Here is a 67,151-nt window from a genome sequence, read left to right as displayed (position 1 = left end):
CTCGGCCAGTCCAATCATGGCATTCCTTCAGCTGTAGATACTGGTTCTGAGGAGGACCCAGTCAACCCACCCAAGGCTGAGGACTGCTGAGATTCTGGAACACCGACCTCTCTCGCCTCCTGCATTATAAAGTGCGTCTGGAACAGTGCAGCCCTTTTGCCACCATGAGGGAGGCCACCCTCCCATCAACACTAGCCCCAGGGAAGGCAGAGAGGAGAAGGGAGACGGGGGGGTAATACTTGGGCCCTTGTTGACACCAATGAGCTGCTGAGTCCAAACCACCCTAGGGGCTGACTTAACCGCTGGACTTCCTTTGCCTTTTGTGGTTTAAGCCACTGTGGGGTGAGCTTTTTTTAAAATTACATTTATGCAAGAGATCCAGAAAATCAGAGGGAAGTGGAGAGTAGCCACCCTGCCACCCCCTGATTCTGCCTGATATCGAAGGGAGCCAGTGGGTAAAGCGGGTCCCCAGATGCATCTAACTCAACCCCCTCACATTAGTGATAAGAAAACAGAGGTCCAGAGAGGCCAGTGACCTGTCACACAGCGGTACCTGGTACCACCATCCTGACTCCCAGCCCAGTGCTCTCTGGAAAGTCTGCTCTCACCTGCAGGGGCTCCTGGGGACCCAGGGACCAGCTGAGAACAGGAGCCACAGGTGAGCTAGTCACACTGCCCACCCAGCACACCTGGGAAACTGGCTCCAGCCAACAAATGCTAGCTGGCGTGGAGTTTACATATCATTGACATTCCTCCCCAAAGTTCAAAATATACAAAATACAAAATTCCCAAGGTCTGATATCTCCCAAGGGCCTCTTCTTTTCAGCTGCAACTGTTTGGGAGGCCCCTGGGAAGACTGGTTCTTCCAGGTGGGCCACCTGCCCCTGCCCTACCCCACCCCCCACCCCCACCCCCACCCCCACCCCCCCGGGTCTCTGGGCCCCACCCTGGGGCTGGACAGGGCCCCAGGTCAGGAAGTTTTTTTCCACAGTCTACTCCAGATTTTCCACCATGGGATAATGGCACCACTGCCCAAGTGGGAGTGCTTTCAGGTGGTGTGTGAATGGATATTTTTTATTTTAATAGTCATGTGTTCATTTTTACATTGCTTTGAATTTATGGCAAGAGACGTCGGTTTCCCATTTATGGCGGTGATATAGTTTCCCTTTAAACTGAATTTAAGTTTTTTTATAAGCGAGTCAATGGAAATAAAAGTAGTGAGTAAATAATAGAGCAGGCAGCATGTCGATACGGCCAAAAGAGAGGCGAAAGGACTGTGATTTTAGATTCACTGCACGAAGTGACACGCCCTCCACCCCAAATTGGCCCAGCTCCACGTGGCCCGTCCTCAGTGGAGGTGAAGGCCAAGGACACGTGGTGCTGTGTGCAGGGAGGGAGCACCTCGCTCTTTGCCCAGGAGTCTTCTGAGAAGCCTTCTCCCTCTAGCTCGGGCATAACCTGGCATTTGGAAAGCACCGCCTAGGAAAGCCGGCCCCTCACGAGGACAATGAACTCATTCCAGCGCGAGGCCCCTTTTGCCTCCTCCACCAGCCGAGAAGCTTCCAGAGGCACCCCAGGACCTGGCACACAGCCGGCACTTACTAGCCTGGTTGGTCGGCAGCCGCGGCCGGCAGGAGGCGCTGCTGCGCCCAGGCTGGACCGCAGCCTGCAGGTGGGGACTGTTCCGTGCCCACCAGGGGCAGGTGGGCCAGACGGTCCTGGGCCTCCCAGCAGTGGAGCGTCTCGGAGCTGAGAGCTGCTCCTGGACCGTGGCCAAAGGTCTCTGCTGGTGCCTGGGGATGGGGCGTGAGGCTGGCAGGGGTGCCAGCCTGGGCTGGGCAGCAGGGGGCCGGGGGCAGCCTGCTCGAGTCCAGTGGCAAGTGGGAGCAGCGGGCGGCCTGGGCCAAGCCAGGCTGTCCTCTCCAGGGCCTCGGTCTCCCCACCTGCAGAACAGCGGGAGGGAGTGGCGCTGTCTTTGCAGTTCAGACCCGAATGCAGTGGCGCCCTGAGAGAGGCCTTGGCCGGGCAGGGGCCAGCAGCGGGGAGCTGGTGGGGAGGGGTGGCGAAGGAGCTGTTGTCGGAGCAGGGAGGAGGGGCTCAGCCTGCGGAAGCCAGGGGACAGCTGAGTCCCCCACTAAGCTGCCGGGGCAGGGGTAGGGGGGCGAGAGGCAGGAGGGCGGGAGAGGGGTGCCGGAGCGAGAAGCTGGTGGACTCTGCTCAGGACATCCCACAGGGCTCTGAGCGCTGGTCCGGGCCCGGCCCCCTGCAGGTGCATGAGGGTAGGGGGGCAGTGGGGGAGCCCCAAGGAGCTCTCGTCTTCTTTCCTTCAGCAAAACGGAGGTGGGAGCACCCACCTCCACGGTCCTGGTGACCCCCGGAAATAAAGAAAGCCTCCAGGCCTGGAGCAGCGGCCCTGGGGCGGCGGCTCAGAGCCCAGCCTTGGAGTGGTGCTGTCCAGGTTCAATTCCCAGCCCTGGAGAGTTTTGAGCTGGAGCCCTGGGAAGTAAATACAGAGGAGGAGAACACAGAGGAGCAGAGACAGAGCACAGACACGGCAGAGACCCCGGGGAGAGAGAGCCTGAGAGTCTACAGCTGACCTTGTGTGTGTGTGGGAGGGGGGGGGCAGAGCACCTGAGCCCAGAGAGAAATGAGCCCCGGGGGAGACGGGCCTGGTCCCTGCCTGCGGCTGAGAATGGAAGAAGCTGGGACCACGGAGCTTGGGAGGAGGAAGTCTGAACCCTGCAGATGTCGCCCGTCATCTCGCACCAACACGTGACGACAGACTGTGGTGAGGGAAGTAACTGACGCTATATGGCCTTGTGACTGTCAGCTTCTACCCCAAATAAATACACTTTATAACCCCTCACCCCCCCCAAAAAAAATCCCAGCCTTGCCTCCTTCCAGCCGTGGGAACTTGGGCAAGCCAGGCCACCTCCCTGTGCCTCGGTTCCCTCGTCTATGAATGTGGGACCTCAGGGGCCCATATGGGGAGTGAAGGGGTACATATATAAAGAGCTTAGCAGCGCCTGGCACATAGTAAGTGACAGGAGAACATGCAGCTGTCGGCCTCATCGTAATTAGTATTAGCATAAGGGCAGTGCCCCCTAGTGGTTAGGAGCGGGGCTCAGCCTGGCAAGCAAACAAGAGGCTTGCGTTTGCTTCCCAGCTGTCACCCAACCACTGGGCGACCCCAGGATAAATTCCTTTATCTCTCTGAGCCTCACCTCACCTGTACAAAACTATGGGGCCTCAAGTCTCCACCTTGCAGGTTACTGTGAGGCTGACATAGATGCTTGGCACACGGTATGTGGTGGCAGGAATGGAGTGAACCACAGCGCTGGGTCAGCAGCAGGGGGCGGGGACAGAGATGGTGCCCACCCCACCGCGCCCCACCCTCTCTGTAGCTCAAACCCTCCCTCCTCTCCCCCAAGCCTCTAATCTTGCCTCTGCTTCTCCCTTCCCCGCTTCGCCCTCTCCCTTCCGCTTCCCTTGTAGCTGAAGGTTAGACGATCTGAGGACATGGGTACAGCACACCTCCACTTTGCCTGCTCCCCTGCCAGCCGCAGCCCCGACACGACGTGACGGCAAGTGCTAGGGTCCATCTCTGGAGCAGAAGCCCGGACGCCGGGGCCTGCCCACGTGGGAGGACATTTTTCTTTTGATCATCCTTCTTGCCTCCTTACCCCTGTGCTGGGAAGGGTCCCCTCCCCCCAGCACCCCACTTTCCTGTGATGCTCAAGGTTCTAATTAAGTGGAAAAGGCTTTTTACTCCTTACAAATTCTCCTGTTATGAATAATGATACTGGCTCAAAAATGAAAATTGCTTTTCTATTTAAATTCTGTATTTTTTTTAAAGGTAAGAAACTGGGGCTCTTGGGTCATTTGCAAGTTATTAATTTCAAGCGGTGCTCTTAGCTCGCTTATTAACGGCGCGGGCATTACAGCAGCGTTAAATGGCTGGGCTATTAATTACCTTGTAGGCTTTTATGTATGGAAAAATGGCTTATTTCCATGTTGTGGGTGGTCTAGGTGGGAAAACATATTCCCCTTCTAGGAAGCAAGGGAGGGAGTGGGTTCTGGTGACATGTTCCTTGGAGAGGTGCAAGGTCCCAAGAACTGGTGCTGGGAACTTTTTCCCAAGACATATCAGAGTCTGGGGCAAGATGGCTAGATGGCTCCAGAGAGGGAAGCAGATGTAGCTCAACTGATAGAGCATCCGCCTACCACACGGGAGGTCCAGGGTTCAAACCCCTGGCCTCCTTGACCCGTGTGGAGCTGGCCCATGCGCAGTGCTGATGCGCGCAAGGACTGCCGTGCCACGCAGGGGTGTCTCCCACATAGGGGAGCCCCACACACAAGGAGTGCACCCCTGCAAGGAGAGCTGCCCTGCACGAAGAAAGCACAGCCTGCCCAGGTTGGCACCACACACACAGAGAACTGACACAGCAAGATGACGCGACAAAAAGAGACAAAGATTCCCAGTGCCTCTGACAAGAATGCAAGCGGACACAGAAGAACACACAGCGAATGGACACAGAGAGCAGACAACGGAGGGCGGGGTGGGGGAGGAAGGGAAGAGAAATAAATAAAAAATAAATCTTAAAAAAAAAAGATGGCCCCAGAGAGGCTGGAGGAGGCAGAGCTGGGATTTGAATGCAGACAGTGCCGCTCCAAGGCTGGGTTCTGAGCCGCTGCCCCAGGGCCGCTGCTCCAGGCCTGGGGCCTTTCTTTATTTCTGATGGTCACCAGGACCTCAGAGGTGGGCGCTCCCACCCCCACTTTGCGAGAGCTCCTCGGGGCTCCCCCCGCCCCCTCCCCACACACCCCCATGCACCTGCAGGGGCCCAGGAGCAGCTCTCAGCTCCGAGACGCTCCACCGCTGAGAGGCCCGGGGCCGTCTGGCCCACCTGCCCCTGGTGGGCACGGGATAGTCCCCACCTGGAGGCTGCGGTCCAGCCTGGGCGCAGCAGCGCCTCCTGCCGGTCGCAGCTGCCGACCAACCAGGCTAGTAAGTGCCGGCTGTGTGCCAGCCAGGTCCTGGGGTGCCTCTGGAAGCTTCTCGGCTGGTGGAGGAGGCAAAAGGGGCCTCGCACTGGAATGAGTTCATTGTCCTCGAGAGGGGCCGGCTTTCCTAGGCGGTGCTTTCCAAATGCCAGGTTATGCCCGAGCTGGAGGGAGAAGGCTTCTCAGAAGACTCCTGGGCCCCACTGTCCAGAAAACGTCACCCAGGAGGAGCGGGGCAGGCTCCAGGACTGACCCCGCCCAGACTCTGGTAGCTCTTTGCATCATAGTCAACGAAGGTCAAACTCGGGGGCATCCACAGGCCCCTCTAGCCTAATGCACCCCCTGCATAGGGGGTAAACTGAGGCCCAGAGCTTGTGGGGCTTGTCCTGGGTCACAGGGTAACTGACTGGCAGTGCTGTGACCCGACCCACTGCCCCAGCCCCCAGACCAGGAGACTTGTCCTTCTGTTAGGCCGTCCTGGGAGAGTCAAGGGAGCCTTCGGTTCAGCCTGGAGCCACGCTTGGCGCCGAGCAGGCCCTCCACGGAAACCGGCGCCTGGGAAAGAAGCCCCGAACTGGGGACGGACGCCGCCTGTGTCTGCCCATCTCTCCGCACTCCCTGGGTCCTCATGGGGCTCTGCCCATCTCTCCCCACTCCCTGGGTCCTCATGGGGCTCTGCCCATCTCTCCCCACTCCCTGGGTCCTCATGGGGCTTAGTCACAGCGGCCCTCACAACACATCCAAAGACTCGCAACACGCAAAGACACACAACACATAGACACACAACATACACAGAGACACACAAAACAGACACACACCACACCACAGAGTTCTTATCCCCAGATCACTGTGATTGGCTCAGGCACGAACCCCTGGCCCAAGAGAACCAATCATAGTCTACCCTAGGAGTTGATATTTGCACCTGAGGTGGGGGGAAGACCTCTCTTCCTTCTGCATAACAGGTTGTAGTGATGAGACACAAGGAGGAAGCCCACATAAGAATGTTTCTATTATGATATGGAAAAACAGCAGTCACATGAGGCAATAAATTCACTTCAGGGCTTCAGCTAGTTTAAGGTGGGGATTCTGGCTCTTGCAACTTAGAGTTCTGACCGAGAGGTCCTGGGAAAGACCGAGCTGGAGGCAGAAGGTGGGGTTGGGTTGTCCTCAGCCTTTGCTTGCTGCGACCTTCTGGGGAGCCCCTCCTGCCCATGCCCTGCCCAGGAGGGCTCCAGCCCAGGAGGAAGACAAATGCCCAGAGGGAAGGTAGTGGACTGAGGGTTGAGACGCCTGGGCTCTTCCCTGCCCAAGCTGGACGTGGACCAGGCAACTAACCCCTTGGGTCTCAGTTTCCCCATTTATAAACTGGGGGTGCAGCCACCACCCTGCCCCACAGTGCCTCTGCAGAGGGCCCCATGGACAAGAGAGTCTGGAAGTGTGCTCAGAGGCCCCGCCATCCACCACAGTGCTCCTCAACAGACCCCTTTGGAGCAGGGAGGGCCGGCATGATCAGCCCTGCTCTCCAGATGGGTAAACTGAGGCACAGCACCCTAAATGACTTGCCCCAAGAACGCACGGTGGCTTATCTAAAGGTCAGGGCCTGGAAATCAAGAAATGGAACGAAGAGGGATCCGGGGCAGCTGAGATTGCCTAAGGAGAGGGTCTGGGGGAGGTGGGGCCGTGGGCAGGACATGCCGCACGCAGCCCGCGCGCCTGCGCACACACGCGCTCACGCCACCACCTTGTGCCAGCCCTGGCAGCGTTAAGAGCGTGCGGGTCAGGGGCTGCTGAGGCGACTCCCTGCCACTCCAGCTCCTCATCTCTCCGTCCTCGTCCTCGGACGCGGTAGAGAACTCTTTTACATTCACAATTAGGCGCCTCCCCCAGCTGGCGCTGTTTCCGAGCCGCGCCGCGGGACCCTGTCGCAGGCAGTGGCGGTGAAGCCTGCCGAGTCCGCCCTGCAGACGGGCGGCTCAGGCTCCGAGTCACCCTCCCCGAATGAAAGAAAACCCCGCGGAGGGGACCCCAGGTGCCGCGAGGGTTCCACTGCTCCCGCCTCCCAGCACCTGTGCTCCCCCCGGCCTACGAGCTCTTCCTCGTCTCCAGCGGCCGTGTGGGCGGGTCCACGGACAGCCAGCGAAGCCCGGAGACCCCAAAACCCAGGCCACGGGGAGTCGACCCCCACCCTCCTGCCAGGAGTGGATTGAGGGGGGTGAGGATCTGGTCTCCCGTACAGAGAGAGATAACAACAGCGAGGGCCACTAAAGCCACTGCCACCGCTAAGCCCAGCACTGCTCGGGTCCTCTCCCTATTAGCCCATTTACTCCTCCCAGCAACCCCGTGAGGAAGGAATCATTATTGCCCCCAGTTTGCAGAAGGTGACGCTTACAAAGGCGCATACCATCTGATGACCCAAGACCAGTATTCTCACGTGGCGACAATCACAGGGCCAGAGAAGTGGCCGTCCCTGTAGGTGAGACACGCACACTGCAGTTTGCCACAGTCCCCATCTCCCCCTACTGTCTTACACCCTCTGCCCTTGCTCAGCCCCTGTGGGAGTCTGAGTTCTGGGGCATACTACCTCCTCTGCCATGCTTCCTCTACCCACATCTGGTTCTATAAGAATCTGATTTGGGGCCTGCAGATCTGCAAAAAGCCCTACCTTCCCCCTTCCTTCAGACCACCTCCTCCAGGAAGGCGTTCCTGCTTAATCATCAACTCTGCGGAAGTCTGAGCTGAAAGCCTCCTTGGAGGTCGTTTTATGCCATTTGGCAGGCACGCCCTGGCAGATCCCTGTGGGTCCAGCTCCACACACACACCCGCAGGCACCTGCCCAGCTCTGGACACCCCTGGGGTCATCAGCACCATTGCACAGCTCGCATGCTGCGCCCCCTGCGCAACCACACGCTGCAATCCTCGTTGTCACTCACGGGGCATCCCCAGGCGTCCTGCTTGGCACAGCTGCCAGATGCAGAAAATGCTGCGTCAGCCACCACTCCCCCTGACCAGGACCCCCGCCTGCCCCTCTCCTGCACCCCCCTACCCGTGCCACTAAACGCCCTCAAGCAACCCGGGAGGGGCCGCCAGGACTGGCAGGAAATGTCCCCTGAGCTGGGAGACGCTTGCTTGGCCATAATTAAACTCTGCCACCATGCAGACTGCAGACAAAAGGGATCCCATAATGGGATTAGAATTGTCATAAATTAAAATCATAAATTCAATCAGCGCCTTATCAGCCTCCCTCTAGGAACCGCCAGCCCACAATGGCTGGCTTTGATAGGCATAATGGAGGGGCCTGGCGGGCAGCGAGCGGGGGAGGCTCTGGCCCAGCTGCCTGCCCAAGCTGCCTGGGGCCAGGTCAGGGGTTCCTTCTGCAGAGGACACTCCCACAAGGGCAGGCCACAGCAGCTGGCAGTGCTCCAGAACCATCAGTGGCTCCCTATCACCCCCATGACCCGGTCCAGCCTAGCTCTTCACCAAACTCCCTGCCTTAGGATTTGCTGCCACCTACCACATGGGCACCCATGAAATGGGTGTGGTGGGAAAAGCATAACTTTGAAGTAGGAAAGTCCTGGGTTCGAATCCTGACTCCAGCACGACAACAGTAGGCCTTTGTTCAGGGATCTGGGTTCAGGAGCTTTCATCTCACACACACCCACCCATCACCCTCCCTTCATCCTCCCGCTCTGCACATACTCACCCCATTCCCATGGGTGCCAGACCCTGTGCCAAGCACAGCAGTGAGCAAGGCAGATGAGGCCTGGAGCTGGGGGAGACAGATGTATTCAGGCAATGCCACAAAAACTGTGCAGAGTTGCAGAGGCACCAAAGGAAGACAAAGAAGTCACAAAGAGACTGACCAAGCTGGGGAGACGAGCGAGTGGCGTGAGAGAAGACTCGCTAGTGTGAATGACTAAAGCGGAACTGACGTCTGAAGCGCAAGCCAGGAGAAGGTGGGGGACGCTCTCGAAGTAGAGGAGAGTATGTGCAAAGGCCCGGAGCGGGGGACAGCAGAGATGCCTGGTTTTGTGGGAACTTGAGTTCGTACGGCTTGGACAGGGAGAGAGGATGGCTTTTAAAAAAGAATGCAAAATTAGGCGTGAATGTAAATGTTGATTGAGAATGAGAAAGTCTTGCAACTCACACATTTTTGGAAAGCCCACAGTCACCACCAACATCACAAAATCCAGGAAAATGATATATTTTTATTACCTGCCTGGCACACCTCTATAGTATTTTCTTCCTACTTAGCTGCATATTCTTTGATTCGCTTTCCATATATCATGATTTTATAATATCATTTTCTAGAGTGAAGATAGAAAAATAATTCCTCCAGCATAGTTGCTTGAAACGCACACACATACGTGTATGTAATGACATAAAAGGCTCTACACGTGTGCACATGCACACCCGCGTATTATAATATACTGTTTCATTCTTCTAGGTGGGATGCAGAAAGTCTGTGGCCTCACACACAGACCCACTCGCCGTCTGTAGAGCTGCTGCAGGCCTGTGCCCTCCTCTCTGGCAGAATGATGGCCTCTGGAAGCTGTGGGCGTATCAGGTTATATGGCAGAGGGGGGTTAAGGGGGCAGAAGGAATTCAACTTGCTTTCAGCTGACCTTAACATCGGGAAAGGGCGGCGGACTTTGGCCCAGTGGTTAGGGTGTCCGTCTACCACATGGGAGGTCCCCGGTTCAAACCCCGGGCCTCCTTGACCCGTGTGCAGCTGGCCCATGCGCAGTGCTGACGTGCACAAGGAGTGCCGCGCCACACAGGGGTGTCCCCCATGAAGGGGAGCCCCACGCGCAAGGAGTGCGCCCCATAAGGAGAGCCGCCCAGCGCGAAAGAAAGTGCAGCCTGCCCAGGAATGGCGTCGCATACACAGAGAGCTGACGCAACAAGATGATGCAACAAAAAGAAACACAGATTCCCATGCCGCTGATGACAACAGAGGCAGACAAAGAACTCGCAGCAAATAGACACAGAGAACAGACAACCGGGGTGGGTGGGAAAGGGGAGAGAAATAAATAAATAAATAAATCTTTAAAAAAAGGTTGTTCCTGAGAGACTTGTCCCCTCCGCTTAAGACGGTTCACACCCAAGCACTGGGAAGGTCTTCCAAGGACTAGTCCCTCGTCCCGTACGCATCAGCCTCCTGTCGGGCACCCCAGGACACGTCCACACCCCACGTCAGCCTCTGTCCCTGGCTTTTCACGTGGCGATCTCGGCTGAGCCAGCGCATGGGGCAGGCTGGAGAAGCACAGCAGAGCTAGATGCAGAGGCTGCCCACGTGGACCGAGTGCCTGGCTCCACGCTGCCTTAGATGGACCCCAAGACTGTCCAGAGTGGGAAGCAAACGGGGCTCAACTGATAGAGCATCCGTCTATCATATGGAGGGTCCAGGGTTCGATCCCCAGGGCCTCCTGACCCGTGTGGTGAGCTGGCTCACGTGCAGTGCGGCCACATGCAAGGAGTGCCATGCCATGCAGGAGTGTCCCCTGCATAGGGGAGCCCCACACACAAGGGGTGCGCCCCGCAAGGAGAGCCACCCTGCGTGAAAAAAACGCAGCCCACCCAGGAGTGATGCCGCACACATGGAGAGCTGGCACAGCAGGATGACGCAACAACAACAAAAAAGAGACGCAGTTTCCCAGTGCCACCAGATAATGCAAGCGGACACAGAAGAACACACAGTGAACGGACACAGAGAGCAGACAACGGGGGGGGGGGGGGGGGGCGGAAGGGAGAGAAATAAATAAAATAAACCTTAAAAAAAAAAAAAGACCGTGCGGAGGCTCCCGGCCCGAGGGCAGTGCGGGAGGGAAGTCTGAGGGGAAAGAGACCTGGGCTTAAGGGGCTGCAGGTAAACCGTCTACGTTTGCAGGTTCTGTGGCCACGAGGACGTGAGGCCAGGCCCTCTTGCAGGGTTTTAGGAGGCACTTGGGGCAGGGGGCGCCCCAGGGTCTTGGGTGCTGAGGGCTTGCGGGAAATCGGCGCCTGCCTCACCGGGTAGGTGCCGGGACCGGCCGGCCTGGGAGGGGGCGTGGAGGGGGAGCCAGGCCGGAGCAGACGGGCCTCGGGCGCGGGGCAGGGGTGGGGCGAGCAGGGACAGGCTCGGGCCACAGTGGGTGAGGGTGGTGAACGGCGGGAGGAGACGCTGCTGGGCCCCGGGAGAGGGTCCCAGGGGGCGCTGGTGGAGGCGCCTGCGCGTGGCGGTGAGCGCGAGGAGGGGGAGGGGGAGGGGGGACAGCCACGTAGGAGGTGGCAGCCACGAGACTGCGTGAACCGAGATGGGGCGCGGGGAAGGGGCAGGGTTGAGGGTGACCCCAGCACTGGCAGGGGTGGGGTGGGTGGGTATGTACTCAGGAGACGGGGCTGTGACAAAGAGGGCGTCTCGGGGAGCCCGCCTCCCCTTCTGCCCACAGGACAGAGAAAGGCAAGTATCGCCCACCCCCTGCAGCCACTAAACCACGCACTGGGACAGTAACGGGCGGCGAGCGTCCCCCACGTCACCAGCGAGGCCCCCTGCCTCAGCCCAGTCGCACAGCGAAAGGCGTGAAGAAAGAAGCGGGGGCCTCTCCTCTGGGACCAGGTCCCTCCTTCGGGACCCCCGCCTGCTCCCGAGCCCTCTTCTCACCCCCACCTCGTCCTCCCTTTGCGGGGGTTCTCCATCTCTCTCACCCCAACTCTCAAACCAAACCCAGAGTCATCACTAGCGCTTAAGCCACTAATTAATTGAATCTTTCCCCCTCATTGCGTGCTGTTAATTAGTTTCTTGTAGTAACAGACTATTATTCTTGGAAGTAATAACTTGGATCAGGCACAAGTTTTAATGTTCCCTGCCCTTGCTGGAGGAGGTGGGGTCTCGGGCTCAGGTGGGAGGGGCTACTCAGAGAAGGAAGGAAACAGTCAATGTGGTTCTCTCTTCCGAGAGACAACTTTTATTTTTGTCACATATTGTTCTGCATCTTCCAAATTTTCTCCAATAGAAAGCATTCATTTTATGCTATCAAAAGTAGATACTGGGGAGCAGGTGTAACTCAGTGGTTGAGTGCCTGCTTCCCATGTACCAGGTCCCAGTTTCGATCCCTGATACCTCCTAAAAACAAAATGCGCAGGGGATGTGGATGTGGCTCGAGCTAGTGGGTGCCCGCCTACCACGTGGGAGGTCCTGGGTTCGCTTCCCAGGGCCTCCTAAAGAAGAGAAGCAAGACAGCGAGTTGACATGACTGGCTGGCACAATGAGCTGATGCAACAAGATGATGTAATGAGATGACCCAACAAGGAAACACAATGAGAGACACAATAAGCAGGGAGCAAAAGGTGGCTTAAGTGATTGGATGCCTCCCTCCCACATGGGAGGTACTGGGTCCAGTTCCCAGTGCCTCCTAAAAAGAAGATAAACAGAACACAGAAGATAAACAGACAGTGAGTGCAAACAACAGGGGGTAAGGAGGGGCAAGTACATAAATAAATAAAATTTTAAATTTTTCTTTAAAAAAAACCTGAAAAACAAACTCTCATTGGGGAGCAGACATAGCTCAGTGGTTGATCACCTGCTTCCCATGTACAAGGTCCTGGGTTCAATCGCTGGTACCTCCTAAAAACAAAACAAACAGGGAGCAGATGTGGCTCGAGGGGTTGAGTGCCTGCTTCCCACATTGGGGGACCAGGGTTTGGTTCAAAAAATAAACAACAAGCAAACAAAGGATAAAACCAACTCAGGGGAGCCAGTGTGGCCCTGTGGTTGAGCACTGGCTTCTCACATATGAGGTCCCAGGTTCAATCCCCAGCCTCTGGTATCTCAGAAAAAAAAAAGAACTAACTCACTGGGGAGCAGATGTAGCTCAGTAGCTGAGCCCTTGCTTCCCATGTATGAGGTCCTGGGTTCAAGCCCAAGTACCTCCTAAAAATATATATATTTTTGAAGGCAGAGACAGCCCTAGAGCATCTAGGAAGTTTGTCCTAGCAGAAAAGAGCTGCAGAATGCTGGGTTGGGAGCCAGGAAAGACAGGGCTCAGTTACTCTCACAGCTTCTTTTCCAGGTGGTCCTTTCTCTTCCCTCTGCAAGGTCCACAGCTAGTGCCTTAGTCTGCCAGGGCTGCTGTAACAAATAGTCCCCAAATGGTGGGCTTAAACGACAGGAATTTATTGTTCCACATTTTGGGGGCTAGAAGCCCAAATGCAAGGTGTGACCAGCTCATGCTTTCTCTAAAGTCTGGGGCATTCCAGGGGTGGCCGGTCCACAGGGCATGGCTCCAACTCTCCCTCATCACAAGGCCATCTGTCTCCTCTGTCTTCTCTGCCAACTGTCTCCGCTGATTGGGACCCTGTCATACTGGACAAAGGCCCGCCCTGATTCAGTTTGGCCTCACATTAGCCAACAGGACGTTCGAAGATCCTATTTACAGATGAGTTCCCATCCACAGAACAGGGGCTAGACTTGAGCATGTCTCTGTGGGGCCACCATTCAATCCATTGCCCCGAGGAAGCACCAAAACCAGCGCACGGGATCAAGCCTCTAACCCCAAGTCGGGGACCCTGCCCCTGCCCCACACACCTCATCCTAGCATTCCGCTGGGTGGCTGAGATGAAAAGAAACGACTTCCCCAGATCAGGGAACAGGAGCCCGTGGTGAGATGACAAGTAAGAAGCATCGGAAAGGCCACTGCAAAGTGCTGAGAGTCTCTGTGCCTCGGTTTCCCAACATCAAGGAGAGTACATTCTAGCAAATTAAACAAAGAAACAAAAAATAAACTAAAACAGAAGGTAATAGACATAAGATCACCTATTTCCCCAATATGCCAACTATAGACTCGTCTATAATTTCCTACTCATGATTCTTCTACTCCTTTTATTCAATCTATAATTTTCAATATACCCGTTACCTGTATCTCTCAGAGATGTAACTTTTTGCATGGCTCATATGCTGGTTGAGCCCCGAATCCCAGCAGAGTTGCAGCCAACACCTACTCTCCAGTTCTTCAGGCTTGCCCTGGACAACTAACAAAACGATGATGATGGACAAGTCCCTTCCCCCAAAACAAGGAGCATCTTCAACTGCAAGCAAAACAATTCCTTCCATCTGCCCCACAGAAATCCCCTCTCAGCCTGAAGCAATCAGTGCAGACATCATCCCAAAGCCCTCGAGATAGAGGAAAAAGCAAACATAAGGGGGAGTGTAAGCGCAGACCAAAGTAGATTTATTGTTATTGTAGTTATTGCTGTGTGGCATCAGAAGAACTTGTAACATTGATATAAAGATAATGGTTGCCGGGGGTTCGGGGCGGGGGGCAGGGATGAGTAGGTGGAACCCGGGGCATTTTTAGGGCAGTGAGATTGCTCTGTATGATACTGTAATGACAGATATGTGACATTACACATTTGTCAAGGCCCATAAAATGGTACAGCACAAAGTGTAAACCATAATGCAAAATACAGACTTTGGTCAGTAGTAATACTTCAACATGGGTACATCCGGTGTAAATGTACCACACTAAAGGAAGGTGCCACTGAGAGGGGAAGCTGTGTGTGGGTGTGGGGAGGGGTTATATGGGAATTCCCCGTGTTAGGTGTAATTTTTCTAAAACTTCCCTAAAAATAAAGCGTAATATTACTAAACAGAAAAAGAAAAAATAAAAGTGTGTTGCTGGAGACACCTACTGAGCCCGGGACAGCCAAGGCCTCTGAGCAGATGACATTTAAGGTGAGGTCAAAAGGATGAGGGAAACCCCAGCCACACAAAAAGCATCTTCCAGGGGACATGCCCGTGCTTCTCTGTGCGGAGGCAGCTCTGGGTGCTCCCCCGGCCCGATCCCTGCCTTGTCTGCAGAACCTAGCAATAAGCTATCATTCACACCCATAAAAGCCCCAGTTAACCTTGAGCGAGACCTCAATTAGCAGCAAGGTCTTCCCTCAGTCATTAACCTGGGCAATGGCAGTGGGGAGAGCTGGTGGCGGCAGGGAGGAACATCCGATTGCTAAAATGACCTGCGATGTTGAAAAGCAGCCAAACAGAGGCTGAAAACTCCTGGCTCTCCGATGGGAATTCATTTTCCTCTTCCTCGGCTTTCCCATAAGGAAGCAGCTGCTTACCAGTGGAAGGCCATCCATTGCTGCTCCAGTTTGACTACCATCCTTTGCCAGAGAATTAGCCAAAGGCACAGTGGTGTGCTGGTAAAGGCTTAGCGACCAGCTCTCCAGGGGAAAAGCCCTGATTTGTAGCATCTGCCCATTTCCTTGGTGTAAATACTGCCACAGTGGCTGAGCTGAGGCCACTAAAGGTGGAGCTGGGAGGAAATGCACCCTGGCAAGTTTCTTCATCTGTAATGCGGGAGTTAAATAAGTAACCATCCAGAAGTGTCTGGTGAGAGTCGGTGCTGATAAAATCAGGACATCCTTCTCCCACTCAAGGAAAGAACAGGAATCCTGGCACAGAATTGGGAAACAGCACCGGGGCATTTTGGGACTGGATATCTCGTTTAACCCTCTGAGCCCTGGTGGTGTGGAGTGGGGGTGGGCATATGGGGCTGGACAGAGTCTTGTCTACTGGGTGGGAGCAGTGGGATAGAAAAGGTAACCTTACTTAGGCTCCCAAAAGTAGGGACCCAGCTTGGCTGGTTCACCCCTGTATGCCCAGCTCCCAGCCCTGCACACAGCAGCAAACAGCAGGTGTTCAATAAATGTTTGCCAAATGAATGAACGGAAGAATCAGAGTCCTTGCCAAATGGAGGGGTGTTAGCTAATCCCTTCTCTCGGCATCCCCTCCCCCCACACACACACACAAATGTGCCCAAGCATGCCCCGATGGCCAGCCTGGGCCAGGCTCTGGAACCGATCACCCCACTACCCCCGGGATGTGAGGACAGTATCTTGGGGCCAGTGGACCGTCCTGTGGTGCCGTGCGAGAGCAGGTTAGAGACAGCCCTGTGAGTCATCGCAGTGAGTACCAGGAAGTAAACATCACCCTGCCCCAGCCCTCCCCACTTCAACCCAGCTCAAGCCTCTGATATCCTTTCCGTGGGAAGAGGCCACATTGTTCAGTGCCTGCGGTGACAGCTGACGAGTAAATCAGTGACCTGGAGACTGCTGTCTGGGGAAACTGGATGTAGCTTCCTGGTGCTGGCTCCTCTGCCGGTCCTGTGTGGGAGCAGGAAGAGCCAGGCTGGGGCAGGGGTCCCCGACTACCTGCTTGCTTCCCAGGTCACCCACCTGATTGGCAAGTACCCTCCCACCCCATCTCCACTTGGCCACTTACTTCACTGGGACAGAACTAGCTCAAAGGTGAAATAGAAGCTTGAGTCAAAGGAGGCACCATGTAGTCTTCTGGACATGAGTACTTTCTGGAACCCACTTCCCTAGCCCCAAATCCTGCACCAGGATCCAGCTCCCAGGCTGGAGCAGGTGGGAACCCAATTTAGCAGTCACAACAGTAAAAGGTCACATCTGTTTTCCCAGTGTTGACACCCCGTTCTTTACTATTTGTCTGGCACAGAATAGTCTCTCAATAAATAGTTGTTGAATGAATAGATGAGTAAATGAAGACATAAAAAAAGAGTTACCAAATACAACAGGCATGGGTGTGCATTTTGCATCTATTTCTCTGCCTTGCTATGTTCCTAATCTTTCCAAGGATGCACTGCCACTTTTCCTCACACAGCAGTATAATTCACTGGGTCTCACTGATTTGTACACTTGCTTCAAAGCAGCTTGGTTTCTCTTCCCTTCCTCCTGCTGATAAACTGACACTTTCCTGAAGCCCTCATCCCCTCTCCAGATGGTGGCATCATGAGCAAAATGATTCCTGTCCCCGCTGGCCTCCTGGACAGCAGAGCATCTTTCTATGTCCCCAGCAGACCCCTGCAGGATAGCTCTCATGGTCAGAATTCCAGATGCTGGGGAGACAAGGAGATACTTTGGGGGCAAGAGGGCTTGTTGGAGTGAAGGCCTAGAGACAAGTGTCTCCAGAGATTTGCAGAGAAGAGAAGCCATTAACTTGCTAAGAGTTGAAGGTCCAATTCCAAGCTTTCTGCAGGGTCAACAGGATACAGCAGCAGCAGCCCCTTTGCCTGACACTCCAACAAATCTTTCTCCTAATTATATCTGAATTATGCAAATCAATACCAATGTCAATACACGATTTCCTCTAACAAGTTGAGAACATGCAAAAGTGAAGACCTGGGGAGACGGAAACTCATCTAATTAGGAGTGAGTTTCTCTGTTTTTCTCTCGGCTGAGCCAAAAATGGCCACATGACACCCAGAGAAGAGGAGGTCAGGGCTGGGACAGAGTAAAGAGCAGATGATTCGTGAAGGTGGGGTGGGGCTGGAGGGGCCCGGAGCTTGGGGCCATGCTGGGAGCAGGATGGGTGCAGCATGGTCCATAGAACAAAAATGGGATCCCGGAGACTCTCTTTTCAGTAAGCAGTTTAAAATGCCCCAAAGCTGGAGTTGGGAGCCCAGGAACACAGAGCAGGCAAGTCTTTCGTCCCTGGGTATGGGCTAAGAAGGAAGTAATGAAGGAGTAAATTAATGAATGTTATAGCTGTTATATATTGATCCTTTGCCGTGTGCCTCTGCTAAGAACTGTACCTCAATGAGCTCCTTTACTCTTCGGTACAATAAGGGTTAGGTATTATTATGACCCCATTTCAAAGATGAAGACAGAGTGGGTCAGAGAGGTGAAATGACCACCCAACAGCCATAGCTGTCTGTAGCTGGAGCATCAATCCTGGTCCTGTAGTGCAAGTAGGGGATCACAGGCAGAGCATGGGGCAAGCACAGAGTTGCTTTGGGAAGGGTAGAAGAAGGGACAAGGACACACACACCCCCAAAGCTATGGGACTTTGGACACAGGAACCCCCTCCCATAGGCCCCTCATCCAATAGGAGACACCAGGACCTGAGCTCCAGGAACGAGATGACCACAGGTTCTAGCTTCACTGCCCTTTGCTTTGTTGTGGCATCATCTTCCCAGGGTAGAGACCAAACACACCCAAAGATCCATTCACCTGTTCACTGAGCAAACACTGTAAGCTGAGGGCCCTGTACTATGCCACACGGCCAGTGTGGCTTTTGACAAGTTACTCTCTGTGCCTCAATTTTTCCATCTCTAAAAATGGGGCTCATGATGGTAACTGATATACAGTGAGACCTCAGTAGACTTGGAGTGCCAGGTCTCCAGATGACCAAGGAGCTCTGTCCTGGAGGAGCTCATAGTAGAACTGTGCAGTAGGTCAGCTGTGGAGGTGAGTGTAGGGGCACTGGAGCCCAAGAAGGAAGCATGTCATCTGCCTGGGTCAGTGTGCTGGGCAAGTATAGGGTACTCAGGGAAGGCTCTCCAGAGGTGGTGGTGCTTGAGCTGAGTCATGAATGAAAAGTGGCACTCCTGGGGGGATGAGAGAAGGGATGGCTTTCCAGGCAAAGTCTCAGCTCGTGCAAAGGCCTGAGGGCTTTTAGGTGTCTGCAGCCAGCAGTAGCAGGTGCTGAAGTTGGAGAGGTGGGCAGGGCCTTGCCTTCCACAGTCCTTAAATGACAGACTAAAAGGTTGGGATTTCATCCTGGAAGGGCCAGGAGACCCTCATGTGTTTTAAGCAGATGAGGGACAAGATGAGTCTTGCACTTTGGAAAAGCCCCCCTGCCTCTGGTGGAGACAGGAGCAGAGGCAGCAGGGAGGGGGCAGAGCAGGTGGCTGAGTCCTGGAGCCCACGCTCGGGTCGCCCGGCTCCGGATCACACTCCTTCGTGGGGGCTGCGGTGGGAGCGTTGCTCAGCGAGACCAGAGAACTTATTAATTGGTCCACGCAGCCGCAGGCCATGGTCCATTTGCTGCTTTTCCTGGCTTGTTTTGAAACGGTGAAATGAGCCCCAGTCTTCAAGGCGGCCGTAATAACCGCCCTGATTCTGACATTTAAATTACAGATGGCATTTTCAATTAAACAGGTGCTCTCAGCAGGTTTAATTTAGCTATCAGTTCTGGTCTGTTCTTTAAGTGCTTAAAAATAAATAAATAAATAAAGCCAGCAGTGAATCCGAGGTCTCTCTCCCAAAGGAGCGAGTCAGGAGGAGGGAGGGTCCCCGAGATGTGACACCACGCTCGTCTTCCAGCTCCCACGGGACTGTCGCCCCCCACTGCACACACCCTCGTGCCCACCCAGGGCACTCACAAAACCACACTCACAAATGCAAACCCAGCCTCCCAGGTCCGAACGCCAGCAGCTTTGAGGCCGTCTCTGCCACAAGTGTGCAAAAGCTGTGCCTCTCCCATCTGGCGGGGGAAGCAGTAAGTTGGGGAGTCTGGAGCTTGACAAATGTGGATTGAAATCCGGGCGACCATTCACTAGCTGTGTGACTTGAGTCAACTTGTTTAACCTGGCTGATCTTCAGTTCCCTCATGTGAAAAATGAGGCCAAGATGGAATCATGTATTAAGTGCTGGTTCATATCAGTGTCCACTGACCCTCGTGCCCCTTCCTCCCGCTCGTGCTTCCCTGAGGGCAGGGTCTGTGCCGCAGGGTCGCTGGGAGCTCTGCCTTTCCGGATTTCCACGCCTCGGGGCTCTGGGTATAGAGGAGGGTGGGCGCTGTCCGTGGTGCTGAAGCAAGCCCAGTGCTTGGTCTCCCTTCCAGATGGATTATTTCTCTGAGTGACAAAGGCCTGAATTTCCCCGAGTCTGCCCCAAATCCCAAAGTGATCAAAACCCAGGATGAGGGGCTGGTGGGGAAAGAATGGACTCCCGGGGTTCCAGGGGCTCCAGCTCGGAAAACCCAAGCTTCAGATAAGCAAAAGGTCAGCGGCTGGGCTCCGGCAGTTTGTGTCTGAGTCTTGTTACACCGGGTTGATGCCTGCTCTCCTTCTGGGCTCTGGACAGGGTGTTCAGAGGCAGTGTCTTCTGGCCACCACGTGTGCTGGGCTCCAGCATTTCAGGAGGAAGATGGCTTTGGAGAAACTGAAAATGTTCAGTTAGTGTGCATTTACATGGACTGCCTGTCCCCTCACTCCCAAGCCATCTTCTGGAATTAGGCTTAAGGAAGGAAAGGGAAGGGGTTATCACTCCCACTTTATAGTCAGACTAGTAGAGACCCAGAGAAAACCAGTAACCCACCCAGGGTGGGTTTGGTGTGTCTGGTCAGGTCTAGAGCTCCAGTCTACTCCAAGGCTGGTAGACCAGGTGACTGTCCTCCCAAAGACATTAGAAATTGGAGGATAGAGAAGGACACAAGGTTGCAGCCCAGAACTTGGTATAAAACAGCTTTTTCAAGGATGGGTATTTGGGGAAGTAGTTAGAGCCCAAAGGAGGTTCTATAGGAGAGAAGGTTCTTCGACTCTGGCAGAAGGCCGGTTTGCAGAAGTTTTAGGGTTTACAAAGTACTTTATCAACCACTCATCTCACTGAGTATTGCAGCTGCGGTTCACATTTTGCAGGGAAGGAAGCTGAAGTCCAGAGAGGTAAAATAACCTTCCCAAGACCACCCTGGGAGAAAGCAGCAGCATGTAGACTTGAACTCTGGACTTGGGATGTCCCATTCTTCTTGTCCTCATGCCCCAGGCCACCCTTTCTCAGGAGGGAAGGGGAACCAACAGCAAAGGTGAGGCCAACACCCCTCTAGATAAAAGCACAGGAGCCCAAAACTGCAGCTGTAAGGATTCAGGTCAGACTCAAGTAGGCAGAAGGATGTGTGCCCCTAGACACCTGAATTTGGAAAGGGCCTTTGTGGTGCTTTCAACACTGGGCACGCCTGGCCTCAGGTAAGATTGAAGCACCATCTTTCCAGGTGTGGCAGTTTGAGATTATTCATGAACCCCAAAAGAGATAAGGATAATGTTTTCAAACTGGTCTTTTCCTCTGGGGATGATCCCCTTTGATTGTGTTAGAAGCAGCTGAGATGTCTTTGATTAAATTATGTTAAATTAGGACTTTCATTCGACCACGTCAGTACAGTGTAACTCAGGTTAAGTCCCTGCGCTCTTGGTGGGCTGATATAAACGGGCATTTACTCGAGAAGAGACAGAAGAAGATACATGGGAAGAGAGGGCTCCAAAGATCCAAAGAACAGAACCTTGTCATGACGCAGAAGAGGAGAGAAGTTTGAACCTGCAGGCCCAGGAAGAGAGACAAGCCCTATGCCAGCCTGTAGCTGAGAGAGAGGAAGGCTGACCCTCACAGAGACTGGCAACCATCTTGCTTCAACATGTTGAAACTGACTGGTGAGAAACCAATCTTGGGTTGGACTCTTTAGGGCCTTGTAACTGTAACTTTTACCCCAGGTGAATACCCTTTATAAAAGCCAGCATGGGAAGCAGACTTGGCCCAGTGGTTAGGGCGTCCGCCTACCACATGGGAGGTCCAAGGTTCAAACCCAGGGCCTCCTGACCCATGTGATAAGCTGGCCCACGCACAGTGCTGATCCACGCAAGGAGTGCCGTGCCACGCAGGAGTGTCCCCCACGTAGGGGAGCCCCACGCGCAAGGAGTACATGCCAGAAGGAAAGCCACCCAGTGCGAAAAAAGTGCAGGCTGCCCAGGAGTGGCGCTGCACACGCGGAGAGTTGACGCAGCAAGATGACACAACAAAAAGAAACACAGATTCCCGGTGCTGCTGACAAGAATGGAAGCAGACACAGAAGAACACAGAGAGAATGGACACAGAGAGCAGAGAACAGGGGACGGGGGTTGGGAAGGGGAGAGGAATAAATAAAAAATAAATCTTTAAAAAAAAAAAGCCAACACATTGCTGGTACTTTGCATCAGCACCCCTTTTGCTGACCAAAACACCAGGTAACTCATCTACTCCCACCCCCTCGCTGTCTTTTCCAGCATTTCTAACCTGTGTCCCTGCCCTGCGTCCTGCTCGTGACCAGCAAGTCCCCACTGATAAGCGCCCCCACCTCTCTTCTGTGTGTTGGGCCAAGTTGGTGATTTGATTCTCCTCCCTGTGCACTTCAAAACCAGACTGATATCAGAGTCTTCAGTGAACACCTGGCACGTGCCCAGTGCTTTACTCAGTAAGTCTAACCCTAAGGGATAGGTATTTTCATATCCATTTAAGGAAAAAAATTAATGGAGACTTAGAGAGGGTGAATCACTTGGCTGAGGCCACCCCGTTTGTCAGTGGTAGAAATCACATTTGAACCCGGTCCTGCCTGCATTTTTTCTAGCCATGTCCACTGCTCTCTTGCCCCACTGCTTCTGGGAAGGCCTGCTGGAGGCAGAGCACTCGTGAATTCCTCCAGCTTCGCCCCCTCCTTAGGTCCACAAGCCCGGCAGAGGGACGAGGTGAAGTCTTCCATCTCCCACCACTGCATCCTCCTCCCTGGGAATGAATGGGCTGGGGCAGGGGGGGCTGCTGCGAGAGGCATGAGGAAGGGGTGGCCTGGTGGGCAGGGCCCAGGACTCAGGTCAAGTCCCTGAGGGCCCCCTGAGAGCCAGGGCTCTGCCAGTTCTGCCCACTTACTACCTTGCCTCCCCCCGACTCCGGAACCTTCCCTATCCCATCCCTGCACCTCTGTCCCCTCCCTCACCACCCCACCCCCACTCAGGTTCTCCTCCCAGCCCTTCCTCTCCACCCAAAGAAACAGGGCCGGGACCCTGATCTCCGCCCCCCCCCCACACACACCCACACACGCCTGATCCCAGAACCGAGGCAGCAGGACCCCAAAGAAGCTTGGCTGTCAAGGGGGGAGCAGAGACCCTCTGTTCCCTAACACGGCCTCCGTTTCTTCCTCTCTAAGTGGAGAAGCACAGGGTTTGCCTTGGGTGAAAACCCCTAAGACAGAACCGGCTGGCGCTCAGTGGTAGGTGTGCAACAAGACACTCCTCTGCTCCATCCTCTTCCTTCTTCCGTGTTCCCTGGAGGCAAATTTTCAATTAATACAGTGCATCAGAATCTCTCAGAATGGGGTTGCGTGTGGGGACAGGGGAGTCATATGAAAAGGCAACTGCAATATAATTATGCGGCTTTACATTTGGGGAAAAATACAACAGATACTCAGTGTCTTCACATACAGGCTAGAGACAATAAAGCGCTGCAAAATCATCTTGGCCACTGGGGATCGTTCCTACGTGAGGTGGGTCAGACTGGGGGGGCGGGCAGGAGGAGGGCATGGGTACCGGGGGTGAGCAATGCCCCAGCGCGCACTGCCCAGCACCCCCCGCCCTGGCCAGCCTCCAATGCCTGCAGAACCGGAGCCTGAACCAGAAGCAGCTCCCTCCCCGGCAACTCCCCGGCCCCCGCTCATTAGCCCTGAAAAACCTGCTCAAATCCAAGGGGAGACTTTTCCGGCTCCAGCTTGGGCTACTTGTTTCCTGGCTTCCCCACATCATTAGCACAAGCGCAGCCTCTGCAGCTCCCACGCGGTGCGGGGTGAGGCACGCCCCGCACTCCCTGGGGACCCCTGGCCAGGCAGGGCGCGGAAGCCCGGACGGGTGCTCTGCGGCCGCTGGGCTGAGGGAGTAGAGGGAGCGGGGCCATGGGGGGCAGAGGGAGTCCAGGGAGAACTCCTCCCACCCTGCCGAAGGGCTGCAGCTCCCCTGACGAAAACGGGGCGCCATCAAGGTCACAGAGCGGTGGGTGGTGGAGGGCGCCAGCACCCACTCGCCCCTGCTCAGGGCGGGTGAGAGGCGGGACTCCCGGGCGGGTTAGGTTTCCTGGCTTCACCCACACAGCATCCGCCCCTTCTCCCAGTGCACCCAGTCCAGGCAGTGCCTTGCCCAGTGTGTGCGATCCCTACAGCCACAGGAACTGGCTCGGAGGTGCCTGTGTGAACCCACGGGACGTCCTGCTAGAAAGACGGGCGCTCGGGGGGCCCAGCCCCCTCTGGAACAAACCTGCCTGGGATGAAGCCACACGCAGCTGAGAGACGGAGAAAAGAGCCGAGTTCTGAACACATCATTGGAGCTGCTGGATCCAGCCATACCTGAATGAACACTTTACTGGCCTTTACCGTGACGTGGACCAGACAATTTGCTTTTTTTTTTTTTCAAGATTTATTTACCTATCTCCCCCACCCCTGCCCCACCCCCCATTGTCTGCTCTCTGTGTCCATTTTCTGTGTGTTCTTCTGCATCTGCTTATATTCTCATCATGTGGCTCTGGGAACCGACCCTGGGAACTTCCGGAGTGGGAGAGAGGCGATCATTCTCTCACGCCACCTCAGCTCCCCGGTCTGCCACATCTCTTACTGTCTCTCCTTTGTGTCTCTTTTTGTTGCATCATCTTGCTGTGCCAACTCTCTGCGAGGGCCAGCACTCCTGTGCGGGGCAGCACTCCGTGCAGGGCAGCACTCCACACAGGCCAGCACTCTGCGTGGGCCAGCTCGCCACACGGGCTAGCTCGCCACATGGGCCAGCTCGCCACACAGGCCAGCTTGCCTTCACCAGGAGGCCCTGGGCATCGAACCCTGGACCTCCTGTACGGTAAGCGGGAGCGCAATTGCTTGAGCCACACCTGCTTCCCCAATTTACTTTTTGATTAAACCACTTTGAATTCCATTCTGTTATTTGTAGCTGACAGAATGGCAATCAGGGGTTAGCCTCATTTTTCAAATGAGGAAACGGAGGCCCAGAGAGGTTAAGCTACTTGCCCCAGGGCACAGGGCTGCAAGCAGGCAGCATCAATGACAAAGAGTGGAAAGTTCCCAGCTGCAGCTGGTTCCACTCGAGGTTCTCGGAGGGGTGGGGCTAGAGGCTGGGGTCATATCCAGCAGGACCCAGGGACAAGAAGGCAGAAGGTCACCATAGTTACCAACTCACTGTGTGACCTCAGACCGGCAACCTCACCTCTCTGAGCCTCAGGTGGGGAACATCTCAGGCCCGCACTGTGCAGGATGGTTGCTTCTTGGGTCCCCCAATCGCTGAGGACCGTGAGCAGGGGGGTCCCCCGTCTGGCCAACAGAAGTCCCAGGGGCTGGCTGTCAGACCCTCCCCCCCTCCCCCAACACACACACTCCACCTGGTTTTAAATGTCTCTCAAAGACCAAATTCAATTTGGTATAACTCCGCCAGCTCTGCAGTGCAGAATTCATCGGATGAGAAGCCTGCTTTTCGGGGAATAATTCATTTTTCCAGTGTTGGAGAGGGGAGTAATTGATCCAGGAGGCTGACGCCTCCCTCCCACCCCTCCTTCCCTCCCCGGATGGTCTGATTCCACATGCAGACCCGAGACTGTTAGGTCAAAGTCACAGCAATGAATAGGAGGGGGCTTCTGCTTTAATATATTGGATTATTCCACTCGGTGGTGACAAAAAACAAGATTTAATTCCCCGAGAAACACCGGCCGAGAAAATCATTTTCCCTGCCTTCTTCCCCTTTCTTTTTTTTCTCCTTTTTCTTTTTTCAGAAACATCTTTCTCTTCACGCAGGCTTTGATGCCCGCTCCACATCTCACACTCCCAACACTTCGCCACACACTGCACGCCCCATTCAGAGTTCTCCTGTCTTGGAGAAGATTCTGGACCCTCTCCTTCCACCTCCCTCGATCATGGGTCCCTGAGGACCAAGATTTCTTTCTGAATTCAGATGCAACTAGAGTGCTCAGCACCTTGATAAATGAGGACAGGAAGTTCGGGAGGAGACCAGTTAGCACCGCAGCTGCGACTGATGGCACAGAAGCCGAGAGCTGGCCAGGGAAGTAATGTACCTTCCACTACACTCAGGTCAAGGGTCCCATCACCTCCTTCTCCGGGAAGGCTTTCTTGACCAAGGTCTAGGTTCTATGTCCCGCCTCTGGGTCCCCAAAACACCTGGGACCTCACCATTGTAGCCCTTTCACAATCAGACTGTGGTTCCCGGCCTTGTTCATTTTATTTACCTAGCAAGCTCGTATGCAACACTTTCTATACGGCAGGTGCTGTTCTAAGTGCTTCACAGACATTAATTCATTTGATAACCCTAGGAAGTAGATCCTATGATCCCTCATTTTACAGATGAGGAAACTGAGGGACCAACTGGTCAAGTGACTTGGTTGAGGTCACACAGCCAAGGATGGTCAGAACTGGGAATCTAGGGCTTTCTTTCCCTTTAGTCTAGAGTTCCCAGGGGAAAGGTCCCTGTTGGTTCACCACTGCATCCTCTGCACACAGAAGGGGCTCGATAAATGCTTGAATGCTGAGTGTTTTCACCTATGAACCACAGGTCTGTCCTTGAGGCTGAGCCTGAATGTATGATTTGTAGGACAGAGAGAACCCCACTGGCTCCAGCTGAACCCCAAAGCCCGTGCCCTCCACCCCCGCATCTCCTCCGCAGGGCCAGAATCCCCCCACGAGAAGCGCCAGAGAAGCACGTCGGTGTGGACAAGTTTCGGGCTCTGAAGTGAGCTAAGCCTCAGCTGCATTCCAGCTTTGCAAAGTCCCAGCTGTGTGACCTTGGGCAGAGCTGCACGTCTCTGAGCCTCCACTCCATCATTCCATCTCTAAAACGGGGATAAGAATACACAGGTGTCCTGGAAGGATGAACAAAACAACACAGAGCCTGTGCTGTGAACACGCCTAGCACAGAGGGAGCACTCCGTAGGCATGAGGTACCACTGAGGATCAAATGTGGACTTCGGCTGGGGATACTCTGCCAGGCAAGAAAATAATAAAACCTGATTGGTCCAAGGAAGCAAGGCAAGCTCTGTGATCTGAATGGAAGGGTGGGTGTTTCTTGATAGCGATGGTAAGATGGGTGAGTTGCCAAGAACTACAAAGAATTTCACAAATCATACACAATCCATTTGCTTCTGGGAGTTACCAAGATGTGGGAGAGTCTGAAGCAGGAACTTACTGGGCCAGAAATAGTATTTGACGAGGGTTTCATTCAGCATTTACTGAATGCCTTTCATGTGCATGAAGAACCACGGCGTTGGGAAAGGGCACAAGCTTTGGGGCCCCTTGGACCCAGGCCCCCCGCCCAGTTAGCTCTGCAGTTCACAGCTTTGTGACCTTGGCCAAAAGACCAACCTCTCTAAGTCTTGGAGTCCTGGTAATGAACTGGGATGACAGAAGCGAAGCCAAGTGGGACGTCAAGGAGAAAACATAGATGGAGCAGGAGATGGACAGAGGTGGGTTCCGTCCCTCCTGCCGACAACAGCGGCCCCGTGCAGTCAGTCCAATGCATCCCCCACCTCCCCCGGCAGGTGCAGAGAAGCCGCTGGGTGCTGGGAGCAGGCCCGGAGCCCGGGGTGAGCTGGCCCCCAGGAGCACTGCGACAGGTTGGCGGTGAGGAAAGCGGGTCGTGTTTGGCAGGCGAGGACGAGGGGCAAGGCCAGGTGAAACCCAAGGCTTTCTGTCTCCAAAGCCACGGTCTTGACCCTGGACAAGCAGCCTCCCTGACTCCTGGGAGAGGAAGGGAGAAGGGACAGCGGGGCAGGGAGGAGAGCAGAGCCCCTACGTACAGATTCGTTTATCACAGGTGACCCCAGAAAGGTGCCCAGCAGGCTGGGATAGGTCAGAGAGAGATCCTCCTGGGAGGAAGGACGGGGAGGGTTCCCGGTGGCTTGGGTTGGAGAGGGCGGGAGGTCCGGGGTCCCAGGGTCCCCAGCAAGTGCACGAAGCCTCCTTCCTTGTCTTACAAATGTCCCCAGGAATAGTGATTCCACACTCTATACCCCCCCTTCTTGGCTCCAGCCTCTCTCACCCAGGCAGTTCTTACTCACAGCTTACTGAAATCTTTCATGCTGTATCACTAGCAGACCCCAGCTGAAGCACTTCGGAGAGCAGCCCCCACCCCTGCTCCACCCTGTCTGCAGAGTTGGTGGCAGCTCCAGGCTCAGGGCTGTAATCCTGCTGACAATTAATTGGCTTTTGTTGGAGGAGAATGAATACCATCTCATCTTAATCTTCTTCATTATTCTCCTTGTTCAGCAGAGTCAACACAAGATTAGGTTTAATTTATGAGAAAAAAAATAGCAAAACCATTACTCTCCAGAAGATTGGGGTTGGATCTGCCTGGGTGTTCTGTACTCACTGCAGGACAGAGACCTGGAAGGCCTGGGGCCCTGCCGAAGCGGGGAGGGGCTATGGGGGGGGGGCTAGCCCCCAGACCCACTTGGGGCCCAGCTCCTGGTGACAGCCCTAGCTAGTCTTTCAGGTCTCAGGCTTCTGGGGATCCAACCTCCTCGTTGTTTCTCATGAACCTCGGGGTGGGGGGGGGTAAGGGCAGCCCCAAAGCGGGGCGAGGAGCCCAGCCCCTGAGAAGCCCAGCCTGGGCCCCAGGCCATGGAAAGGGACCAGGTTTTGGATTCAAATTCCGTCCCTGCTCCCTTTTCTTTCATTGCTGCTTTCATTCCCAGTGCAGAATGAGGCGGAGCAGCTGGGGCCCGGGGCCTCCCTTGACAATGCTGACACCTTGTGGTGCTCGGGAAAACTGGTCCTTCCTTCTCCCCAACCGCAATTAAATATTTCCATACGTCAAAATCCAGAATTACAAGGTAAGTGATCAGTAAGGGGAAGAGGGGGTTAAAATATCAAAACGGTTCAATAGTGGACTCCACCAAGAACTCCAAAAGAGGGTTTTCCCTCCCCCATCCCTTAATCAAAACGCCCCCCCTTCCGCGTGGGGTGATGATGTGCTGGATGCTCTGGAGCCCCACGGTCCTTGCAATTTCCAACTCTCTCCGCCTTCTCATCTCAGAACCCCTAGCTCCTCCCCTGCTCTGTCCCCTAGCACTTGCCCATCTTTGATTTTGCACTTTAGTTAAAGACCATCCGCTAGAAATCCAGCTTCAACCACACACCCATGGACAACCCCGAGCACCTTACCTGGCATCTCTGAGTCGGGGCTCCCTTATCTACATAGCGGGAGGCTCTGTACCTACCAGCGAAGGCTGTGGAGCAGATGCGTGAGCCTGTGCTCTCAGCGCGCGCACCTCCTCGGCAAATGCCTGCGGTCACCGTCTCGTGGTGGAGGTTCTTGGCCACCGTGGCAGCCGTTACTTTGGGGCACTCTGCTTTCATCAACAACACTGCAAGCTGCTGGATGGTGCATAGGTTTTCCCTTAAAGGAAGCTAACATCATATCTGCCTCCCTAGAGTTTATACACTACAGGGTGGAGCACACAGTAGGTCCTCAGGCCATTCTCCAGATTGCCTGCCCACATCTCCACTTCTTATCAAACCACTCTCCAGCTGCTCCCTGGGCTCCACCAGGCTGGTGGTCTTTCCGACTTGTAAGCGAGCCCATGCCCACCTCAGGCCCTTTGCACTTGCCGCTCCCTCTGCCTGCAGGGCTCCTTCCTTGGACACCTACACAGCTGGTTTCTCCTCATTCAAGTCTGCGATGCCTTGGAGCTATGTACCCCAGAAAACACATCTTCATCTCAGTCCATTCCTGTGGGTGGGAGCCCATTTTAAACAGGGTGTTCTGCCGAGGTTAGTTTAGTGAAGCTGTGGCCCAGATGAGTCAGGATGGGTCTTACTCCCATTACTGAAGGCCTTAGCCAGAAGGCCATAAAGAGAGAAGCCTGAGGGATGATCCAGAAGCCGGAAGTCAAAGGAACCCAGCAGAGGGAGGAGAAGGCGCGCCAGGGGCAGTGCCGTGGAACCAGGATCAGGATCCCCAACAGCCAACCCGAGTGCCTCCGTCTTCAGGAAGCAAGCACTGCCTTGCTGGGGCCGTGGTTTCAGACGTCTCCTAGTCTCAAAACCATGAGCCAATAAATTCCCATTGGTTAAGCCAACAACCCACTGTATATTTGCTTTAGCAGCCAGGAAACAAAAACAGGTCTTGGTACCAGGAGTGGGTGCTGCTATTGCAAATATCTAAAACTTTGGAAACAGCTTTGAAATAGGGTGATGGGTAGAGACTGGAAGATACGTGAGGCACTCGATAGCAAAGCCTAGGCTGATGTGAAGAGACTGGTGGTAGAAATAGGGCTATTAAAGGCACTTCCAATGAGGCCCTAGAAGGAAAGGACAAATGTGTTCCTGGGACTCGTTATAAAGTGGCAGAGAACTTGGCAAAGTTGTGTGGTGATGTTGGACTGAAAGTGGAACTTTTAAGAGATTATGGTGGTTTGGAACTAAGTGTACCCCAGAAAAATATATTCTTAAATTAATCCACTCCTATGGGTGTGAATCCGTTGATGAGGCTGCTTCAGTTAAGGTGTGACCCACCTGCATCAGGGTGGATCTTAATCCTGTGACTGGAGTCCTTTATAAGCAGAATGAAACTCGGACAGAGGGAAAGAAAGCCACAGGGGGACAAACCAGAAGCTGAGCATCAGCGGGACGGAGAAGAGAAGGAGAGACCAGGAGATACCACCCCATGCCTGCCATGGGAGAAGCTAAGGACAAAGAATCCCAGCAGGGGCGCTGGTGCAGCTCGGTGGTTTTGAGCAATTGCTCCCCACGTACAAGGTCCCAGGTTCGATCTGGTGCCTCCTATTAAAAAGAGAGAATCACCAGCAGCCAGCCCCACGTGGCTATGGGCTTTGGGAAGAAAGTGTCACCCTGATTTGGACTTTTTCACAGCCTTAAACCGTAAGTGAATAAATTTCCCATTGTTTAAACCAGCCCATTTCATGGTATTTGCCTGAAGAGCCTAGGAAACCTAAACAGTGATGAACTTGGGTATTTAGCTGAGGAGATTTCCAGGCTAAGTACAGAAGGTGCAGCCTGGCTTCTCCTTGCACTTTATAGTAAAATGTGAGAGGAAAGGGATAAACTGAGAACGAAACTCTTAAGCAAAAAGAAATCAGAGATTGGCGGTTTGGAAAATTCTGAGCCAATCCAGAGAGTGTGCTCTGAGACTCGGGCCAGAAGCTGCTCTATCAGGACCTCCCTGAGCTTCCAGAAAGCAAGTTCCCAGGAAAGAGGGCACCATGTGAGGGTTTAGCTGAACACAGATCCAGTCAGCCATTTCAGGGGAAGTCAGGACCGGGGTGGCATTATCCAGGAAGGATCTGTGGAAAGTTCCACTGTCTGACGGCCTGGACCCTGTGAACTACTCGCAAAGCCTACAAGATTTTTGTGAAATTTATATGAGCAGAACCGCTGCCAGCCTGGACTGAAAGAGGACAGAGAAGGGACAAATGGAAGGAAGAGTGACTTCAGGGCAGAACCATGGAGGCCGAGGTCTGCACTGAAGAGATCTCAGGCCAAGAGAACAGGCCCACCCACGTGCATGGAAAGGGCAGGTTCACCCCTCCTGTGGAGGGGACAGGCCCTCTGTCCCAGCACATGGAGCGGGGAGGCCTTGTGCCCTTGGAGAGGGTAGGGCCCGTGCCCCAGCATTTGCAGAGAGCCTGGCCACAACCCCGATGCTCAGAGAGGGTGGAGCCTTCGTCCCAACGTTCGGCAAGACCACGGCCTCCGCACAAGCCCTTGGAAGGGCTGGGCCTGCCTCTCTATCAGGCCCAGATGACAAAACTTGGATCCATAGATGACTCTCAGACCTCAAATTCTTTTTTTTTTTTTTAAGATTTTATTTATTTCTCTCCCCCTTCCCCCCTCCGTTGTCTGCTCTCTGTGTCTATTCGTTGTGTGCTCTTCTGTGTCCGCTTGTGTTCTTGTCAGCGGCACCGGGAATCTGTGTCTCTTTTGTTATTGTTGTGTCATCTTTCTGCAGCAGCTCTCCGTGTGCGCGGCGCCACTCCTGGGCAGGCTGCACTTTTTTCGCGCTGCGTGGCTCTCCTTACGGGGTGCACTCCTTGCGCGTGGGGCTCCCCTACACAGGGGACACTCCTTGCGTGCATCAGCACTACACGTGGGCCAGCTCACCACATGGTCAGGAGGCCCTGGGTTTGAACCCTGGACCTCCCATGTGGTAGGCGGACGCTCTATCCATTGGGTCAAATCTGCTTCCCCATGATGTTGAAGTTTTGATGTTGGAGTTTGATGCTGAAGACTTAAGCTGGAGCCCCGGGAAGTCAGCACGCAGAGGAAAGAGAAGCCAGCCCCAGGAAGGAAGGGCTATTGAACCCAGAGGAAAGCAAGCCCCAGGAACATAGGAACCCAGGAAGCCTGAACCCTCGCAGACATAGGCAGCCATCTTGCTCCATATAGACTTTGGTGAGGGAAGTGACTTAAGCTTTATGGCCTGGTATCTGTAAGCTCCTGCCCCAAATAAATACCCTTTACAAAAACCAACCAATTTCTGGTATTTTGCATCAGCTCCCCTTTGGCTAATACAACTGTCAATTTCAGGAGGGCAGAGACCTTGTCTGTCTTGTCCCTACCTGGCACACAGCAGGTGCTCAGTAAATACTTGATTGACTAGAAAGGATCTTAAGGGACCTGCAGACCTCTCCCTGGCTGTTTGGGTGCCACTGAAAGATGTGGCCAACCGGTCGACCATCTCTGGCTCCAGCACGCTACTGTCCAGAGACGATCTGCTGGACGGCACATAGGTTTTTCCTTCCACCCGGTCTCAGCTCTGCCCTCAAGGATCAGGGACAAGAAAACTGAGAGGTCAGATACCTGTTCCCCTTCCCCACCCTCATAATGTGCTGGGAAGTGCCAGGTTCAAGGGAGCCCTGGGACCTGCCTCCTCCCCCAGCTTCAGTCCTTGGGCGACACAGGAGCAGTAGCCTCATCTTCCACAGCTAAACTCCACTGGTGTATCCAACTGTTCCTCCGGCAACGGCACTCTGGGATGGCGGTCCAGAGCGCCCTGCTTCCCAAACCCCTCCATTCTCTTCAGGGGGTGAGCGGGGGCAGGGCCTGGGGAGAGGCCACGGCAGCCTCAGGGCAGAAAATCTGACCTCTGGGCTTCTGGCTCCTTCGCTGCGCTTGCACCCTCCTGCCAAGCACCCCCACCTCCCTGGCTGCTCTGCCTCCCCCGAGTGGCTGCAGATGTGGCTCTCTCTCTAGGCCCTCCCCTGTCCTCGTCTGCGCCCCTGGCTTCGGTTGTCAGTTCTTTGTAACTCCTGTCTCCAGCCTGCAGCTAACTTCAGACACCCAGACGCCTCCACATCCCATGAGCACCTCAAACTCAGGGGCCAATGACCTTCCTGCACCTGCAGGCCTTGCTTGTCCCCCACATTCCCGCCCTGACGTCCTTGCAGGAACCCAGAACCAGACTCCTGGCCTTGTACCTGGCTACCCAGCCCCCTTCCGCAGCCCCGCACAGGCTCCAGCCCTCTCCGCACACGCGCATCCTAGCCCGCCCCAGACCAGCCTTGCCTACTGCTCCTTTAAACACTAGAAGCCCCGTGGGCGCCTGTGCAAGTTGGGATTCTTCCCTCCAGCTTCTTAGCAAGCTGCCCCTGATTGGCAGCTCAGGTGGGTGTGGGCCGAGGCAGCGCTGGGGGCGGGATCGAGGACACCCTTAGACTTCACCTTTAGACTGGGATTCTCCGAGGTCAGGGCTTTTCTCTCCCGGCCGACTGAGGACCCTCGAGCAGACGATGCCTCTGCCATTAGGCTGGAGGTCCCCTGGGACGCTGGACATTTCCCTCCAAGGGTGCCCCGGGCCCACCGTATCCAGACCGCTGCTTTTTCCTGGGGCAGCAAGTGTCTCATTCACCCCTGTAATGTCAGGGGCCTGCACGGGGTCTGGCCCAGAACTGGGGCTGCAGGAAGCTGAGTGAATGAATGAGCCAATGAACAATCACAGGTGGGCCCCAGCGGCCCGGACGCTGCACGCTCACCTGGCCGGCAGGGGGCACCAGGGCTCCCACTCCAAGGGGGGCTGGCAGGGCAGTGATTTTATTGGTCGCTCTATTGGAAGGGGCAGGTGTTTCGAGGCCCTTGACCGCCCCAGGGCCAGCAGCCCAGAGTCCTGGGAAGAGTGGGGTTTGAGGGTCTCCGGGGAGGTAAGAAACAGAGTGCCTTAGCACACAGCCTGGCACAGCAGCCTCCTCCCGCCTTCTCTGCCCCAAACCCCTTTGCCAGCCTCACCCCCCTCCCCAAGGTGTAGAAATGGACCAACTGAGAGACCGGATGTTAATGGCTCCTGTCCCATCCAATACCAGGCCAGGAAGGGCCACGTGAAGTGGGGCATGAACAGAAAAGGGGCGCCAAGTGGACCCTTTCCGTGTCTCCCCACCCCCTTCCACACCCTCCATACGCCCGAGCCCAGGAGAATTTGCCCCCTGGACCCAGCGCTGCCCACCTCGGCCTTCAGAAGCGGGGGCGGGGGGAGAGGGGGGGACAAGCAGGCAGCCAGGCCTGGGGTAAGCAGCACTGGGACCGAGAAGGGCCGGGAGGCAGCCCCCGCCCTCCCGCCTGGCCTCTGGGCAGCTTGGGTGTCGTCAGGCGCCAGGCCCGGCTGGCCCCCCCGGGGCGCTCACAATCCCAGCCTTTGTCCGGCCCTGCCGGCCCTGGCTCCGCCGGCTCCGCACTGGCCCAAGGGGCCCTGGAAACCGGAGCAGCTGGAGCCCCACCAAGGATTTTTCCAGGCTGGGCCAGGGGACCTCAGGGGGGCGGGAAGGGCTGCGAGGGGAAGGGACTCATTCACCCCTCCCGTTCATTCATTCCTTCCTTCGACAGAGAATATTTATTGAGCGCCCCCTTGGCGGCAGGCGCTGTGCTAGGCGGGGTTCAGCAGAGCCGGCCCGGCCCCCGCCCTCACCCGGCTTCCATTCCAGAGGGCTGCCGGCGAGAGGCGAGCACGTGGAAATCGGCCAGCGGAACACCCTCTCTTCCCGGGTGGGGGCTGGGCTGGAGGCGCGGGTAGGCAGGAGAGGACTGGGGTGGGGAGGTGAAAGTGCTACCAGCTACGTGAAGGTCTACCTAGCGGGGGCCACGGGGCGGGGCTCCCTCAGGGCTCCACCCACACGCCGCTGTTGGTCACCCGAGCCCCGAACCAGCCCTTCCAGTAGACGGAGTCCTGCCCCGCGTGCTCGAAGCGGACGAAGCGGAGGCCAGGGCCGTAGTCGGTGAAGGTGTGGGAGATCTGGCGGGGGGAGTGGGGAGGTAGGGGGGGTGAGGGCCAGGCTCAGGGGGCCCCGTGACCTCCTCCACCCCCACCCCAGCGCGATTCTAGTCCGGGCTGGTTCTCCCAGCCCCAACGTGACACCCTGGAAGGGGTCTCCGTGAACCCCGCCCCTCGCCCCCAGCTCACCTCGATCCAGCCCCCGTCGTCGCTGTCCTGGGGCACTGCCACCTGCCCGCTGGTGAATTCGGCCAGCACGTCCTCGTGCTCCGACAGCAGCTTGACCGTGAGCTCGTACAGGCAGCCGGCGTCGCTGCGGCCCGAGTACCTGCCCAGAGGGGGCGCCGGTTCCTACAAGTTCTCATTTCCTGCCACCACCCTGCCTGTCCCCTGCTACCAATGGCCCCATTTTCCGGGTAAGGAAACCCAGGCTGGAGAGAGTGAGTCGCCCAAGGTCCAACCAGCAGGACTAAATCCCAGGCCGGCCAGGCCCAGCCTTGGGCCAAAGCCAGCCGGCCGAAATGTTTTGTTTGCAGTGCAAACAACAACAAAAAGATTTAAAACTCAGGGAATTGGGGGTGGGGGGTGGGGGGGTGGCACCATCTCCTGAAAGCTCGGGAGCCTCAGCCCTCGAGTTGGGGGGTTGCACCCCCAAGGTAGGGCACCCGCCTGTGGTTTGCCACCCCGGGCGCCCCGCCGCCCCTCACCAGTCCTTGACCACGATGGCCGGCTGAGTCGTGTCCAGCAGCTCCTCCCAGTACCCCTCGGCCTGCAGGTCAATCACCTGGGCTTTACGGCACCACCTGGGAGAAGTGAGGTTAGGGTGCAGCGGACACCCAGCCCACCCCAGCCCCTCCGCGCCCCCCCTGCTCCTTACTCAAACGAGGAGGCAAAGTATTTCTTGACGCTCTCATCGTGGCTGAATTCCTCTCCGCAGTCTCCGGGCAGCTCCTCCACCCTCCAGCCGTCCCCACCGTGCTCCACGTCACACCAGCCCTCCAAGTCCTCTGCGGGGACACAACAGCCCCACCCTGGTCACCCAGGCTGGGCTGAGGGTGTGGGGGCGTGGTTCTTGTCCCTATAATGGGGGCCTGGGGACGGAGCACTTTAATGGTTTCCGGGATGGGCTGATGACCTTGGGGTTGAACGGTGGGCACTGCCCGTGTCTGCATTCTCCCTCCTAGGAAAGTCACCCTGCCCCAGCTCGCTGAGGGTATTGGGACCTGGGAAAGAGACCCTCTGGGAGCAGGGGGTGAGGGTGGGCATGCGGCAGGAGAGAAAACAATAGTAGAGATGGGGGCAGCTGGGTGCGGGGCGCCGGGCAAGGGGCTTTATCTCATTTAACCCTCTAGGCAGGCTGGCGCTCTTGATGATGGCCCATTTTACAGAAGGGGGCGCTGCGTTCCGCAGGCCCGGGGGGGGGGGGGGGGTGTGTGTGACCGGGAGGTCCCTTACCTTCCCCGCACGGGTTGCGCAGCAGGTTGCGCCGCCGCTTGCTCAGAAAGTAGAACTGCTGCCAGTGGTCACGCTCGTCGTCCGTGCCGCCCTCGGCCACCAGCCCCTCCTGCTGGCACTTGAGCAGCCACAGGGGGGCGCCGTCCACCAGCTCCTTCCAGCGCAGGCACACGAGGCGGCAGGCCTGCACCAGCTCGGCGGCCGGCAGCTCGGCCAGCACGCGCAGCAGCAGCGGCTCGGGCAGCTCGGCCAGGTACGCCGCCGCCTCGGCCGCCTCCTCCTCCGGCGGCTCCTCCTCCGCCGCGCCCGTCTCCTCCGGCTGCTCCCCCTGCTCCTCCGGCTGCTCCTCCGGGCTCGCCTCGGGCTGGCCCACGCTCTCTGCCGGAGGAGGGAGGGGAGGGGGCTGTGAGGACCCCCCTCCATACCCCGGGGGCCGGGACCCGCACCCCCCACCACTCACACACACACCCTGGGACAACCTGCAGCGGCGATCTGAGGTTAAGAGGCCCAAGGGGGCTTGGACCGCAGACTCAGTCCACCAAAGAGGTCTCAGTTTCTCACTTGGACCAGCAGATAACAACCACGATCATTTACTCTTAATGGCCCCCGTCAATAGCATCGTCCTAAGGGATGTGTCACACATGGACTGCCATGCCGCCATCTACCCTCTGAGATCCCAGCTGGTGTCACCTCCTCAGGAAAGCCTTCCAGGACTTGCCCCTCCTTGCACAGCACAAGAACCTGTCCTTCCTAGCTTTTGCCCTAGGGTGAGATGGGTTGGTAAACATCCCTCTCTCAGCGGGACTGGGTGTCACGAGGGTAGGAGCAGGGTCTGGGAACTCCCCGCTTGGCTCCCAGAGCCTGGGCCCCCCCAATGTCAACAGCTGAGGCCTCCCAGGCACCTACACGTGCCAGGTACTGCTGTCAGCACTTCAATCTTATTCACTCCTTACATCTGTGAGGATTTCAATCTCCTCACGGTGGCTGCTATTACTGTCCTTTAGCTCACTGATGGGGAAACTGAGGCACAGTGAGGTTAAAGGGCCTCAAATTATGCCGCTGACAAGTGGTTGGAGCCTGGATTTGAACCCAGGTGGTCTGGCTCCAGAGCCACCATTAACCACAACAGACTTGAAAAAAATAATCTGTTGAATTAGGAGGCACCGTTTGGGTTTCGGTGTTACAGATGAAAATGCTCAGGCTCAGAGTGTGAAGTGCCTTGCTGAAGGTCACAAGGCCAGTAACAGGGTGAGGGACATGGGGATAGGAGGCCTGGGGGCAGGGGAGCAGAGGCCTCAGAGCGCAGGGGCCAGAGACCCAGCCAGCCTGTGCTATGTGACTTGGGGGGGGCGGCGATGTGGGCTCCTTAAAAGAGACCATGTATAGCAAAGAGGGAAAAAGAAAGGTTTCCTCATCTGTAAAATGGGAATCATCGTGCCAGGCCACTGGGCCACGCCGCTGTTCAACTCCCCTAAGGAAGGGTGAGGCCTTCTAAATTGTAAGGAGGTGGGCAGAGGTGCTGCAGGCGGCACTGGCTCCTGGATCCCAGCCCAAGCTGGCATGGCAGCTTGAGCAGCAGAGACCAAGCGTCCAGCATCTCCGGCAGGGGACAGTGGGAAGGAGATGGGCCACTCTGGTGATGGGGGAGGCCACCAGCTCCCAGGTAATGTCAGGCGGTTCCGGAGGCCTGGGTCCTGGAAAGCCAAGGCAGGGTGGAAGCAGGCTGGGTCCTGGGAGGGGAGACAGGTGGAGGGCCCACGCCTCACCTGCAGCCTGTTCTGCGCTCCCCGCCGCAGTCAGCTGGGTCAGGGCTCACCTGCCCCTCAGCACCCAGAGCACACAGGAAGCTCTCAGAGAGCACCTAGTGGAGCTTATTTCTCGCGTGGGGGTTTTCCTCTGTTTGGCAAAGAGGAAACCGATGGCCAAGCAGGTCACAGCGCAGCCAGCGGGGAGGAAAACGCAGGCCCCAGAGCCGCAGGGGCCCGGGCTCGCTGGCCCTGCTGTCCACTGCCCTCTGGGGAGCAGGTGCCCCGTGTCCTCACCTCTCCACTCCCCCCCCCTCCCCCGGGCCCTGCTCTGGCCCCAGTGGACACCTGATGCTCCCCCGAAAGGTGCACCTTGCCCAGTCCCCTCTCCTGGCCCCGGGCCTGGCACTCGAGGCCTCAGATCCGATTACGGCCCCCCACCCCCTCTCGCACCCACACAACTCCCCACATTGTTGCAGTCAGAAAGTTATCTGGGCCCTGAAAGCTGTGCCCAAGACTGATTCACTCACCTGGATCAGACCCCAGGGTTCAGGGAACAGCTGGGCCCTGGGAAAAAGCCGGGGCTGGGGCTCCCCAAAGGGTATGGCAAGGGGGCTACGGACTGGGAGCCTGGGGTGCAGGAGCTGGGACTTTCAGGGCTACGTGGGCACGCATCAAGTTGCTGACCCTCAGGTGGGCCTGCTGAGGAAGGAGATCTCACCCTGAATCAGCAAGCAGCCCCTGCAGGCCCAGCAGGGAGTTGGGGGGATGGGGGTTCTTGGTGCCAGAGAAGATGACTGAGCACTCAGAGGGCCCTGCACGCTGCCAACAGCTGGCCCCACAACTCTCGCTCACACTGGCCCGATCCCCCTGGGTATCCAGCCTCCCAGGAAGGTGGCCGCCTGAACTAGGGTGGGGAGGGGCCAGGAGCCCCAAGAAGCCCTGGGGGATTCAGGCAGCGGCCGGGTCAGAGCTGCCAAATGGAAGAAGCTGATGGCAGCAAAAGGCTGGCGGCCTCCTCCGTCCCAGCTGCGTCCCGCCCCCCAGCGCGACAGACCCCAGGGAGGCGGAGGCTGGGAGGTGGGTTACCCCAGCACAGGCTCCTGGGTACGTGGGCGCGGGGGTCCCCCCTCCAAGCTGTCAACTCTTGAGGCTGTTTAAGGGCCTTTTTTGAGAATTGGCCGCGCTAGCTCTTGGGGGGCCCTCGCTCTTGGGGGTGGCCCCTATGCGGGGCCCGCGCCCTTCCGCCCGAGTGTCTCCTCCCGGCCTGCGGCGAGCGGGTGCGGGCGGCGGCGGCTACCTGGGTCGCCGTCTCCGTCCATCGCTGCGGAGCGCGGTCGCGAGAAGAGGCGGCGGCGCGCTGCGGGGCGGCCCGAGTCCCGCGGCGGCAAGTCCAGGCGCTGCCCGCGTCTGGGTCGGGCCCCGGCGGCCGCGCCTCTTAAAGGCCCCCGCCCCGCCCCGCCTTTGGCCCCGCGCCCGGGCGCCCCGCAGTCCCCAAGCGCTCGGCGGGAGGCCCGAGGCTGCGCGGTCCGGCCAAGGTCAGGAGTCGCGCTTTTTTTTTTTTTTTCCGAATTGGAGGGTCTCCGACTTGGGCAGCCTTCCAGCTCGACCCGAGGGGCGCGGGGAGAGCCTGGGTCGGGAGCAGGGAGGGAGGGTAGGTGGCTCCCCGCGCTCACCGCCCTCCCCCCCCCCAGGTAATTTTCCTACGTCGCGGAGTGGGGCGCGTCCCGCGCGGGCTGGAGAGGGGCGCGGGGGAGGGGCGCGGGGGGCGGGAGCGCGGCGCGGGGGAGGGGCGCGGGGGGCGGGAGCGCGGCGCGGGGGAGGGGCGCGGGGGGCGGGAGCGCGGCGCGGGGGGCGGGCCGGGGCGGGACCGCAGGCGTCCGCCCCCGCACCCGAAGCCGGCTCATTCCCGGGCGCCCGCGGGAGCGCGCGGCGGCGTCGAGCGCAGGTGACCGGCCGGAGGGGGCTCCCGGGTGCCGAGGGGGTGCGGGCCCGTCGCTTTCCGGCGGCGCCGCAGTGCTTGGAAGGAGGCCGCGCGCGGGCAAGGCCCAGGCTGCGGGGCTCGGGCGGACTGCGCGGCGGCGGCGCGGGCGGGAGCCGGGGCCGGGATCGCCCCATCGGCTCCCGGCTTGGGGGTAGCCTTTTAAAGCCACAGCGTGGCGCTGGGAAGCCGCAGGCCCGCTGGGGGCCGTGGGGCGGGAGCCCCACCGCGGGGTGCGGCTGGGGGGAGGGAGGGATAGCAAAGCCCCTGCCCCATCGCCCAGCCCCTCTTCAGCCAGTTTGGGGGACCATGGCGCCAGGTAGCCTGAGAAAGGCGCTTGCCCCCTGTGGGCCTCTGTGGGAGATGATGGTCGTTATCCCTGCCCCCAGCATCCCCCCCTCACCCGTTTTGAGGATGGAAGCCAGAATGAAGCCACGGTTGTTGGGGACCGGCTGGTGCAAGGATGAAGGCTGGCTCTAGGGTCCGAGAAGCCCTGGACTCCCGCCCCCCGCTGCCCCTGCCCCTGTGACCTTGAGCAGGTCCCCCACCTCCCTGGGCCTCCTTAGCCTCTTTAGAGGCTGTTGTGAGGGGCTAGCCAGAAAACCAGAGCTCACCTTTTATCGGGCACCTGCTTGTCCCAGGCTCGTTGAATTCTCTTGGTGACCCCAGGAGGTAAGTCCTGTCCCTGGCCCCATCTTAGAGGAGGAAACTGAGTGTCCCCGGGACGCTCCTGGGACAGTAAACAACAGAGCTGGGACAGGGTGCTGCCAGTACCCGGGGGTCCTTGCGGGAGGGCGGGGAGTTCAGTGTAGCTTTTCCTTAACCACAGTGGGGTGTCTGGACAGGCCATGGCTGCGGGGCACATCAACGAGCTGCCCGAGAACATCCTGCTGGAGCTGTTCACGCACGTGCCCGCCCGCCAGCTGCTGCTGCGCTGCCGCCCCGTCTGCAGCCTCTGGCGCGACCTCATCGACCTCGTGACCCTCTGGAGGCGCAAGTGCCTGCGCGAGGGCTTCATCACGGAGGACTGGGACCAGCCGGTGGCCGACTGGAAGGTGTTCTACTTCCTGCGCAGCCTCCACAGGAACCTCCTGCACAACCCGTGTGCCGAAGGTGGGGTGCAGAGCGGGTGTGGCGTGCCCCCCTCCACGGTCGCGAGTCAGACTCTGCCCGACACTTACTGAGCACTGGCTAGGAGCTGGGCCCTGGGCTGAGTCTCTGGATGGCTTAACTCCTCCAGCCCTGTGAGTGACCCTGAGAGGCGGGTACTGCTAGTGCCCCCTCGTTCAGCTGGCAAGCCGAGGCCAAGAGTGGAGCCTCGTATTCCACTCCCAAGACCACCTCCCCCGTGGCCTTTCCAGAGGGGGCGGGGTTGGCTGATTGGGACGGACTGTGCCCAAGAACAAGGCCAGGAAGTCAGAGCCATCCCTAGTTGGCCAAGTTCCCAGCCCCCAGGGCAGGGCTTAGTGGTACTGTGCCAGGGGGCAAAGGGGTCTTGGCTTGGGGAGAATGGGGGCGCCAGTCTTCCTCCCAGCGTGCGATGACAACAGGGAAAACAAGGCTTCTGCAGCCATCCAGAATCGCTGCCTTCCCCTGCTGTGTTAAAACTCATCCGCTGGACACTAAGGGAAGGAGACGGGAGCCTAGTTCATTTCACGGCCAAGTGCTGGAGCAAAATGCTAATAAAACACCTCCTCCAGGCAGCCCAGAGCTTTGCGATGCCTCACTTGACTCCCCAGCGGCCATGGTCTTTGGCCAGGAGTCCACAAATGAGCAGAGTATGGCCCACAAGCCCCCTCCAGCCCAGGAGCTCAGACGGTTTTTACATTTTTAAAGGGTTGGGGAAAAGCAGACAAAACAAAGACCATATAATGGAGACAGTATAAGGTCCACAGAGCCTAAAATATTCCCTATCTGGCCCTTTATAGAAAGAGTTTGCCTCCCTCCATTCTTTTTTTTTTTTTTAAGAAATTTATTTTATTTCTTCTCTCCTCCCACCCTTGTTTGTACTTGCTGTCTACTCTCTGTGTCTGTTTGTTGTGTGCTCATCTTCCTTTTAAGGAAGCACTGGGAACCAAACCCAGGACCTCCCATGTTGGGGGAGGCACCCAATTGCCCGAACCACCTCTGCTCCCAGCTTGTTGTCTCTCGTTATGTTTCCTTGTTGTGTCTCTTCATCACATCATTTCATTGCATCCTCTTGTTGCGTCAGCTCGCTGTCTTGCTCGTTTTCTTTAGGAGGCACCAGGAACCTGGGCCTCCGTGTGGTAGGCAAGCGCCCAACTACTTGAGCCACATCTGCTTCCCGCCTACCCCCATTCTTGACCTCAGTTTATAAAGGAGAAAACCAGGGATCAGAGAAAGAAAGCAGCTTGCTTAAGGTCACACAGCTTGGCAGTGGTAGAGCTGGGACCAAGACCCAGCTCAGAGAGCTCCCCACAGAAGGAGCCAGGTCTGGTGGCTCATGTCATCACACACAGCAGGACGCCTGGTGGAACTCACTCAGCGCGGTGCCTGGCACGCAGGAAGCACATGTCACGAGGCGGGGACTGGGGGTCTGCACTGTCCCGTGGCACGGGGCTTGAGGACAGCTGCGGAGATCCAGGGAGAGAACTTGGCAGGTGACCCTGCCTGGGAACCCTGCTTTCCCACCAGAGGGGTTCGAGTTCTGGAGCCTGGACGTGAACGGGGGCGACGAGTGGAAGGTGGAGGCGCTCTCTGGAGACCAGAGGAAAGAGTTTCCCAACGGCCAGGTCAAGAAATACTTCGTGACTTCTTATTAGTAAGATCCGAGGGGGTGGGGGGGTGCTCGGGGGGGACAGCCCAAGTCAGTGCGTCCTGGGTCTCTCCCGCCCCGGGGAGGGGCTGTCCAGGCCCCCAGTGTCCTAGTGGTAAGCCCAGCCCCTCCCCCGCCCCAGCACCTGCCTCAAGTCCCAGGTGGTGGACCTCAAGGCCGAAGGGTATTGGGAGGAGCTGATGGACACCACGCGGCCCGACATCGAGGTCAAGGACTGGTGAGTGCCCGGGGCGCAGGTCTGGGGGGGTGGCCCGCCACTCAGGTACCCCCCCCCCACCGCCTCCAAGGTCCTGATGGGTCCTGCCCCTGCCTGCAGGTTCGCGGCCAGGCCGGACTGCGGGTCCAAGTACCAGCTGTGCGTCCAGCTCCTGTCATCCGCGCACGCGCCTCTGGGGACCTTCCAGCCAGACCCGGCGACCATCCAGCAGAAGAGCGATGCCAAGTGGAGGGAGGTGTGTGGGCGGGGCCGGGGCGGGACGCACCTGAGCCCAGGTAGCTCTGCTCCTTCTGGCGAGGCTCTGGTTAGCCTCCTCTCTGAAATGGCTGGAATAGTTCTTCCCTCCCGGAACTCTGGTAGCAGCCAAGGAAGTGAAGCTGGCGGAGCTGGCCCCAGGTGACACTCAGAAAGGTTGACTCTTAGTAATGACTAACGTTATTATCACTACCTAGGAGGCGGTGGGGAGTCAGCAAACGTTTTCTTAAAGGGCCATGCTGTCTCTTTTGCAACTATCATCTCTGCCGTCAGAGAGCTGGAGTCACCTTAATCATTTATAAAAGAGAAGAATAGCTCGAGTGTGTCAGCCTCTGAGCTGGACCAGTGTCCAGTAAAACTTTCTGCAGTGATAGAAATGTTCTGGATCGTTGCTGTCTGGTTGGGGCGCCAGCTGTGACTAATGAGCACTTTGTAAGAGTTCCTCGTGGCACTGAAAAACTGAATTTTTCCTTTTGATCTTAATGTGCACGACTACATTGGCAGCGACAAGCGTGTTAGACAGGGCAAGTCTAAACAGCATTTGGAGTTTACGAAGTTTCCTTCGGCTCCTTTGAGCTGCATGATGTCCTGTGGAGAGCCATGTAAAACGTCCGCTTTACAGATGAGGAAACTGAGGCACGGAGAGGGGAGGTGATCTGCAGCCTTCTAGTCCACTGCCCTTCATCCAGCACTAAGAACCTCTGCCCGCTCTGGCTGGGCCACCCTTGGGACCAGCTCCCTTGACCTCTCCCCCTCCCCCTGCCTGCCCCCAGGTCTCGCACACGTTCTCCAACTACCCGCCCGGCGTCCGCTACATCTGGTTTCAGCACGGCGGCGTGGACACTCGCTCCTGGGCCGGCTGGTACGGCCCGCGGGTCACCAACAGCAGCATCACCATCCGGCCCCCGCTGCTGCCCTGACCCCCATCTGCTGAGCCCCGACTGGTAAACTGCTGTCAGAGGAGGGCTGGGCTTGGGCAGGGGAGGTGGGGCCAGGCGCCCCCAAGCCCCCCAGTTCACCCTTGGCCCCCGGGCCCCTCTTCCTTGCAGAGCTTCTTGCATGGGGCAGCCCTCTCGTCCCGGGGAGGGGAGCTCTCGCCCCTAAGGCGGGGGGCCAGCCTAGGCCCCTCTAACAGATGGGACCCCTGAGGTTAGGGAGGTGTGGGGTCTCCCGTCAGGCTCCTCTGAAAGGGTCCCCCAAGCTTGGGTGCCAGCCTCGATGGGGACCTCTCCCCGCCCCCTCCTGGGGCCTCTCTCCTGTGCCCTCTGGGAGCACCCTCGGAGTCAGGACAGGGAGCCTGGCAGGCTCAAGGTGGCCTGGACAGTCGGGTGCCGGGAGGTGACCCTGAAACTGGGAGATCTGGGAGTAGAGCTGTCGTTCTGCCGTTCGCCAGGCTCTGCCTAGAAGGGGTGCCTTTGGCACAGAGGCTCAGGCTTTGTCTGGGATGTGCGTTGGGGGGGGGTCCAGGCTGGCTTTGGAAGATCCTATCAGGGAAGCCCCAGGAGCCGGGTGGGTACCAGGTGGGAGTTGAGAGCCCCAGAGGATCCACGGACACCTGCCAGGGTGACCCAGGGCAGGCAGGGGGCAGGATTGCACCGACTCCGAGAGCTGGATGAACGAGCCCGGGATAAGTAGGGTGGGGGCTGTCGAGGACACCCCACCCTTGAACGGCCATTCCCAGGACCTCCCCCCGCCCTCCTGCTGATCCCACCCCCACTGCCTGTGGCCAAATAAAAGGTGTTCCCGGTCCAACGCTGTGCCCTGTGCTTTCTGGGAGGGAAGGCAGACCTAAGGGGCGGCCCTGGGCTGGACCTGCCCGAGGCACGGCCCGCGCGGCTTCTGCGGGAGGCCCAGAGGGGATGGCATTCCAGGGCCTTCGTGGAACCAGGGTCACGGGACAGCCCCCTGACGGGCAGCCCTCCAGGACTGCCGGCTTCCTCTGGGGGCCTGGCCACAGGGCTGGAGGGGGAGGAAGGCAAGGCTCCGGGCAGCCCTTAGCGCTGAGACCCCTGCGCCCACCCCACACTGGTGAGCAGCACCACCCCCGTGACTGCTTCCTGGCCAGCACTCTCTCTGTGCCCCGAGCTTTACTGACGCTGGACCAAGCCAAGCATCTAGAGTGGGGCTTGGCACACAGTAGGCGCTCAATTAAGTACTCCTCGACAGTACTCACTTGACAGACTGCAGGGACCTCCCCCAGCTGTACAGCATCTTTGGCAAGCTGGGAAAAGGTACCCGACCTTGCAGAAGCTGCAGCCTGGGCCAGGCCCCTTGGGCAGTGCACAACCTGCACAACAGTATGTGGTTGCCGGAAGTAGGTGCTCGATAAGTATTTGTTGAAGGAAATAAGGAATTCATTAATTTCAACCTAACAAAAAGCGCCAGAGATTATTACCTTTGAGTCAATTGAGGTCAACCTGGGGTCACGCCCCGGGAGGGCCAGAACCAGGCTCAAGCCGGAAGTTTCGGCCTCGCAGCCGCGATGCACCTCCCTCCCGCCGGGCGAGGAACAGGCGAAAGGAGGCCTGAGGCGGCGCCGGCGCGGGGGTGGGGGGCTCGCCTGAGGGGGCTCCTCGGGCTTCCCCCCGGAGGAGGAGGCGCGAGGAGAAGTGAGTCTGGCCGCCTGGGGAGGGAGAGGGCCGGGGTCCCCGCCGGGCCCGGCCTCCGGGAGCAGGGCGGCGGCTGGGCCCGCAGGGCCGGGGCGGGGCGGGCCGCGCGCGGCGCGTGACGCGGGGCGGGGCGAGAGCGGACTGCGCCGCCGAGGCCGCCGGCTCCCGCCGCCCGGAGCTCCGGTGCCGCCGGGGCCCCCGCCCCGCGCCCAGGTCGCGGCCCAGCCGGGGGTCGGGGTGGGGAGCGAGGGCCCCGCGCAGCCCGCGGGCGGGAGGGGGGCGCCGGGCGGTAGCCGAGCCCGCGGGGCGGGGTTCCGGGGGGCCGGGGGGCGCGGGGCGGGGCTGCGGGCGGCGCGGGGCGGGGGCTCGTCACGCCGGCGGGGTCGCGGGCGGCGCCGGGGAGCGAGCCTGGCCCGGGACCACCCAGGCTGAAGCGCTGCGTCTGACCCCCTTTCCGGCCGCACCCCACGCGGGATGCGGCCCCGGCGAGGTCTGCCCGGGAGGCGACGCGGGGCTCCCCTTCCCGGGCCTCTGCTCCCGGGAAATGGGGATGAGGACGGCGCCCCGAGGGGCGGGGGCGGCTCGCTGGTGGAAAGGTGGGCGCGGGGGGGCCCTGGGGTCAGCCGTGCTCCCTGCGCCGGCGCCCACTTCCCGGCACAGGAGGTCCCAGGACGCCCGCACCCCGGCCCCACCTCGGCCCGCCCAGGGCGGCCGGAGCCGAAGACCAGGCTTCGGTAACCCAGAAGCCTCCGTCTCTGAGCTAACGACTTTTGTTTGGCCTAGATAGTGCTTTGAAAAGTTGCCAACAGTTTAAAATTGAGAGGTATCATGTGGATATATTTAGTTTTACAATGGGTTCCACGCTGGGTTTTTCCCCATCTTACAGATACCTTCTTTATCTGCTTGTTGTTGTTTTTCTCACGGCAACGGTCACGTTTTTCTGGGACAGGAGTGTAGGGCAGACAATAACCGCGTCTTTGGCCAACTGCTGTAGGTTAAGTGAGAAGAGCTGGGCAGGCCTCCCTGCGTTTACCCCCCCACCCCCAGGTAGTGGAGAACATTCCCTCCTCCGCACTTACCAGGCAGATATGGAGGCTGCTGGCCCCCCCAGCCCACCAGGGTCAGGATAAACAGGACCACCCAGGTGACAGATTCAGGCCAGGGGAGAATGGTCCAAAAACCTCGTAGGATTCAGATGTAGAGAGGAGCAGGGAAGAATCCGTGCTCTAAATGATAGAAGCCTTGGTGAGGAGGCCCGTTTGCAGAGCACCTGTCCTCTTTACTTATCCCCCCATCCTCTCTGAGGTTGGGACAGTCACCATCCCCTTTTTACCTGCCGTGGGTGCTGGCCAGGGCCCTCGTGCCCTCTGCCTGCTTTTCATTTTCTGGGTCTTTGAAGGTGGGCTCTAGTCTGCCCTCCCAGCACAGCTGTGGGGTTCTGCTTTGGGATGTTTTCTCACACCAGGCTTCCAGGCAAAGCAGGTGATTTGGGGAAGAGGGAAGTATCTCAGCACTATCCCACCACTTGGTGAACAGCCGGATGACAGAGTCCGGGCCGTAGAAAAGATTCTTATTTCCAACAGTGCGTTCACAGCAGTGAAACAGCCGAACGGCAGTTCCCATGAACTCTTGCAGAAGCTGCCGAGCTCCAGATGGCAGTGTGCCCTCAACAAAATCTTACAGTTCACCTGGCACACCAGCCTTAAAATTAAGCAGTTATTTTTTTTAAGGGAGGGGGGCATTTCAAAAGTTTTGTACAAGATTTAACTGTTGGTGTTTTTATTGTACTCTTTCAAACGTGCATAATGTGCGGCCACTGTATGGTTGAGGACCCCGTATCTGCAGGAAAGACCCTTACAAATGCCCGCCTGGCCCCTCTTCTTTCACAGCCTCCCTGGGTTGGGAGTTCATGCCCACTGTTGCCCCCACCAGGCCCGCGTGCGCCCTGCCCTGCCCCAGCCATGGCCCCGGTGAGCATCAACGAGCTGCCCGAGAACATCCTGCTGGAGCTGTTCACGCACGTGCCCGCCCGCCAGCTGCTGCTGCGCTGCCGCCCCGTCTGCAGCCTCTGGCGCGACCTCATCGACCTCATGATCCTCTGGAAGCGCAAGTGCCTGCGCGAGGGCTTCATCCCCGAGGACTGGGACCAGCCGGTAGCCGACTGGAAGGTGTTCTACTTCCTGTGCAGCCTCCGCAGGAACCTCCTGCGCAATCCATGTGCTGAAGGTAGGCCGGGGAGGTGGGGGGGGGTGCCATGGCCTGCTTCCCTCCCTTTCCTGAGCCACAGGGCCTTTGCACTTGCTGTCCTCACACTCTCCGGAATGTTCTCTCACATGCATAACACCCCCTGCCTTCCTTGCCATGGCCAGGTCCTCTTTGTCCTTCGGAGAGAACTGTTCTGACTTCCATCTAGAAACAGCACCCCTCTTTTATCACTCCCATTTAGCTCCTTCCTAGCACATCTCACCACCTGTCCTTTCCTTATTTACCTGTTTACTTGTTTATTTCTCTGCCACAAATGTCAGGTTCCAGGGTCCCCAGGTTCCCTACTCTACCCAGTGTCCACGCCAACGCTTTCACAAAGCAGGTGCCCAGGACACAGTTGCTGAAGCATGGACGTGCTGCAGAGCCGCCTTTCTCTTGTCACTCAGGCCAAGCTTCCTGCTGGCCACCGACAGCGTCTTTACAGACATCAGTGTTCTCTGTTACCCCCATTTAGAGGGAAGAGGAAAGGGAGGGTCTCAACAAGTGACAATTTAGCTTATATTTCATGACCTCTTGGGTTTGCCAGGCAGTGCTTCCTTCATTCCTTCAGCACCTACTGTGTGCCAAGCACTGTGCTGCTGGCTGGGGCCATGGCAGCCACCGAGTAAGAGGCCTGCTGTGTGCGCTTAGGGTCACTTTCATATCTGTTTTCTTTCTTTGTCCTTACAAGGATTCTGGATTGCCCAGACCTAGGCTTGGCTCTGCTGTACAGACAGGGTGCTCGAGGCCCCCACCTGAGTGGCTTTCCCTAAGGACCCAGAACTGACAAAGGCCCGCAGGGCCCCTCTGACAACACCCCAGACACTCGATCCCTCAGCCTGGCCCAGATTCCGCTAAGAAGCTGCCCGGCTGTCCGCCCCGCCCACATGCCCGGCAGCGCCCCTGGATTCCCATAGTGCTCCTCCCCTTCTGGGGGGGGGGGCAGTTCTCCCACACTTGGGGACTAGGTGAGAGCTCCGGCTGGCGCTGGGACCAAGGGAGTAGTTTGGAAAAGCTCCCTGGCGATGGTTCTGGACAGTGCCATGTCCTACGGTCCTCTAGGCTGGCTGCCTCGGGAGACTGCCAAGGCCAGCCTCACACCTCCGGACCTGCCGAGCTGGCTGGGGCAGATCCTTCCACAAATAGGGGCCCGCTACAGGCCACCAACTCCGAGGGTGCCTGTCCCCCCACTCAGCAGTCTTGCCTGCGCAGAAGGGTCTCTTGGTGTAGCGGCTTCATACTACACATCAATAAACCACTAAATTGGTCCTCTTGGGCCCCCAAATCGCAGTTACATAGTTGACTGGGGGTGACTTTCTTGGGGACCGGTGAGCTGTCACTGACAGGATGAACTTATATTAACCATTAAGGCACAAGTACCGCTCTAGGAGACTATATATTTTGAGAGTTGAGAGTTGGACATTTCCCAGGGTCCTACAGCAACATGAAGTGAGAAAAGGTTTGGTTTAGAATTCCTGGTAATTTCCCTATTTCCAGCCTCATGTCAGGACTGAAACCAGATTGGGACAGAGTTGGGAGGGGGAGGGTCCCAAACCAGAGCTAACGCGGGGACAGGTGGGAATGAGTCTGAGGAGGGCGCTCTGTAGGGGTGTGCCAAGGAGGACGAGGTGGTGGGGTGCTCAGCTTGGCTGGTAGCCCTCGCGGCCCACCTCCCCAGTGCACAGGCAAGACTTGGAGCGTCTCCAGGGCGTCTCACCCCGGCATCTTTTCCTAGAGGACATGGATTCCTGGCGAATTGACTCTGACGGGGGAGACCACTGGAAGGTGGAGAGCCTCCCTGGAGATCACGGGACAAATTTTCCTGATCCTAATGTCAAGAAATACTTTGTCACGTCATACAGGTAAGATGACCAAAACAGAGCAGGCATGTGTGGCCTAGGGCGGTGGGAGCGGCAGATCTGCCTCTGGTAGCTGGAGGGGGAGGAGGGTCTGGATAACTTGCCAAATCCCAGGCCTGAGAGGGCCTCTTGGGGAGCTCAAGGGAATGCTTCCCTAGCCAGCTCAGTCACTGCTTCCTGGCACAGGAGTGAACTCCACGGCTGGGGGGGTAATGAGGGTGTCAATTTAAGGAAGCTGGGATCCCACCAGGCAATGACATGAAGTTAGGGGTACCTGCAGACTGTCCCTAATCTAGGAGTGTGAGTTCAGAGGCACCCCAAACTCTTCTGGCATTGGGTCCGCTTCCTGCCCACATGGGCTGGGATCTAGTGCTGCCCAGGCCCAAAGTGGGTCAAGCTTCCAACTTGTTTCTAAAGGGCCTGCGCTGCAGGGGCAGCCAGAGTCCACACGAGCCAGTGCCTGAACCGCAGAGGTCAGGAGGCACCACTGGAAGCGGGCAGGACCGTCTCCCTGGGCCCGCAGAGGCCACCAGGGCCAGGGAGGCCATGCAGAGCCTGCCTGAGGCTGCAGGCCTTTCCCTTTGCTCCCAGCTTGTGCCTCAAGTCCCAGCTGGTGGACCTCAAGGCCGAGGGCTACTGGGAGGAGCTGCTGGACACCTTCCGTCCTGACATCGTGGTCAAGGACTGGTGAGTAGACTCGGGGCCTGTGTCCCTCTACCCCACCCCCAGCACTGGCAGTGGGAGTTCCTGAGCGCCCTTCCCTTTCCTCTTCCGGCTACACTCACTGGGCGAGAAAACCCTTCAGTTGCACCCAGTCCGTGCCTGGCATGCCTTACTCTCCCACCACTCACAGGTCTGCACCTGCTCATCCAGCACCTCTTGGCCTCCCCGCCACACTGCAACATCAGCAGGAGACAATTAGCCCCACTTTGTGGGTGGGGAGATGGAGGACCACAGGCACTGGGACAATAGTCCCCCACAAGACATCACAGAGAATCACCTGTCCGCACCCCCTACCCTTACTGTCATCCATCCTCTGGTTCTTCCACCCTCCTGCTGTGTGCACAGGGCTTTGAGCTCTGGCTTGCCCAGTTCTAGCCTGGCCGCAGGGGTGGAGGGAGGGCTTGAGGGGACGCAGAGCTGACCGGAGGGTCCATTATGGTATACAGATGAGGCCCTCCAAGCAGTCTTGCCCTGTGGAGGGCAGTTTTCTTTTTGAGGTGACATCTTTTCTAGAACAGCCAAAAGGGTTGTCCCCTTCCTCAGATGGGGTAACTGAGGCCCAGCAGGAACAGGTTGCTGTGCTTGGCCCAGTGGGACAGAGGCAGCACTGAAGCCAGCAGGGCCACCTGGCAGGCAGGGCCGGCAAAAGGAAGGCTCCAGCCGTGCTCAGGACAGCACCACCCTGAGCTGGAATTCGGGGGCCTGCTGCCTGCCCGCACCTTCCCCCCAGGTATGCCCCCAGATCAGACTGCGGCTGCACCTACCAGATCCGCGTCCAGCTGGCTTCAGCTGACTACATCGTCTTGGCGTCCTTCGAGCCTCCACCCATAACCATGGACCAGTGGAGCGACGCCAGGTGGACGGAGGTGAGCCACCCCCACCTGCTCGCCTCCCAGGGCCTGCGTGGCGGCCGCTGCCTGCCAGCCGGGAAGCACTTCCCTCCAGGCCACCCATCCTGTCCCCCTGCTCCCCCAGGCCCAGGGGTCACTTCTCTTCCTTCCTTGCAGATCTCCCACACCTTCTCAGACTACCCCCCAGGTGTCCGCCATATCCGCTTCCAGCACGGAGGCCAGGACACCCAGTACTGGGCAGGCTGGTACGGGCCCCGTGTCACCAACAGCAGCATTGTCATCAGCCCCACGATGACCAGGAGCCTGGCACCCGCCGACAGCTCAGCCTGAAGCCAAGGCTGGGTGGGAGGCGGCCACCCAGCTGCCCTCCCCACCTTCATCTCCACAGCTTCGATGGTCTGTCACCTGGCTGGCTGTCCATCTACACTCTGTCCAGGCCAGCCAAGTGCCCGAGGTCCCCTCCAGGCAAGAGCTGGGCCTGTGGCGAGCACAGAGGCCCCTCCCCCAGAATTCCTGCCCTAGTTCCCACATTGGGTACACAGGCCAGTTTGTAATAAATGACTGTCACGTGGTTTTGAAGTCTCATCATAATAAACGTTTTCAGTAAAAGTAGTCGAGTTGGGTGTAGGGGTGTGGGAATGGGGGTCTCGGGCACTTCACTGGAGAAGCAGCCTCTCTCCCAAGTTAATGTGGCTGCACCCCTCCCTCCCACCCCAGTTAGTGACAGCCCAGCTCAGCCCTTGGGGCTCCTTTATTGGAACAACTCACAGCACAGAATTAGAGACAGACAGTTTTTGCCGGCTGATCCCCAGGAAGCTGAGAAAGCGAGGTGCCGACACCCTTCACTGCCCTCCTGGGGGGCTTCCTCCATGCGGGCAAGCAGACCTGAGCAAGCCTGGGCCGGACGGCGGGCAGTCCACACGTGGAGGCAATAAGAGCACTTGGAATCAGGGTGGCCCTGCAGCACTTCCCTAGGCTGGGGGCCTCCCAAAGTCCGACAGTCATGGCACCAGTGGGGGGCAGGCGTGCCCTCAGCTGCTTTTATGAGCGCGCTCTTCCACGTAGAGCTGCATCTAAGACAGGAATGAACAGCCATCGTCAGCAGGGTTGCCAGGGCACCTGCTCTGGAGGGCTCCAGGCAGGCAGGTCTCTGCCAAGTTGGGGCTGATGAGGCCACAGCCAGGGGCTGAGGGAACAGGGGAGCGGAGGCGCTCCCGTCATCTCCCCCAAGCCCTCTGGCAAGGCCTCAGTACCCAGCCTCACCAACTAAGGCTTCCCTGGATAAGTTCACCGGGTCCCCCTACCCTTCCTGCAGCCCACCTTTAAAATGTCTGACGTCATGGTCTTCAGGGGGATCAGCCGAGGGTCGTGCATGTGGACATCCTGCTCGTCCGCCAAGATCCAAGGGAAGTCCTGGAGTGCACGAGGTGAGGGCACAGATGGAGTGGACCTGGCCTGCCCTGACTTTGCTACCCCCTTCCCTTCCAGGGCTAGGGACACTGGAATCGCTAGAGGGCTGCTAAATGCAGATTCCCAGGCCCCCCACCAGAGAGACCACATCTAGGTCCAGGCTGGGGCTGGAAACCCGTGTGATTTAACAGGCCCCCAGTACCAGTTCTGAAACTAGAGGATAAGGACCCCTCCCCCATGAGACTCCCCACTTCAGAGGGGCCAGGGTGAGCTGGGGACCCCAGAATGTCACTCAGCCCTTTATTCTGAGTGCCCAAAATGCAGTAGTGGCAGCATGTGCCGCAGAGTGAGCCTGCACTGACAGCCTGCCAGGTGTGGGACACTGCCCACTTGGAACTGGCACCCAGTTTTCAGAGCCTCCCAGCTGTCAACCCGTGCCCCCTACCCACCCCCGTAAACCAGTCCAGACCAGTCTCCTCTCACCTTGATGACCTGGATCTTCTCCATGTTCCGAGTGGCTGCTTCTCTCGTGTGCACCAGGACTGTGAAGGTACAGCCTGGAGAGGCAAGAGGTTGGGTGCTGGGTGCCAGGCAGAGCCCTTTCCCACCCTTGCTGACCCAGTAGCCCAGGCCTGGGGCCAGCCTGCAGGGCAGAGTGAAAACCAAGTGCTAAGGAAATGCAGGCAGCAGGGGGTTGAAGGCAGGTGGATTAGATCAGGGAGGCTCCCTGGAGGAGGTGGGATTTCAGCAGGGTTCTGAAGGGCAGGAAGGAAGAGACGAGATTCAGGGAAGCCAAATAGGGACCGGGGATCACAGACCACCGTGAGGGAACCATGGCAAGGCTCAGGGAGGAGGCGGGGGCGCACACCTGGGGGGTTGTGGTCCAGGACAGCATCACACACGCTGATCTTCAGGATGAAGGCTCGGAGCAGCTGTTCCACGTGCGACAGCAGGGAGTCTGAGCTGGGAGTGAGAGGAGGGTCTCTATCCCACTGGGGCTCCCCACCCAGCAGGTCCTGCCCCTCTGGAGGTCCAGAGCCCCCCCCGCCCAGTGGTTCCAGCGTGCTGGCTTCCAAGGGCCTAGCTGCTTGTTTAGTCTACAGAGTTAGAATCATCTGGAAGTTTAAACCCAACGCCCAGCAAAAAGGAATGAAGTCCTGAGACGCAACCACATGGATGAATCTTGCCATCATGTTGAATGAAGTAAGCCAGACCCAAAAGAACAAATATTGTACAGCCTCGCTGATGTGAATTAATTAGAACATACAAATTTATAGACAAACAGATTATAGGGTGTCAGGGATGGGGTGGGGCACGGGAGTTATCACTTAATGGGTAGCTGCTGTTTGGGGCAATATAAAATTTTGGTTTTGAATGGTGGCGATGGTAGTACAACATTGTGAGTGTCATTAACACCACTGAATTGTACACTTGAAAGTGGTTAAAATGGGAGATGTTTATATCGTACATATGTTATCAATAAAATTTTTTTAAAGTTTTTTTTTTAAATGACATTAACCACACTTGGGGAACAACAAAAAAACATGCCCAGCCCCATCCGAGACGAACTAAGTCAGATGGCGGGGTGCTCCTTGGGTGGTCCTGACATGCCGCAGGCCTGAGAACCCGGACACAGCACAAACCTCTTCCCACCTTGGGACACCAAGCCAGTAAGAGGAGACAGGGTGACGCCAGAGCCAGTGCCCTGACCTCACCGACCTGCCCAAGGTCAGCTTCTGGTTGTGGACTGGACTCTTGACTGGGTCATAAAACAGTCTGTGTCTTGGCTGTGAGCCAGCCTGGGTGATCCTGCACAGCCTGTGTCCTCTCTCTGGACCCTGGATTCTTTATCTATAAGGTGAGGTGGGGACTGGCCATTCACCGAGCACTCACAGGCAGAAGCTCATTCGGCTGGCGTCTTGCCAGTTCCCACCAGCCCTTGACCAAGGTATTCAGGAGCCCCGAGCAAGTGGGGCAGGGGAAGAGGCAGCTCACCTGATAGACAGCAATGGAGGCTGGGTGATTTCAAAGACGAATTTCTCCACTGGGCGGTGCTCTTTGTCCAGAATTACCACCACCACTTTCTCCACATCATTCTGCAAGGACAGGGGCCCCTCACTCCAGAACTAGGCACCCCGACTCCACCTCCATCCTCTCCCTGCCCAACAAGAGATGGGAAAGGCCACGCTCTCAGCCTCTAGGCTGAGGGGCCCTGACAGCCCCAAAAGCGGGTTTGAGGAGTTCGAGTTGGTACTCTCAGCCGCAAGTTGGACTAGCTGAGGAGAGGATGCCTGAGACCCCCGTGGGTCTCAGGAAGTCTTAGGGACTGGGACAAGAACAGGAGCGAGCTCTGAAGGGCTGAGTCCAGACAGAACTTGGGAAAAGGGGGAGGAGAGAAACAGAGGTGGGAAGGGCCCAGGACTCTCTGAGGCAGTCCCACTAACCCGAGCTCCTGGGCCCAAGAACCAGCCCACACCATCCTGGGACTGGGCCCGAGCATGGAGGAGCAGGTTGGGGCAGAGGTGGGTGAGAGGGCCCACTGCCCTCACCTTCTCCAGGAGAGGCTTGACACAGTGCAGAGTGTCCTGGATATACTGGTTCAGCTCCGGGTGACAGGACATCTGCGCAAAAGCCAGGGTGGCTGGTGAGGCCTGCAGTCCCGCCGAGGAAACCCCAAGCACCTCCTCCAGGGGCCTGAGGCCCTGTCTGCTTCAGGGAGAGCAGCTGCCGGAGGGCTCCCTACCCAAGGGACCCACTTCCCCTAATGGGGTTAAGAGCTGTGACTTGATCCACAGAGAACAGTTAGAAGGGTTCAATCTCATTGCCAGCATTTAATAAAGCATAAGAGTTTCCAAATGTGGGATCCATGGGCCCGTCCAGAGTCTGAGAAATCCTTAAAACTGTACACAAAGTTCTGTGTATTTGTGCAAATGGGCATTTTCCCAGAGAAAGGATCCAGATATTTAATCAAATTTCAAAGGAATCTGGAATCTAAAAACTGTGGTGGGAAGCAGATATGGCTCAACTGATAGAGCATCCACGTACCATATAGGAGGTCCAGGATTTGGTACCCAGGGCCTCCTGGCCCATGTGGTGAGCTGGCCCATGAGCAGTGCTGCCGTGCACAAGGAGTGCCGTGCCATGGAGGGGTGTCCCCGCATAGGGGTGCCCCACGTGCAAGGAGTGTGCCCTGCAAGGAGAGCCGCCCCGCACAAAAAGCGCAGCCTGCCCAGGAGTGGCACCACACACACAGGGAGCTGACGCAGCAAGATGATGCAACAAAAAAAGCGACAGTTTCCCAGCACCACATGACAAGAATGCAAGCGGACACAGAACACACAGCGAACAGACACAGAGAGCAGGCAATGGGAGGTAGGGGGAAGGGGAGAGAAATAAAATCTAAAAAAATTTAAAAATTTTTAAAAATTGTGGCTTCAGGCAAATTACTTAAAACTGTCTGAATTTCCATTGATTCCTCTGTGAAAGTCTCAAAGGAAAAGTGAGGGGAGTGGGTGTAGCTCAGTGGTTGAGTGCCTGCCTCCCATGTATGAGGGAGAAGAAAAAAGGATTGAGACAAGCATCTAGTACACAGTGGGTGCTCAATAAATGCTGATTCTTCTCTTCCTTTTCCCTGGATATCCTTTAAGCTTCCACCACCTTCCAGGACTCAAATCATTCTTTCATAGTATGTAGTGAGTGTTCCCTAAAGTGGCAGGCATGGTATATATATGTTTACTGCATAGTCTGCTTTTTAACCTAAAACAACCCACTACAGTTTAAGGTGAAGAGGGGACAGGGAAGATACTTGAATTTAGGAACCCCCTTCCCAAACACCAGCTTCAGGTGCAATTTTAAAATGCAGCCAGGCCCCTAGGGCAACTCGAGTCTGAGGCATGGTCTCTAACTTTTGGTGAGGGGAGCTCTAGGTTCTGAAGGGGTATAAAAGAAACGCCAGTGCCTTGAGGGGTGGGGGTGGGGGGATGTCAAGTTTTCAGAAGCTGCAGGGGAAGTGGAAGGCTTGGGCAGACCACTGGGGAACCAAGAGGCTGGGACTGAAGGTGGAAACGAGTTTGTTATTTATTTACTTATTTTTAATCCACCCTTTATCCACTCTAGGATTCAGAGATGAGCCTTTTTTCATTCTGCAAGACTGGAATGAGCATGGGCAGCGCCAGGAACAACCCCGAGGCCACAGGCCCGCCGTGGGGGCTCACCTGGACCGGGACGTTGTACTTCTTGCGCTTCTGGAAGATGCCCACCGGGTAGACCTCGCGCACGTAGAGGATCAGGTGCACTGCCACCTCCAGGAATTCGCAGAGCACGTCGGCCACCACTGCGGAGGGGGAAGAACCCGGTGTGCGCGGGGAAGCTCGACCGCCCAGGGAGCCTGCCCGACGCCCCCCCCCCCCCCCGCCCCCCCCGCCCTGGGACTCCAGGACCCGCCTCCTTACCTTGGCCAAAGTTAAGGTCCTGCCGCGTGAGCGTGGTCATCCTTCCCACCACCTGGCAAGTGGGCAGGCGCGGGGCCTAGTTCGGAAGGCCCGAGCAGTGGGGGGCCCGCCCGCCTCCCCTGCCCTTCTGCCCCCCTTCCGTCTGGGAGGGTATTTGGGCAGGACTTGCCCCCACACACACACACAGACTCAAGGGCTGGCGAGGACCTCCACACGCCGGCGCCACAGCCTCGGGCACCGGCCGGCGGCCGCCCGCGCCCCTCGCCCCGCGGCGTCGGTGAGGAAGAGGGACGGGACAGGCCAGCGCTCGGGCCGCGGGAAGCGCAGAGGCCCGGGCGGGAAAGCGAACCTAGGCTGGAACAAGACTCAGCCTCCGGCCCGGCCGGGTCCCTCCCCGGCGGGCCTGCAGTCCCCTCTGGCCCCCTGCGGTGGCGCCTCGGGCCTCGGCTCCGGCCCCGGCGCGGGAAGCCTCCGACCGCACCACTCGCGCCTCTCGCTCAACCGCGGCCTGCGCGCCGCAGGGTGACGTCCACGGCGCTCCCGCGGGCCCTCGCGCCGCTTAGGCCACGCCCACCCGCCGCCCAGCCCAATCAGAGCCTCGCGCGGGGCGGGGCTTGGAGGGAGGGGCTTGAGGGGAGGGGCTAGAGAGGGGCGGGGCCGACCTTCGCCAGGGGCGGGGGATACCGGGGCTCGGGAGTCACTGGAGACCGCGCAGCGCCGCTTTCGGGAGACCTCGCGTGGGCGCGGACAAACCCCACAACGTTCATCTCTACATCGGATTGCTACGCGTGTCCCTCCTCTAGATCATTTCTCTCGCTTTACGAGGCGCTGGAAGGGGGCGGTTTGGGGTGACAGGCGAGCGAGGACCAAGTGGAGAGTGTGGCGACAGCTGGGGACTAAGGGCAGGACATCTGCTGGCTATGGAGTCACTAGCTGTGGACCCCCGGCACTGTCCTAAACGCAGCCTGGTTTTACCTCCCGTCCATGCCTCATAACCTCAGCTGACCTTTACAGAGCTCATCCGTGTGCCGGGCTCTGAGCTAAGTGGGTCCGTGGATTATCTCACGAAATCCCCCACACAACTCCTTGAGGTATCTGATTGTCCCCTTCTGACAGATGAGCCAAACGAGGTTCAGAGGAGTGGAGAAACCTGCCCGAGTCATACAGCTAGGGGCTGGGAGCAGCGGAGCCACCTCCAGTCTTGCCTGCTGTAGAGGAGGTGCCTCCTGCCACCCGTCTTTAATGGTCGGAGTCCCCCAGAGGTTAAGACCTAAGCCTAGAAGAACTGAAAGGGCCCTGGGAGATAAGGATAACATTAAACTAAGCACTAACATGGATTGAGCACTGACTATGTGTCAACGCTGATTTCTTTAATTTTCTAACCCTAGGAGTTAAGTAACCATGGAATGGCTCCACTTCATAGATGGTAAAACTGGCCCAGAGACGTTCCCTAATTCACCAAAATAACACAGATGGGACAGAAACCTAGCTCTGGCTCCTATTCTGACTATGGCTCCTTTTCAATTTAATTTAATTTAATTTTTAATTTAATTTAATTTTAAACAAATCAATTTAATTGATACTTATCAACAAAGCATGCCATTCATCCAAAGTGCACGATCAGTGGTATTTGGCACAATCACATAGCTGTGCATTCATCACCTCAATCATCATTAGAGCATTTTCATTATTTCAATAATAATAAACAACAAACAAACATGAAAATCCATCACTTCCCGATCTCTCTCTGCTTTCCTTGCTATTCATAGCTCCTATTTCTGGCTATTCTTGCACAACTACTTTTTTTCCTTTATAAATTGATTTATATTTCCTTTTCTTTTACAGGTGGGAAAACTAAGGTCAGCAAAGTGGCCACAGATAATGGGTGATAAGGCAGGACCAGAAGTCAAAGGGGCCTTGTTTCTGACCCCAGGAGCTCCTTAGGAGACACGTCCATCTGTTTAGACACAGATCTAACCGGGAATAGTTATCGTTTACAGGCCAATATTTGAGACTTATACAACCCCCCTCCCCATACACCCACAAGCTCGCATTTACACACTTCTGACTGGGAGGTGGGAGGGGAAGGAACGCTAACAGCTTTCTCAAAATGCAGTCTTGGAAATCAGCATCAGAATCCCTGGGGAGCCTGTTAAACAGAGGGGTGCCTGGCCGCCTGACCTGCCAGAGCAGAGCCTGGGTGCACAGCAGGGCTCCGGCCCTTTAACAAGCTCCCCAGGGCCCCTGATGCCCAAGAAAGAGAGAGAATCACCGCAGTGCATGCCCTGGGAAGGTTTGCATTTCATGAAATCGCTATGCTTAGCCCAGAGGGATGGAGGACTTATTTTAGGCCTTGAGGCACCTGAGGGCACATTTTGGGTGCAAGGACCCTTCTCATGACTTGGGACCTTGCCCAAGTCATGCCATGTGGGAGAGGACCATTTCCACACAGAGGCAGTCGAGCAGCGCACAGGCTTGTAGACAGTGTCCCCTGGGTCCTTGAGATGTGATCGTTGCTGATGCTTAGGCCACTTGAGTCCTTCTCTGCTCCTCTCTGGAGGCTGCTGGAGCAGCTCCTCATTGGTGACAGGTGGGATTCCTTGTAAAGTGTCCCTTTGTGTCGGGGCCTGGGATGGGGAGGCTCAAAGCTCAGCTACTCCTGCGGAATGCTCTCCAGGGCTCAGTGTGAGGGACAGGGGGCTCGAGCCAGTCCCTCCACCCATGCGCCCCCAGACTCTACCCCACAGGACACAGGGCCAGCCACCCATAGGTCTCACCTATGTGAGGCCTCACAGAACACTTACGGGGAAACTGAGGTCCTGGAAGCCTTTGTTGGGCACTAGGGGACTTGCCCTGTCAACCAGAAGAAGTGCAGGGATTCAAATGCCTGGCCTTGGGGCCTGGGATTCAGAGCCAGTCACAGAGGACCCAAGGCTGGGAGGCAGATGAGGATGGATTCACGGGATCTGGCCCCTAACTCCAAAAGGCCTCAGTCTCTTTATTTGTGAAAAGAACAGGCTGGACCAGACGTTTCCTAAACCTCCGAGGACCTCGGGTTCCACGGGAGCCAAGAGAAATGGTTGGGGGAGCTGGGGATGGGGCAGTGGCGGGGCCAAGTCTGCGCTGGGCCGTGGTGGGAACACCGTGAGGATGCAGGTTCCGCAGCATCTGTTTGTTCATATCTTAATCGGATCAGCATGATGGATGGTCGTGGAGCCCAGACTGCATTACAGGGTTAATTTATTACATTTTTGAAGACCCATTTGCTGGAAGACTGTTTTTTTCAAAGTTATTTGCATATTTTTCACCATAATGACAATATGTAGGAGGGCATCTGGGAGGAAGGGATGGCGGTTTAGGAGAGCGAGCTTATTTGCCAACTGGAGCAGGTCCCCAAAGGTCTGCAAAGGGAGCAGAGGGGAAATCACTCCTGAGAGACATTTCAATGAAAACTGAGAGCAGGCAAGCTGCAGAGGATGTGAGCGCCAGCCCAGGGAAGGCCACGGCGTGCAGAGGCACAGGACAGTTCCTGGGGTTTTCTGAACAAACGCAGAATGAATGGACTGGGGAAAACAGCAGGTGATGAACTTGATGCATCCTGACCCCTAAGAAGCTTCCGCAGCTCTCTCCCATGCCCCCAGCTGCCCATAGGATATGTAATGGGTTTACTCCTGCTTGACCAAAAACAATGTTGGAGAGGGGATGGGGAACCACAGAGCACCTGGTAACAATCCCACCAATGCCCTGATGCTAAGGGACCCAGCAGTTGGGACAGCCCTGAGCAGGGACGGAGTCCCATAAAACCTTCTAGTCCAGCCCCTCATCCAGTGTCTGGCCCAGTTCGGGTTCTCAATGAATGTGTGTTGAGTGAATGAATGAAAAAAAAAAAAAAAGGCAGAGGAATAAAATGATGGCGGGACAGTCCTAGTCTGACTTGAATCCTAATTTAGTGTGGATGGGGTCAAAGACCTCTGATTTCAGAGCTTGGGCTGCAGGTGGTGGCCTGCTGAGAACTGCTTTCTGAAAATGAAGCAAGCACTGTGGAATGCTGGCCCCGGGTCCTTCCCACCCCCAGGCCTGCTCACATGTCTGACCTACGGCTTCGCCCCCCAGTGCTGCCCCTAACCAGCGCTGAGGCCCTTGGCTCTCTGAACCTCCATTTTCTCATCCGTAAAATGGGGGTGATGCCAGCACCAATGACATAGGGTTGAGTAAGGAGTAAATGAGATGCTTGTAAAAATGTAAGCAATTGAACATTAATGCTCCCTAAGTCCACAGAGCAAATTACTCTGGACCAGCCATCATACTTGGCAAACCCCCCATTCAAAAGATCCTTAGCTGCATCTCCCATCACTCCCATTCCCGTTTCCCAAGGCATCAGGATCAGGGATACACCCCTTACCCCCCCCCCCCCCCCCGCCGCCAAGAGGGAGGGCACGCATCCTCAGGACAGGTGATGCCTAAAGACAGGGGCTCCTCCCTCTTCTGGCCTTCTGGGGTGATCCATGACCAGCACAGCTGCCCCAGATCCCAGGGTCCGCTGCTGACCTTGGACCCGCAGGAGTCCTGACCTTAGGACAATAACACTGGGCTGCTTCCAACCCTCTAGCCGGGCAAAGCCCACACCTGCCATTCCCTGCACAGGTCCTGGCACTGACCCCTTGCGGGCTGGGAGACCTTACAGACCAATTCTTCAGCTTTGAGCCTCTCCCCGAGAAATGCAGTCGGGGGTTACTGGCCTCTCTGAAGCCATCTGGAGCAGAGGGTCCGAACCCTTGATCCAGCCTAACTGCCACCTTTTTAACAACATCTTTATTAAGCTACAGCTGCCTAACCACAAAGTTCATCCCTTTGAAGTGTGCAATTAGGTGGTTTTTAGCATATGCACAAAGTTGTGCATTGACTCTCACTAATTCCAGAACATTTACGCCGTCCCCCCAAAAAAACGCCCCGTACCCATTAACAGTCATCCCCCATTCTTTCCTTCCCCCTAGCCCCTGGCAACCACGAATCTGTGTTCTGCCTCTGTGGATCTGCCCATTCTGGACACTTTCTAGAAATGCAGTCACACGATAATTGATCTTTTGTGACTGGCTTCTTTCACTTAGCATCATATTTTCAAGGTTCAGCCAGATTGAAGCATGGCGCAAAACTTCGTTCTTTTTCTGGCAGAATGATATTGTGCTGATAGATACACCATGTGTTTTCTATCCTTTTCTCAGATGAGGGACACTGGCTACTCAACTGCCACATTTTACAAATGGGGAACCTGAGGCCCAAAGTCACCATGACTCAGAGAGGATAGGAACCCAAGCCTCTCCTCACACCCACCTTTTCCCACTGCATCACTCTGGGAGAACCTGGAGAACAGGGAGTCCAAGCACGTCACAAGATCACCCAGTGGAGCATTCCAACCCGTGTCTTAGTTCTGGGTCAGTGAATGCTGGGCCCAGCTTCATCCTTGAAGAAGAGAACCATGCCCGCGGTCCCCCTCGCAGGCCCAAGCCACCACCACCTCTTGTTTGCCACAGCTCCTAACTGGTCTCTCTGCTTTGGCCCTTGCCCACTGCAGCCTACTCTCAACCTCAGGAATTAAACCCAATCTGTTCAAGCCTCAGTGCACTCATGCGGCGCCCATCTCCTTCAACCAAGGGCCTTCCCAAGGCCTTCCCAGACTCGCAGGGGCCGACCCAGGCCTCCTCTCTGGCCTCATCTGCAACCACTCCCTCTCACTCTCTCTGCTCCACTCTGGCTTATCTTCCTCAAACACCCCAAGCCCACCCCTGCCTCAGGACCTTGGCACTGACCCTTCCTTCTGTCCTTCTGACCCTTCTCCCAAAGATGCAGCATTCATTCCCACATTTTCTTCGGGGAAAAAAAAAATTTGCCCCACCAAAGAGGCCTTTCCCAACAACTTTGTATGAAACAGTATCTGTTGCCCTTTCCTCTTTCTCTCCTGAAGATGCTTTCTTTTTCTTCAGAGCACTGATCACCCCTGATGTATTATATAGCAGTTCGCTTCTTTATCTTGTCTCCCTCACTAGAATGTAAGCCCGCGAGAGTAGGAATCTTTGTCCTTTTTGTTCACTGTTGGATCCCCAATGTTCAGAACGGTGCTGGTGCGTGGCAGGTGCCCAACAGGTATTTCTAGGATGGGTGATCCAAACCTTGTATTGGTGAGCAGAGCAGCCCTGTCCCCAACCCATCTTGGTTTCCATCAGGCTGACAGTATTACAATAACAAAAATGGCAGCTCATTTTTCTGGAGTATTTCCTATGGGGCAGGGCCTTCTGGACCACTCTCTCTTTACACACAGCACCGCATTTAAGACTAGAACTCGGGAAGTTAGATACCCTGAGGAAACAGCTCAGAAGGTTAGGCGACTTGCCCAAGTCCAGCACGAATGGCACCTAAAGAGGCACCCAAGGCTCTAGCCTGGCTCCAGGGCCGGGTTCTTAAACGGCTGCACCATCATTTGCCACCCTCTGGAGAAAGAAGTCAGCAGTGGAACTGGAAGCCACCGGGCGAGCTCTGGGCCTCAGGAGGGACCCGCTTCCCCTGTGCGGCCCAGCCCCATGGCCCTTTGATCTTTACAGCGTCCGCGGCCTCCCTGACCCTCCGTGAATTATGGGGACCGCGGGACCCATAACCCAGCATTCCCGGACTCCCAGGGTCGGCAGGACACGGCGCCCCGCGCGGTGATGGATGAGGTGGCCCTGCGCGCGGGCTTTGTCCAGGCCGGGCCGGGAGCGGCAGGCAGGCTCCGGACGGGCGTGGCGCGGGCGGGCGGCGTGTGTGTGAGCGGGCGCGCGTGTGTCGGGCGGGGAGCTGTCCTCCTTCGCCTCCCAGGGTTTGTGAGGGTGGGGCACGGTGGGCCATCAGCGCCCCAGGTGAGACGGTAATGCCTTGCAGACCCCATCTGGCCCCAAAGAGGAGAGGGACCTCTCCAAGACCCCCGCCCCACACTCGGCGCACTTTCCAAAGGCACAAAGGCGGCGCCGCGCCCACTCCCGCCTCCCCGGCCCCGAGCATTCCTTCCGTCCCATTTGACAGCCAAGGCGGAATAATCCTTTTGGGGACAGGCTGGTCCCTGCCCGACCAGACGCGCCCGCAGCTGAGCGCGCAGCCTCGATCCATTGTTGGGGTCGGTCAGGGACTCCCCGCCGGGGCCCTTTGTCGCCGCGCCCCGCGGGGACGCTCCCGAGGCGCCGCCGCTGTCCGCGCCCCGCCCGTCCCGCGCGCCCCGGCCAGCGCCGAGGTGGCTCTTACGCACCGGGAGGTGTGGGCCCGCCTCGCCCGGGGCCCGCACGGCCGCCCGCCTGCGCCCGCCTTTGTCTGTCTTCTTTGTCTGGCCCGCGCCCTCGCGGCGGCCGCTGGGCCTCCGGGGAGCCGCCCGGGCAGGCCGGGCGCAGCTGGCGAGGGCGCGCAGGCCGCGAGCGCGCGCGGGGCCCCGGGCCGGCCCGGGGGCTGCCCCTCGGCGGGGGGCCGCCGCGCCCGCCCCTCCTCCGCCCCTCGCCCCCCGCCCCTCGCCTCCCGCTCGGCTCCGCCCCGGCACCTCCTCCCGCCGCCCGCGCCCCTCTCCGCGCGCTCCCCGCTCGGCGCTTCGGCCCTCGGCTGCGCTCGGCTCCCGCCGGCTCTCGGCCCCGCGCCCCTCGGCCCCCGCCCCGCCGGCCGGACAGGTAAGGCACGGCCTCAGCCCGCCCCCGGCCCCGCCCTCCCGCCTCACCTGGCGGCGCGCCGGGACAAAGGTGGGCTACCTGGCGCGCTCAGGGGCGGGGCGCGCGGGGCCCGGGGCTGGCGGGCAGGACGCCGCTTGCTTCCCTGCCCTCGGACCCGACCGCGGGGCCGACGGTCCCCCGCCGCCTCCGCCCCTCGCCGCGTGCCCCCTCCTGGGCTCCGGGTCTGCCCCCGACCACGCCGCCCGCCCTCGGCCGGACTCTCACTTTCCTGCTCCCACGCGCTGCCTCGCGCGCGCTCGCCGTCCTGCCGCCGTCCCTGCGCGCGCCTCTTCTCCTCGGACCTTGCCTTTCCTCTCCAGGACGGGGTCTCTCTTTGTCACTGAGTCTCTGAGTCTCCGGGGGTCCCTGAGGCCGGGAACTCCAAGTCACCAGCACGGAAGGAGCCTCGAGGGCCCCCGGAGCCCGGGGCAGAGCTGCCCTCGTGGAGGCTGCCCTCGGGGCTGGGGTGCGTCAAGCGGGTGGGGGTGGGATTGGGCGCGTCCCGCGCCAGCACCGCCGGTGCCACCCGGGCCCCCCGCACCCTTCCCCCTGGCAACCCCGACGGCGCTGGGCTCCCGCTCAGCCCCTCTCCCTCCCGGCTGCCTGCTTTCCTCGGGGTCTCAGCTGCCTGCCTTCGAGGTCCGGGTTTCCTCCCGGGTCTTTCTTCCCTCCCTCTCCTGGGTGCTGCCTCGATCTTGTCGCCTTCTGGCCGTCTCTCCTCTCTGCCCACTCCTCCAGCTGCCCGCCTCGCTTCCCAAGATCTGTCCCAGGACCGGCTCAGCACCATCGCCCTCGGGTCAGGCAATAGGGGTTTAAAACTCTTGCTCCAGGTGTGACAGCGGACAAAAACAAAAAAACAAAAAAAACCGCATGTTTCTGAGCCTCAGTGTCACCGTGTACAAACGGGTGTGAAAGTAGTACCCACCATAGAGGGCTGTGTGCAGAAATAGTGAGGAAAGGCACTTCAAATGCCAGCACCCACAGGCTGGCATGGGGGTGGGGGCTCAACCGAACGGGAAAATGGACCCAAAATCCCAGGATTAGAGACGCTTGGGGGGGAAACCTGGCCACACACCCCTCCCCCATCGCAGAGGCGACAACGCCCTCACAGTTCCCATCTTACTCTTCTCAGTCTCTCCTTTCCTTTCTGCCTGCCCTAAAATCCGAGTGAAAAATCAGGGTGAAAATGGGATCAAAATGGGATCAGAATGGCTGTGTCGGTATTGCCAGCCATTGGTCATCCATTGTGAGGCACCCATGTGGCTTGTCCCCAGTTCTGAGCTCCTGTCTTGTTCCACTTTTGTCCTTAATGGCACTAGTTCACGAGCCATTTCCATTCCTCTGAGGGGGACTCTCGGGCTGAGACTTGGACCTGCTGTGTAATCACCCCCAGCCGCCGACCATCACCTATGTTGCCATCGGTGACACAGCGCCTCTGGAGCTGGGCAGTAATGCGAGCCAGGTGGCCGAATGGGGACACCTGCAGAGGAGGGACCCTTTTCCCCGCCGGGCAGGTTCCAGACCCCCCGGCGGCAGTTTGGCTTCCGCTGCAGCCAGGGCTGCTCCCAGAGCCTCTCTGTCAAGAGGGCCGGGGAGACACACGCAGCGACCCTGTCCAGCTTCCCGCTCACACCCTGCCAGGCAGACGGGTCCAGCTTGGGCGACCCGGGGCCTGCCCGCCACCTCTGACCGCCTGCCTTCTCACGCTCGGCAGCTCCAGCGGCCCCGGGGAGCGTGCTCAAACCTTGCTTCTGGCCCACATGAAAGCGATGGTACCTTCGTAGGTCCCTCCGCCTGCCCGCTCGCCATTCGAGCCTTCCCCTCTCCCCAACCCCAAGCCCCTCAGGGGCTCTGGGTTGCCAGTAAATTCACCACGGAGCCCCCTCCCTGCCCAGCCCTCCCCTGCCTGCCCCCCCTGCTGCCCTCCTCTGGACCTTTGCTAGAACTCTTCCCTGCATCCGAAAGGCCTCCCTGGCCCTGGTGTGGCAGGACAAGGGCAGATGACTCCCCCGTGGGAAGCCATCCTGCCCCCCTTGTCCCCTC

General features: G+C 57.7%; 5 protein-coding genes and 1 long non-coding RNA gene across 16 annotated transcripts in view; 3 read left to right on the top strand and 3 right to left on the bottom strand.

Moving 5' to 3' along the window:
- Positions 1-31,380: 31,380 nt before the first annotated feature.
- FBXO2 (F-box protein 2) lies at positions 31,381-39,372 on the bottom strand. Its single transcript, XM_058304407.1, has 6 exons — positions 39,294-39,372; positions 36,249-36,626; positions 35,671-35,800; positions 35,501-35,596; positions 34,983-35,121; positions 31,381-34,814 (listed from the first exon to the last, which is right to left on the bottom strand). Exons 1-6 carry the CDS (start codon positions 39,313-39,315, stop codon positions 34,680-34,682), a joined length of 900 nt encoding a protein of 299 aa, XP_058160390.1. The 5' UTR covers positions 39,316-39,372; the 3' UTR covers positions 31,381-34,679.
- Positions 39,363-44,995, top strand: LOC101443719 (F-box only protein 44). 6 transcript variants are annotated; one of them, XM_058304408.1, is made up of 6 exons: positions 39,363-39,531; positions 40,820-41,087; positions 42,630-42,756; positions 42,893-42,988; positions 43,088-43,223; positions 44,017-44,995. In XM_058304408.1, exons 2-6 carry the CDS (start codon positions 40,823-40,825, stop codon positions 44,161-44,163), a joined length of 771 nt encoding a protein of 256 aa, XP_058160391.1. In that variant the 5' UTR covers positions 39,363-39,531; positions 40,820-40,822; the 3' UTR covers positions 44,164-44,995. The 6 variants fall into 6 exon arrangements, with proteins under 6 accessions (XP_058160391.1, XP_058160396.1, XP_058160394.1 ...); XM_058304413.2 differs by lacking the exon at positions 39,363-39,531 and adding an exon at positions 39,549-39,687; XM_058304411.1 differs by lacking the exon at positions 39,363-39,531 and adding an exon at positions 39,870-39,941 and having other exon boundaries at positions 40,804-41,087.
- LOC131279843 (uncharacterized) lies at positions 42,221-45,713 on the bottom strand. Its single transcript, XR_009187322.2, has 2 exons — positions 45,639-45,713; positions 42,221-43,831 (listed from the first exon to the last, which is right to left on the bottom strand). It is a non-coding gene; the product is annotated as an uncharacterized lncRNA (long non-coding RNA).
- FBXO6 (F-box protein 6) lies at positions 45,696-52,138 on the top strand. Of its 6 annotated transcripts, none has more exons than XR_011649756.1 (6): positions 45,696-45,852; positions 47,785-48,078; positions 49,832-49,958; positions 50,547-50,642; positions 50,809-51,544; positions 51,686-52,138. XR_011649756.1 is itself a non-coding variant. In XM_058304401.2 (6 exons), exons 1-6 carry the CDS (start codon positions 45,726-45,728, stop codon positions 51,857-51,859), a joined length of 954 nt encoding a protein of 317 aa, XP_058160384.1. In that variant the 5' UTR covers positions 45,707-45,725; the 3' UTR covers positions 51,860-52,138. The 6 variants fall into 6 exon arrangements, 5 of the variants coding, with proteins under 5 accessions (XP_058160384.1, XP_058160389.1, XP_058160388.1 ...); XM_058304401.2 differs by having other exon boundaries at positions 45,707-45,852; positions 51,409-51,544; XM_058304406.1 differs by having other exon boundaries at positions 45,731-45,852; positions 47,742-48,078; positions 51,409-51,544.
- Positions 52,139-52,262: 124 nt separating this feature from the next.
- On the bottom strand, positions 52,263-57,918 carry MAD2L2 (mitotic arrest deficient 2 like 2). Its single transcript, XM_058304415.2, has 9 exons — positions 57,740-57,918; positions 57,391-57,442; positions 57,154-57,272; positions 55,489-55,560; positions 54,935-55,035; positions 53,808-53,902; positions 53,423-53,496; positions 52,850-52,942; positions 52,263-52,602 (listed from the first exon to the last, which is right to left on the bottom strand). The coding sequence occupies exons 2-9, from the start codon at positions 57,428-57,430 to the stop codon at positions 52,561-52,563; spliced, it is 636 nt and encodes a 211-aa protein (XP_058160398.1). The 5' UTR covers positions 57,431-57,442; positions 57,740-57,918; the 3' UTR covers positions 52,263-52,560.
- A 7,062-nt stretch (positions 57,919-64,980) lies between these two features.
- Positions 64,981-67,151, top strand: part of DRAXIN (dorsal inhibitory axon guidance protein) — a 24,480-nt gene continuing 22,309 nt past the window's right edge. The window contains exon 1 of the mRNA XM_023585777.3: positions 64,981-65,069. The gene's annotated coding sequence lies outside the window, so the exon portion shown is untranslated. The remainder of the gene's footprint in view (positions 65,070-67,151) is intronic.

Source organism: Dasypus novemcinctus, chromosome 9 (genome assembly GCF_030445035.2).
Source record: "Dasypus novemcinctus isolate mDasNov1 chromosome 9, mDasNov1.1.hap2, whole genome shotgun sequence".
Lineage (NCBI taxonomy): Eukaryota > Metazoa > Chordata > Mammalia > Cingulata > Dasypodidae > Dasypus > Dasypus novemcinctus.
This window is presented reverse-complemented; position numbering and strand designations above follow the sequence as displayed.

Coding starts and splice junctions, on each gene's coding strand:
- FBXO2 (XM_058304407.1), bottom strand. CDS start 39,315: ATGGACGGAGACGGCGACCCAG. Junction 35,597..35,670: donor TACTTTGCCTCCTCGTTTGA/GTAAGGAGCAGG, acceptor CACTTCTCCCAG/GTGGTGCCGTAAAGCCCAGG. Junction 34,815..34,982: donor ACGACGGGGGCTGGATCGAG/GTGAGCTGGGGG, acceptor TCCCCCCGCCAG/ATCTCCCACACCTTCACCGA.
- LOC101443719 (XM_058304408.1), top strand. CDS start 40,823: ATGGCTGCGGGGCACATCAACGAGCTGCCCGAGAACATCCTGCTGGAG. Junction 41,088..42,629: donor GCACAACCCGTGTGCCGAAG/GTGGGGTGCAGA, acceptor CTTTCCCACCAG/AGGGGTTCGAGTTCTGGAGC. Junction 42,989..43,087: donor GACATCGAGGTCAAGGACTG/GTGAGTGCCCGG, acceptor CCCTGCCTGCAG/GTTCGCGGCCAGGCCGGACT.
- FBXO6 (XM_058304401.2), top strand. CDS start 45,726: ATGCACCTCCCTCCCGCCGGGCGAGGAACAGGCGAAAGGAGGCCTGAG. Junction 50,643..51,408: donor GACATCGTGGTCAAGGACTG/GTGAGTAGACTC, acceptor CCTTCCCCCCAG/GTATGCCCCCAGATCAGACT. Junction 51,545..51,685: donor GCGACGCCAGGTGGACGGAG/GTGAGCCACCCC, acceptor CCTTCCTTGCAG/ATCTCCCACACCTTCTCAGA.
- MAD2L2 (XM_058304415.2), bottom strand. CDS start 57,430: ATGACCACGCTCACGCGGCAGGACCTTAACTTTGGCCAAG. Junction 55,036..55,488: donor TCAAGCCTCTCCTGGAGAAG/GTGAGGGCAGTG, acceptor CTGTCCTTGCAG/AATGATGTGGAGAAAGTGGT. Junction 53,497..53,807: donor CCTGGACCACAACCCCCCAG/GTGTGCGCCCCC, acceptor TTGCCTCTCCAG/GCTGTACCTTCACAGTCCTG.